At 31.3% G+C, this 72089-nt stretch overlaps 2 protein-coding genes across 8 annotated transcripts; one reads left to right on the plus strand and one right to left on the minus strand.

Annotated features, from left to right (window-relative positions):
- Nucleotides 1-17218: 17218 nt before the first annotated feature.
- On the minus strand, nt 17219-21985 carry LOC107888880 (TVP38/TMEM64 family membrane protein slr0305). Its single transcript, XM_041077817.1, has 9 exons — nt 21389-21985; nt 20700-20761; nt 20168-20222; nt 19337-19435; nt 19046-19132; nt 18239-18355; nt 18016-18108; nt 17699-17729; nt 17219-17595 (listed from the first exon to the last, which is right to left on the minus strand). The coding sequence occupies exons 1-9, from the start codon at nt 21482-21484 to the stop codon at nt 17405-17407; spliced, it is 831 nt and encodes a 276-aa protein (XP_040933751.1). The 5' UTR covers nt 21485-21985; the 3' UTR covers nt 17219-17404.
- Nucleotides 21986-22197: 212 nt separating this feature from the next.
- On the plus strand, nt 22198-36629 carry LOC107888879 (uncharacterized). 7 transcript variants are annotated; one of them, XM_016813132.2, is made up of 5 exons: nt 22198-22615; nt 23436-23551; nt 23942-24104; nt 34201-34267; nt 36339-36629. In XM_016813132.2, exons 2-5 carry the CDS (start codon nt 23540-23542, stop codon nt 36454-36456), a joined length of 360 nt encoding a protein of 119 aa, XP_016668621.1. In that variant the 5' UTR covers nt 22198-22615; nt 23436-23539; the 3' UTR covers nt 36457-36629. The 7 variants fall into 7 exon arrangements, 3 of the variants coding, with proteins under 3 accessions (XP_016668621.1, XP_016668623.1, XP_016668620.1); XM_016813134.2 differs by having other exon boundaries at nt 22271-22650; XM_016813131.2 differs by having other exon boundaries at nt 22275-22620.
- The last annotated feature ends 35460 nt before the right edge of the window (nt 36630-72089 follow it).

Below are 72089 nucleotides of genomic sequence, written 5' to 3' on the forward strand. Positions count from 1 at the left end.
ATAAGGAGTATTTTTTTTACTAGCTCAACTGACCTTAAAACTAACCTGAGTTTGAAAAATATTTTAGAACTAAGCCTTCACCCATTTACATCTCTAATTTTGTGTTCTAAATTCTATTTTTATATAATTATTGGTCAAATTTAGGGTTGGTAAAAAATCTAATTAAATGGGTTTCGACTCAATGTGATACGATAGAATCGGCTTTTTAGATTTGATTTAAGAGCGGGCCTTGATCTCCAATTAATTGGATAGATTTGTATTTAGGAAAAATTCGTCCTGTCCCACTTTGTCCTCAGATAATTATCAAAATATTATTTAATATATAATAGAGTTAAATATAAAATTGGTTATCGAACTTGTCCACTTCTGCCATATTGGTACTGTTTTTTTTGTCCCAGATTAGTACTCGAACTTTTTTTCGTCAACTGGTTTGGTATTTTTTTTAACATCGTTAAGTCTGGAACAAGTGACAATACCGAACAATGCCATATGTTATTAGTGACATCATGATATTGTTATCATCTAAAAATTAAATTAAAAATTATTAATAAATAAAAAATATATACAAGAATAATAAAAATATATTGCACCTTTTCTTTTCTTTCTTGATTTTTTTTTCTTTCATTTCCCATATTTGTCCTCATCTTATTCTTTTCTCCTTCGTCCTCCCATAGCCTACCTTAGATCCCATCAAGCAAACAAAATTGTTGCACACTGGGGGTACCAATTTCAAACTTGAGGGTATTTTTTTTTTGTTTCTTGATATTCTAATTGGTTTTGTTAAATATCTATTTCGAGTATTCAATTAAGTATTTTAGTTGTTTTCATATTTATATTTTACCTTGAATCAAAATATTATTGTGTTATTGACAGATGTTCTTTAATTTTTTTCAAATTTATTTGCAAAATCTTATAAATTCTTAGAAAATGCTATCCTTTAACATGAAACAGCCCTTAGTGGAAATAAAATCGATAAAAACTCAAGTTAAACACATCCAACTCAAATAGAAAACAAATAATAAAAGCTCTTGTAAGACAAATAAATGAAGCAGGAGATGAAAGACAGTGCAAGCAAAAGAAAATGGAACAAATTTATGGAGATAATTCAGAAAATCTAAGAAAGAAATTTTTTAATTTATCATTTTTATATATATTTTTAGATTTTTAAAAAATAAATTATGATATTTAAAATATTTTATTGATTTTTAATATGTTTTTTAAATTGTGACATCAATGGCACATATTGTTGTCTGGTATTATAAAAAGTTCAGTTACCAATTTAAGATTAAAAAAAAATCTTAAATACAAATCTAAAAGAATTAGACAATTTCAAGTACTGATTTTATATTTAACCCTGTATAATACTAATTTTCTTTACCCATGCATTGTATGTATTAAGAAGAAGTTTACATGAATTGGATCGGGCCGATTAAGATCTAGATCCAAAAAAGTTTTAAGCCTAGGCTCGTTTTCGACTTGACTTAGCTTGTCCAAAATGTTCATTTTACTATTAAAAATAATAAAATATTAAAAATATATTTTTAGTTGATATTTTATATATTTTTATAATTAATTTTAAAATTTTAAAAATATTTTTATTATTTAAATTGAATTCGAGCCGACCGAACTGGCCTAAGGCACAAAATACTTGACCAAACCTAGCCCAAATCAAATCAGGGGAGCTAATCGGCCCATGAATAGGTCTAGTATTAATTAAACTATATATAACTATTTCTTAATTTTTTTCATAAACTTCTTAGTAATATAGTTATAAATTTAAAACATAATAATATATAAGTTTAGTTTTAAAAGCATAATATTGATATTAGATTAAATTTAAATAAATCTAAAGTTTTCATAAAAAAATGTTTTACTTGATTTTCATTGTTAATTTTTTTTAATAATATCAATATAAGTTCTGATCATATCTGTTCTTTTTAACACAATATCTAGAACTACTCAAAATGCCTTCACGACCCATAAATATGAGGATAATGCACTCCAGCGCATTCAGACTCACGTCTTCCTACATTGGCAATAATGCCTATGCTAATCAAGTTAAGACTCAATTAACAATTTTTTTAAAACCTTTTTCATGCCAATTGAGTCTTAACTTGATTGACATTGATATTGTTGCCGGTGTATGAGGATATGAGTTCGAGTGCGCTAAAGTGTATTATCCTCCTATTTAAAAGTTGAGGATGAGCTATGGGTAGTTCTAAGCATCGTATTAAAACTTTTAGACCTTTTTATTAAAAAAATTTGTGAAGCTTTTATATTTTTTTTTGAATTGTTTGTATGTATTTTCTTTTTAATTTTGAAGAGCTTTTTATGTAATTTTTGGAATTACAATATTTTTTTATGATTTTCTCAAAATTTGAATATTTATAAAATTTAAATAAATTGTTGTGATAATATAAAATAAAATTTAAATAAATTGTTGTGATATATAAAGTAAAATAATGTCATATCACCAATGAAATAATAAGATTTATGTTACTCCAAATAAAAAAAAGTGGGAGTCAAAGTAAATAAAGGTGTAAATATTAAAGGCTAAATGTATTATTATACTTATAAATATAAGGGATAAATATCAAGTTTATACATGAACTTCGTTTCAATGTGCAGTTTGAAACATGAAGTTTGATTTTGTGTAATTATATGCATGGACTTAGATTGTGGTTCATATGTATACATAAAACTTTGATTTTGATTCAATTGTACAAATTTAAAGAAATGAATACATACATTTATCTTCATATTGGATTAGTATAATTGTCTGTGTATGCAATATATCAACATAAAATGATGCTAATTTGATAATATTGTTAGTGATTTTTGAAAATTGAATCATTCAAAATTTCATTTATAAAATTATTTAAAGTCAAAGTTATCAAAGTTAATGTATAATTTTGATATTTATACTTAAATAAAACACCAAAATTAACATTTAATAGCACAATTTTAACAAAAGAATTATTTTACTCTTTCATTTAATGTACAGGAATTAATTTGTCCATTTTTTCAATAAATATACCAAAATGTAATATAAAATATAGTACAAGAACTGCTATGATAGTTGAGATTATAAATTTGAATAATTTTCAAAAAGAAAAAAAAAGGTCCATATAAAACAAAACAAAGAATCCACAAAGGCATAACCTAAAACACCTAGAGGAGGTTGTTTAAACAAAAGTAAAATGTCTCCATTACTGCAATTCAATTTTGCAAGAAAATCCGCAACTTTATTATCTTTTTTGGGCACATGTTGGATGTGCCATTGTACTGTCCTTTCCAACAATTGGTGTATACGCCTAGCCAAAGTTGAATTAAAGTTTCTTGAGTTGTTAACTTGAATAATCTGAACTGCTTCCATACAATTTGTACTAATCAACACTCTATTAAATCCTTGCTTCAATAGAAGAGACAAGCCTTCAAAAATATTGTAACACCCCTCACCCGTATTCAATGCCAAAATAAGGTTACGAAGCATTATCGGACTTATAACACATATAGACATTCAATTCACATATAATTTCACAATTTATGCAAACATTAATCAAACTCAAGCATAATGTCCTTATAATGAGCCTACGAGGCCCTAAACATACTTTGGGAGTGGTTTAGGACTAAACCGATAACTTTAGAAACTTTCACGAAACCTAGAAATTTGTTTCTCAAAACAGGGGACACATGCCCGTGTGGCCCGCCCGTCTGTCTCACATGGCCACCAGATACGCCCGTGTCACAAGCCGTGTAGACATTCGAAATGGGAGCACATGGTCGTGTCCCAACCCGTGCCCGACCCCGTGTAACTCTTTGACTTAGGTCACACGGCCAACACATACGCCCGTGTGCCTTAAAAATGGCCATACACACCCTTGTACCAGGCCGTGTGCTAGGCCATGCCAAACCTGTGGGTATACTGACTTATGCCACACGGCCAAGTCACACACCCGTGTAAAGCATACTGACTTGGTTTCAAATTCAACACTAGGGAACACACGGCCGTAAAACATAATCGTGTGTCGCACACGGCTGAGACACACGCCCGTGCCTCTGCCCGTGTGGACAAAAATAGGCTATTTATCAAGCCAATTTTACCACCCAAATTTAGGCACACCTATACAATTCATATGGCACAAAACATAGCATCAATAGACATATAATTCAATTCCAAATCAAGCATAATTTATACCATTTCCAATACCAACCAATGCAAAACATAAATACCACATTATGCCATCTAAGTTTATACCAATCTTTATTTTTTTTCAATTCATCAAAATGACCATTAACAAATATGCATCAATATGCTCAATTCCACAAACATACCAATTCACAAATCATCACCTATTGACATTCAAATTACCTATTATCAACAAGTATCATGAATCCAACCTTAATCATTCAACACATTTCACAAAGCATAGACATATATATATACATGATTTAACCATACCAAAATAACTCAAAATAAGCCATCACTCATGGTTATATTTACAAACCAAAACATATACACTTACAAGCCAAGTCAAAAGGCCAAAATCATTACCAAAACTTAACCAACATAACCAAAATCCCTATACATACCATATACTTAAAACATAAGCTTTAAAGTACCAAATCGATAGTAGGATAGTGTGACGAAATCTCTGACGATCTTCGAATCCGTGCTTGTTTTGAATCCATTATAAAACATAGAAAAAAATAAACGATGTAAGCTATAAAGCTTAATAAGCTCATATGAAATAAACTCGATATAATTATAAACACATAATTCAACAATTGATTATAAATACATGAATTCACATCAACTAACAAACCTTTCAATTACTCATTTACAAAACTATATATTTTCTTCACCATTTCTTCGATTCAAAGCTAATATGGTTTATGCACATTCCTGTACCATCTCGTACTAAACTCATTCTCAACCACATCATTCATTTACCTATTGAACCATTCAGAATAGAAGTCGGATACTCAAGAGTCTCGCACAATAAGTACCTATACCATGGCCCGAAGCCAAATCAAGGTACCTTATATCAAAAGTACTGATATTATTGCCAGAAGCCAAATCAGAATAACTCGTACCCAAAGTGCTAATATCATGGCCCGAAGCCAACTCAACGTATCCCCTAATGACATGTCACTAGTATCCTAAACTATTCCTAAGGTTTAACCGGGATTTCGTGTGCCGGATTACCCTTGAGTCATTGATGAATTTGTCCGAAGTATCATATTCGCAGTTTAAGAAATATCAAAACATTTAAAATACATTTATAATGAAATTTATCGCATACGAACTTACCTCGGATGTGAAAACGATGAAATAGGTCGATTAGCCAATAACTTTAGTTTTCCCCCGAGCCAGATCTGAATTTTACTTTTCTTGATCTAAATATATTCAAATTTAACTTATTTAATAATCTCTCTATTCAATTTAATAAAAAAATACACTTTTAAGCACATTTACACATTTGCCCCTAATGTTTCACCACTTTTACAATTTAGTCCCTAGGCTCATAAAACAAAATTCATGCAATTTAATCACAACCCATACTAGCCGAATTACTATTATACCCCTAGCAGCCCATATTTTTCATTTATTTCATATTTTAACCACTAAATTTACACATTTCACAATTTAGCCCCTAATTTGCATTTTCACTAAAAATCACTTAACAAAACTTGTATATATATCAACAAGCATTCATAATCTATCAAGAAACTTCAAAACTCATGCTTAATCATCAATGGCATCATTCAAAATCTTTAACAATTTTGAAAATTAGTCTCTCGGCTAGCTAGACCTAATTACAACGATCTCAAAAACGTAGAAATCATTACAAATGAGACAAAAACGAACTTACAATTGAGCTAGAAGGTAACCGAATGCTTCAAAAGCCCTAAAAATGGCTTTTTCTTTGCTAAAAATCGGCTAGGAAGATGATAGCCTTCAAAATTTTTTATTTTGTTTTATTTATTATACTTAAATAACCAAATTACAATATTAACCTTTAATATAAACCATTAAAATTCATTAATGCATGTCCATCTTTGTCCACTAACACTAAAAATGGTTTATTTATCACATAAGGACCTCTACTTTAAAGTTTCATAGCTATTAGACACCTTTAGGTAATAGAACATCACTTTTGCATTTTAAGTGATTTAGTCATTTTTACCGAATTAAGCATTCAAATGATAAAATTTCTTAACAAAAATTTCACACAATCATATTTTCATACTGTAGACATTAAAATAATAATAAAATGAATATTTCAACTTCAGATTTGTGGTCCCAAAACCATTGTTCTGATTTGACTAAAAACGGGCTGTTACAAATACCCTATAGATCAAACTCTAATACTGAACATACTCCCAAAAACTTATTCAATCATAAGATTCAATTCCCTTTCATGTCACGCATAACTCCCTTGCAACAGCAGAACCCGAGTCTGCTTGTACCGTGCCATCCATGTTTAATTGAATCCAATTACCTGTTAATATCGGGTGGGAAATCATTGTATTCCTCTTGGTCACATCCACCTTACCCACAGAGAAATACTACGTAGCCCAACTATATGAGGCTATAATCACTTTGTCAACACTCCATGAGACTCCTTGAAACACATGTAAATTCCAATTTCTCCAAATATTCTCCAAATATGCCAAGTGATTAACCCAAAAATGCAAGACCAATCCACCTCCCCAAACCAAATTCGCAATTGATTCTGCAAATTAGCCACAAGCCATACTCTCAAATCTCTAGAGAAAAACCATCTGTGCTTATCTTCAGGAATCACCTATATCTTTAGTTGCTCTACAATCTCTGATAACATGTAAAACATCCTCAGATTCATTACCACAAAATCCACATGAACTGATACTCACTATCCCTCTCCTCACGTGTTCGACATTAGTAAGAAGTCTTTCTTTAAACACTATTCAAATGAAGAATATAACTCATTGTAGACCTTGAAGTTTCCACAAAATTTGCCATGATCCGTCATTCAAATTCCACGCCATCTCACGAAGTTTCTAGTAAGCATTTTTAAAAGAGCATGCACCAATTGGAGATCTAGCTCATATAACTTTATCCTGGCCTACAGAATGGTGCGGATGGGGGATCCCTACAATCCTCTTAACAATATCCTTCTATAACTAAAAACGAGAAAGATCCAAATTCCAACTACAATCTTCTATAACCATATCCATAAGAAAATAATCCCTATCAAGATTAGCATGTGAAGGGATTCTTCTTACCAACGACCCAACATTTGGAATCCAGGGATCCAACCATCATTTAACACTACAACTATTTCTCATAGACCAACTTAAGTTTACACGGATTAGAGGCCAGGCCTTTGAAAGGGCCCTCTAAAGAAACAAGCATTTTCCCTTCGAAATATCCTCTGGAATCCTATCTTGAACCTTGTACTTTGACTTTAGGAAACGTACCCAAAGAGCATTGGAGTTCGTCATGAACTGATACCCAAGCTTAGCCATAAAGGAACAATTTTGATCCTATAGATGTCTAATGCCCAATCCCCAACAAGATCGGGGTTGACAAATATCCTCTCATCTAACCATTGCCATCTTCCTTTTCCTAGTCGAGGATCCCTATATAAACTATCTAACTATACTTTCTATTTCAGCACAAATACCTTTAGGGACCATTATGTATTGCATGAAGTAACTTGGGATCGACAATAAGACAGATTGTGCCAGAGTGAACCTTCCTGCTAGAGACAATTGTTTAACATCCCAACTGTACAGCTTACTCCGAACCCTATCAACAACAAACCTCAAGGTACACTTAGTAACTTTAACATGAAAAAGGGGCATTCCAAAATACGTATATAGGTTTTGGTGTAACACTATTAACCCCGTCCCGTTACTGGAACAGGATTACAGAGTATTACCAGTCATTACAGTACATTTGCACATAAACAAGTATAAATGCAATATTATCCATCTAAATATAACTTTAATGGGTCCACAGTACTTTACAAGTGTAATTAAAACAAATCGGGATTCGATCGGAAGCTTAGGAAATTTTTCGTGAAATTTTAAATTTTCTTCTTTTGAATAGTACCACACGCCTGTATGGCTAGTTTAACATGCCCGTGCGGCTTGGGACACGCCCGTGTCCTCAACCCGTGTGCAACACTGACTTTTAAACACGACCATGACACATGTCTGTATGGCCTGCCCGTGTACTAAACTAACTTTAAGACACGACCGTAGCAACCAAGGTATATGCCCGTGTACTAACTTGGTTGTAACAATTTAAGTGCAGGGGACACACGACCTAACAACATGCCTATTTGCAAGCCGTGTGTCTCACACGGCCTGGTCACATACCCGTGTGACAAACCATGTGAACTCAAAATGAACTTTGTATTTTTAAATTTACCAACCTTGCAAACTGTAGACAACAAGCATTTCAAAATTTCTCCATTCAACCAGTCTAAACACATTTTATATGCTATCCAATTTTAGCAATAAATCATTCATCCAATGTACCCTCAGTGGTACCACAATTTATATCAATTAAACATTATCATACTAACCTAATTAATTTTCTTAGGTTTAGTCACTAAAATTTACATGTTTCATACATAATTCAACATCTTTATATTTTTTTTATTACCATTTACAAATATTAACTTAATGACCTAGGTACATGCCATTATCAACAATTAACATGTGTTACCTTATTGAGTTCGAGATCGGCCTGGGATGCTGATTCAACATTCTAGCTTTAATCTAACCTGCGCACAGAAATAAACCGTACGCTGAGTATAAACTCAGTGGTATTTCTATAATCTGAACATTTAAAACATAACTTACACTTATTGTCCTATAATAATTATAAATATTCATTTATTCATTTCATAAGCAATTTCTTTACAACTCATTCAACCTTCATTATCTAATAACTTGATTAAAATTTTCATTTAATTCACAACAATAATATTCTCTATTCATATGTCTTACTTATGTTTCTGTTCACTATTCAATATCAGTAAACATATTTCAGTATCGATTAATTTTTCAGATTCTTTCAGTAACATTTAGTCATTCGAAAACAATTAGTTATCCAGTAACAATTATTCGTTCAGTAGCGATCTTTTACTCAGTATCAATCAATTATTCGATGACAATCAATATTTTTCAATAACAATCATTTAATCATTATTATTCAATAGCAGTCATTTATTTATTCAGTTACAGTTAAAAATTTGGTAGCAGTAAATTTTCAATACCTTTATTTGCCCTATTAACATGACTCGGACCTATACGGATACACGGATCCAAACCACACACTGAGGATAGTATACAGTGTTTCATTGGCTGAAGTCGAAATACACCGTAAAGGTAACAGTAACAGTAACAGTAGCGGTAGCGGTACACAAAGTACCTCATCGGAACAAATCCGAAACAGTAACAGTAATAGTCACAGTCAGCTACAGAGTACCTTTTCAGAACGAATCTGGAAACAGTAACAGTAGTCGACACTTATAGTGTCTCATCGACACACAGTCGGAATATCCCTAAACACTTCCAATCCTATGGCATGCCAACTATATCCGACTAGCCCGATACAGTTAATTGTAAACTTTCAAAATTTCAATTTCATTCGTAATTTAATTTCAATTCAATTTAATACATTTTTCCGTCTCAATCCACATGCAATTCAATTGCAATACAATATATATTTTGATTCATTTCAATAATCATAAAACACAATAATGCTTACATTAATTACTTACCATAACATTCAATCAAAATATAATAATTAACAATTAAATTTCACTTTTCAATGCATCAACCTACACATTAAATAATAAATTCAACAATTAAATATTAAGTTCGGATTATAGAAATACAAACCGTAATTTCCGAGTTAACTCCCGTTGTCTTTGCCCTTTTTTCCTTGCTTAGCCGAGATTTTCCTGGAACAACGTTAGCTATGGAAATCAATTAAAAATTATCAATACACTACCATTCAATTTTCTCATTGAATATTTCAATTTTTATTCATCTTTTGCCTAAATTCCAATTTAGTCCTTAAACCGAGACTAACTTTTATTCTTCACATTTAACTCAATATTTTCATTCAATTACAACTTTAGACTAATTTCAATTCTCTAATTTCAGCATAAAACCATAATTTCAAAATTCTTTCGATTTAGTCCTACTATTCAAAACTTATGAATTACTTTACAATTCAATTCTTATCTCACTTCTAACTTGAATTTCTATCAATTTAATCCCTAATTCATCATTTTATTCAACATAAACAATATTTAAAAATCTAATAACTTTCAATATATCAATTTAATTTCATCAAAACCTTATTCCATGACTTCCAAAATATCAAAATTAAATAAAAAAGGCTAAATTGACTTACCTATTAAACTTCCAAGCTTCAAACCTTGAATTTTCCCTTTTTTCTTCTTTCTTTTCTCTTTTTCTTCTTTCCTTCCCCTACTCCCTGTTTCGTTTGCTTTGTTTCTTCATTTCTATTCTTTTGTTTCTTTTTCATTTATTTACTTTATATATATAATTTAATTTAATAATATACTTATATAATAAGTAAACATACATGTATTTTACAATTGTATGTATATTAGTATTACACATGTCACCATTTGTACCATACATTTGTCAACCTTTAATTTATTTAATTTAATAATATAATATCAATTAAATAATAATAACAATAACAATAATAATTAAATATAAAACTATAATAATAAATAATAAGAATAATAATTTAATATATTTTAACACATAAAAATCTCAGATTTTTATGTTTATGCCGCCTCACTTAGGAAAAATGGTATAATTCCCATTTTGGTCCTTTTCACTTTCTTTTAATCTATAATTAAACTTCCACACTTCATTCAATTTAATCCTTTTATCTGATTATCCTTAATTTAAGCTAATTCACTTTATTAAACTTTAATTAACCACTCACTTAACTTCGTAAATATTTAATAAATATTTACGAATCTATTTTTCAGAAACAAAGACCCGAAATTGTACTTTTTCGATAACTGTAAAATTTGAGTCATTACATTTGGACCTTGAGATAACCAAAAATACTGCTGATATGCTCCCTTAACTCCTCACTAATACCTTTGGAAAAGAAAATGTTCATCTTTAGAGTATTAACTTTGTGACCAGAATAACCACAGAAACTTTCCAATATACCTTTTATGATTCTAGCTTATTACATCTTTGCTTGTCCGAATATAATAAGGTCATCTACAAAAAAGAGGTGATAAATGGCAGGCTCTAGATACAAAAAACCTGATAGGTTTCTATTGACCCATGGTAATGGCAGACTTAATACCACGTCCTAACCATTCTATGGTCAAAACGAAGAGGTGTGGAGAAAGCGGACACCCTTGCTGAATGCCTCTAACAAGTCAGAACTTTTTAGTTGGGACACCTTTCCACATGATCTGCAAAGTAGAATTCATAATGACAGACATAATAACATTATTTTCAAAGAAAATCAAGGATACCTGCAACCTAAAGAGAAGCATAGATAAACTCCCATCTCACCCGGTTATAAGCTTTCTCCATATCAACTTTAATAGCAATCCAAGTTTTATTCTTCTGCTTGTTTTTCATGAAATGAATAGCTTCCTGAATAATAAGAATATTATCCATGATGTTCCTTCCGGCAAGGAATCCAACCTGCTATTGTGCATTAATCACGGGAAAAACTACTTTAAAATGATTAGTGATAATTTTTATTCTTAGTTTTTAAAGGACTGAACAAAGGTTGATTGGCTGAAACTGAAAAAAGGTTTAAGGATTATGAACCTTGGGAATAAGAACAATTAAAGTGTTATTCAAATCCGGATCAATAGCTTTATCGACAAAAACCAACTTTACCCAATTACAAACCGTGGTCCTAATATATCCCTATTGATTCTAAAAGAATAAAGCGTGAAACCTATCACTTTCCGGAGCTTTAACCGAAGCCATATCAAAGAGGACAATTCTCAAGCTTAGAAAATGCATTAGATGGATGTCCTTTCATAGGTTCAGGAGCCTCCCCATATAGCCTTTGAAAAAACTTAATCGCTTCAACCTATAGAGCCTCCTCTTCGAAAATCCACTCCCGATTATCATTCCTTAAAGTAGTAATCCTATTATTCTTTCTCCTTTAGATTGTATGCCTATGGAAAATTTTGGTATTCCGATCACCCAAGACTAACCAATCACATTTTACTTTTTGACTTCAAAAAAGTTCCTCATGATGAAGGACGCTCTCTAAGTCTTCCCACACCTCCATCTCTTGCTAAATTAACTAATCAGAATATGACCTTTCCATTACCTTCTGAATGCTAGAAAATTTCTATAACAATTGCCTTTTACAATTTTGTAACAATTGCCTTTTATAATATCCAATTTGACCGTAGACAAACTTATTTCAATTTTTAATACTGGAATTAAACTGAGCAATAGAGGGAGTCATATCCCCATTATAACTCCAATTATTCTTACCAAACTCCAAAAAATCTGGATGTTTAGTCCATCTAGCAAGAAACCTGAAAAGTCTCCCTCTAGGTAGGTTAACTTTCGATCTAAGAGACATGAGGAGAGGCTTTTGTTTAGACTTAATTCTCAGAAGGTGGGACACCAAACAATATGGAAAGGCTTTAATCCAAGCATTATTACCTATTACTCTGTTAAGATGCTCATGAGCCCCACCTCTATGCCAAGTGAAGGAGGGGCCTTTATAACCCAAATCATAAAGGTCAGCTGAATCCATAAAATCCTAAAAGAATGACACTTTCTCCTATGATTCCGCCCATCCTTCTTTTCACTAGAAGAAAGCACGACATTAAAATCACCAATAACCATCTAGGGTACAGAAACATCAGACATGGTTGCTTTTAAACCCTTCCAAAGAAGCCTTCTCTTCCATCTATCTAGACTCCCATAAACAAAGGAGATAAAAATAGGATATTTTGTAACATTGGAGATGACCCAGACCAATAAAAATTGTGAATGATTCTAGATAATCTCAACTTGTATTGAATCTTTCCAACCAACCCAAATACCACTTGAAAAACCAATAGCTTCCATCTGAAGCGAGAACTGAAAACCCAACTTGGCAATGATACAATTTCCTTTACTTTCACTAACTCTAGTATCTAACAATCCTACTATATCGAGCTTAAGCTTTCTATTAGACTCGCAAAAAATTTGAGGGAACTTGCTACTCGGGCAATCTTGACAATTCCAAGAAAAAACTGATAAGTTCATAAAATTAAAAAAATAAGAGGATGGAGAGATACTGACATCTATCTTTCTTGGCTAGTCGACTCCTTATGAAGATTCCCGGCAATAATCATAACAGATTTTTTCAGATTTTACCTCAAATTTTGCACTAATAAGCTTAATTATAGAGTTCATCGTATCAGATAAAGGAATTTGATTACTTCCTTCTATTTTGAACCAAACTCCTCGATCCTTAATGGTTTTATCAAGGTTTCTTCCTCTTCGAACGTATCCCCCTCTTGTCGCGAAACTCTGCCTTTTATGAATTAGAATACCTTTGCTAGAATCACCAAGTCTAACTCCATTTGATTGCTTATTAATTACTGAGTCAAAATTTTTTTTGAAGGTAACAGCAGAATGCTTTCTAGGATCCAAAACAACAGCACTAAGTGATACCGAGGTTTCAACCGACACTTCAAAAGTAGGATTAAAATGCGATGTCGTAGCCAAATAGGGGCTAAATGAGAGTTGCGAACCTTTATCAAAACCAACCTCTTTCATTAAAGGATCATTAAGGAGAGAGTTTCCATATTCACCATCCACTATAACACAATTATTTTTTGAATTATTAAAATTATGCAAAAAGGGGATTTTTTTTACGCTCAACAGTGGGAATTGTTAACTTGGCTCGAACTAATTCAAAATTTTCCACAGGAAGCCCAAATTCCTCAACCCATCTAGAATCACTTAACACATCATTTTCCTTTTCTAATCCAGCCCCGTGCCTTGCTATCCCAATAACCTTTCAATTTCTATTTGGCCCAAGCTCACCTTCCAGGCTTTCTAAAGAAATCTATTTTGCTTCCTTCTTGCTCGGCCCATTTTTAACGGCTTCAAATCCCTCAACCCTAGCCTTACTTTTGATAGTCTCCTTTCAGAAATTTGATGCCCTTTAAATCTACTAAACCTTCATTATTAGCATCGCTACCTTCCTCCAAAGGATTCAATATATCAAATATTGATCCCGAAACATCTTACTGGCTTCTAGCATTTTAAGTTCAACTTTCTCTAAAATTTCGTCGTGATTTTCGTTCCACCATTATCCACGGCCCGAATGTTCCAATCCTTGTCTGACACACTTTCACATGGCATTGGTTCCGCCTTCTCAACCTTCTTTCTAGTGAGTTCAAAGTTACCAGAGATAAGGAATCAACGGCTTATCAAGGTTCACAAAAACTACTATTCACGCAAATCTCCCCCTCGATCTACTATCGGTATTATAGTCAAGTTTTGCTATTCTACCAACCAAACCGCTGATCTTCTCCAAGATTTTCCTTTTGTATACAAAATCAAGCAAACCCGAAAATCTGATCCATGTCATTACGACACTTGGGTATGATTGAAGAGGATCAAAATTTGGTGTTTATGGCTGAACGGCTAGGTATTGCCCAAACACTACCCACGGTCCTTGTGTTAATACTTTTTCGAAATCGTCATTACTTTGAAATTTTACCAAATAATAACCATATTCAACATCCATTAATTGAAATGGCTTGGCTGGCTTCCATAAATTGAAAATCTTATTTTGAAAGGTGTTATATCCAATATTTCTCCCCGAAAGCTTAACTTCCATCATAGTCACCATCTCTTTAACCATCAATTGTTGTACGCTATTTGAGAATTCAATTGGCAGAACCCCATTAACCATAGATCTAGTAATATCTCCTTCCAAAAAGTCAAAGTCCTCTGTCAGGAACACTTGATGAGTCTTGAGATCCAACAACACCTCTCCCTAGAAGTCGGTCCTTCCAAGTAAGTGTCTTCTCCCGTAATAAATCAACCTCTATATTACTACCTTCATCCCCCTCCTTTCCTTTAAAACTCACTTTTTTTGTGACCCAATCCTTTGACGGGCGAGTCTCACAATCATCTTCTCCACAAAAGTCCATCAGAGAGCAAAAAGCTAGAATCCAAATAATATATAATAATAAATTTCAAATTTTCATTTCTATTTTAATAGTCGTTTGCTTCTGTCGTTAATTTTACGCATTAGCTTTGTTGATGTGGCGAACTTTAGTCATCTAAATTTCTTTCACATTGATGACATGAATTTTATTTATGATGTTTTTAGTCTCCTTATTTTATACAAATATAGATCTAACCATGAATAACTTTAGCAAAATATAAAAAAGTATTTGTATTATTAAAACGATTATAAAGTATGAAATACACATTTTATTAAATTAATTCTCTATAGTAGTTTGTATCAAGTTTTAGTGAAATTCGTAAGTGAAATAAAAATAATAAAATTTAATTAAGATGTTATATAAAAAATGTTTAAATTCAGTTTCTTTTATTTTTTGTTTAATTCAGGTTAAGAAAATGTTTAAAATGTTTATAAATTTATAAATTTATAAATTTTTTTTAAAAAAAAAGTGAATCCCCTAATTAAAATTAAAAGGAAAAGAAAGGAAATAAGTAGAACCACGGAAAGGAAAAGCTCATGGAGAATTCAAAGATAAAAGTCAAAAACAAAATATTTTCTAGAACAGGAAAAGATTGAGAAGAGAAAAGCTTAGGTTGGCTTCACATTATTCAAATAATAAACAAATTTTTAATATAAATTCTAAAAACGGGGTTCCATTACATCAAACTTCTTTCAAACTACACCCTAAATATGGGGAGACAGAGAAAATGGACAAGAAAATAAAGTAAAAAAAAGAGAGTAAATCATATATAATATTCATGCTATGCATCCACCTCACCTCAATTCATTTATCTAACTTTTATTCAAATCATAAAGTAAAGGTATCCAAAATCATAATCGCTCACCTTCTAATCCTATCCTCAATATTTTTTCTTTCAAATTTTACATAAAAATAAAAATACACTACCTTATAAAACCAACAAGTCTTTCTTACATACTTAAACCCAATTCATAGATAACACATTTAATCAGCAATTTAAATAAATTTTTTGATATTTTTCAAATCCATTAATTGATGACATCAACTTAACAATTCAAATAATTATATAGATATAGATATACACTGTTTTATAATTAAATTTAAATATAAATATTTATGCATACCAAAATTATAAGATTGTTTATAGTAATTGTAAAGATAATAGTCTCTCACTAAAAGAGTTTTTCATGAGTTTGAGCCAAGTAAAAATTTAAGTTAGTTTTTTGGGTCAAACTCGACTCAAAAAATAGACTTAAAATTTTGTCTAAGCCTAATCCAAATACAAATGCTAAAACCTGAATCCAGCCTCACCCACTCATATTAAAATTAGTAAGAACTAAACTAATTAATTGAAATATCAAATACAAAAATATTTTAAGAAATTCAAATTTGTTATTGAATAAGTATCCAACAAATTTATAGATTTGATAAATTATAATGTATGTTTAACATTTCTAAATGTTTTTAAAATTCAAATTCTAAAATCCCAAGCAGTTCATTTATCTTCATTAAATTGAAATCCCAGTTTTAGTGTATGAATTCATATCCCAATCCACTAAACATCTAAATTTAGGAAAGTCAAAGATATTTGAACAATAAAGCAGAAAATGGGTTTGAAAATCTAAATCCAAATCAACGATTCAATTCACTCTACCTTTTTTGGATAATAAAATCCAAACCAAATAAAACAACCCAGATAATATTATATATATGTTTGTGTTTAACCAAAGTGAATACCCTCATCCACTCTGAATACATTGTAGATGGTAATTAAAATATCTGAAGTCGTATTCGTAATCTTTAGATGATGTCTCCATAGAGAACAAGAAAATCATAAGAACATGGCTTTAAGCATATTACCCTCCAAGGAAACTTTAAAAATTTGAACCTATCCATGTCAGATATACACTCGTATCCGAGTTCAAATAACATAAGTAAATAATGCATGCGGTGTGCAAGAAATAGAGGAAAGAGAAAGCTCTAAATCAGCATACTCTCAACAATATCTCAATTGTTTCATTCATTCTCATTCACTGAACTAAACTTAAATTGCTTATTCGCAACACCGACTCCATTGTATAATCAGCTATTTCTATGGAGAACTAAACCAACAAGCAAAGAAATTGAATCACAGCATATAAAAGAAGAGGAGAGAAGAATTTACAGGTAATTTTACTTCATTTTTCATGACCTTCATTGGCAGCTGCAGCATCTATCTTAATTATAAGAGGCTGGTGGAAATCTGTGGGTGCTTCACCCATGATAGGTAACGGTGGTGAGCCTACAATGCTATCAATATCCTCATTTTCGGCCAAGGCTTTATCTAGAGCCGATTTGGCAACTCTAGTCACACAAATCATTAAAACCACTGCATAAAAAAAATTAACCGATGTCAAACAAGGACATCATTGCAGTTCTGTAAATTTTAAGTATTTTCTTGACTATCATTTATCCTAGAATTCGCAGCTTACCAGACACAGAAAGGCCCAATATGAGAAATGCCTGCACTCATAAAGCAAACATGGGTTGTAAGAACACAAGACAGAATTGTGATGAAGTAAATCATCTTCATTGTCCTAACCAGAATTGCCTTATATAAAAATGAAAATGCAACCCGGGTTCCCTTTTGTGCCAGTCAAAGCAAAGAATCTTATAGGAAAGTAACTAATTATGTCCATTTCCAGGCCTAAAGGGGCTACAATTGAAGCTCAGCAACCACACACTGAGACCAATCACTTAAAATGAAAATAGATAAGCAATCAAACATATAAAGAATAACAAGACTTACCCAACGAGTAGTTGAAAACTCACTCCATCCATGTGTCACGTCAGAAAGATCCTTGAGTGTTGTTCCGATATAAACTAAAGCAAGTGTTATTGGCTGTACAAACACCGTTCTCAGTGTTAAATCCAAAGCATAACAAAACCACCAAAAACCGAAACACGTATAAATAGCAAGCAGAGTTGGAAACAATAAGTGAAAGGTGATAGTTAAATAGAGATGCAAATACCATCATTCCTAACCAGGAGGCCAGCATGTATTCTAGAATAGGAACAGGAGTCACGGACAACAGATAATTCAACATGTTGAATGGGAGTAAGGGTACAAGTCGAAGCAGCAAAACGATCTGTGCAACAACAGAACAAAATTTAAAAATCTGAAGTGTGTGGTTCAAAAGAAGTCATTTCACATGAGCACACTGCTTACCTCAGGAAGTTCTAATGGTATTATCCATTTTCTCAATAAGACATTAATTAATATAGAGCATAAATTAACATACAGTGTTGCAACAGAACCATCAGGCAAACTTTAAATATCAGCCAGAATTGTTTTTCCTCTTTTCCCGGATATTGCAAGGAATTTCATGTTAACAGATTAGGATTACCAAACATAATATAACCCATATCCACAATTTGAGATCATACAAAATGGATTCAATGAACAAAAATGCTTGATTGTATTTGTAGCATGAGATGAATACCCTCAAGGAGAAATAACAAGTGACATTTTTATCTTGATAATCCAAAACATTACTTACTGAAAGCCCGAAAGCCACTTTTCTTTTATTAATTCAATGTCCTTCAAACTACTCAAACTTCAGAAGAAAAAAAAAATTTGCTCTTTTTTTTTTCCCATTATTTGGAAAATAGCATTTTCATGAAGTCAAGATGCTGTCAAATTTGATAACTCATAATGCATTAAGCATGATTTAAGCCAAAACCTATCAAATAGCATAAATTTAATTTAAGGCTTAGGGATAGACATATCCTACAAACCAAGATGCTATCCTTCAGAAATTAAGAAAAAGAGTATAAACCTTAAAGCCAGATCTCCGTATTGCAAGTGCTACTGACCGGAACTGAGGATAATCCTTCAACTTAGAAACAACAAATGATCTCCCAATCTGTATAAGGAAAACATAATAAGATGAAAATTGAACGAGAGACTCAAGAAATAAGTAAGAAACGGAAGTAAATATAAAGCAAGCAATAAAGTTCAGTAAAAACTGATATCAAACACATCAATAACCTGCCACGAAATCAGTCAATGGAAGGTAAAGTAATAAGGCATAACATTAAAAGTTTTCAAAACAAGTCAGTTAACATACTGTTCTGCCAAGAAGGAATGCCGCTCCCGCACCAAGGGTTGCACCAATAGAATCCGCAACAAAGCCCACAGGCAATCCAAAAAGATAACCACCACCAAGCTGAAACACAGTACTAGGCGAGGTTAAAGTTTGTTCACTTCCTGTCTAATTTTTGGAAGTTTCAATCTACAACTGTGCAGGGCAAGTACAATATGACACATAACAACAAGAAATTTGATAAAATAGGCTGTAGAAAAATAAGGAAAAAAGAAGTTAAAGATCATAGGGATAGTTTAATATTAAAATTAACTGTAAGAATGCAAGTTATCATACATCAACTCTCCTTCAGTAAATGACAAACAAAATTTTGGGTTAAAAATGGTTTGTTTTGGTAGGCAGCATAGAATTTAACCAAAAAGTGTCAAGAGCCACAATTTACCATACCATTACTCTAGATATTAATGCAAACTGTTATCAGCACTAGTTGTAGCAAAGGAAACTTCAATCCTGATCCAGACACCTTACACAGGGCTACCAACTCATCTATAGAACCTAATTCTAAGTATATTAACAGGTAATTAACTTTTCCATATAGGAGTTGACCAAAAGCTTCCTAAAAGAGCCATGTATGGTAAATAATCAGCATCAGCACTGACTGGATTATACTTCTAAATTAGTAGATAAAGGTAGGCTCCACTGACATGGACACCATGCCTACTCCATGGAAGAGAGCCACTAAGAAAGAATCATGATCAATACTCCAGGGTTTGGAATGCAAGAAATTGCATGATCATACAAAATAGTAATCAATTTGGCTACACTGAAGCATCAGTATAGGAGTTTAATGCTTACGGTAAGCACTGAAGCTGGAACGGCCAAGACTGTCAAAGGAATATAAGCAACAGCCCTGCAAACCAACAAAGAAATATGAGTTGGAAAAGTAAAATGAAAAATTCCAATACTTCAGAACTAAGTTATCTACATTCTACAGCTAATCAATTCACCAGCAAACTGACCAATTATCAATCCCAAAGCTTCAAATTTAAGAGGCATTCCACATAACTACGACATGCTAATTTCATTACTCATGGAGGGGCATTTTATTCATGCAATGCTGAAGAACGCATAACCTTACATTCTCTCCATGTTTCACATAAAGGAAATGATCCACTTTCTGTTTACATGGACAGAAAGCTAAAGACAGTAAGAACCAAGCAAACCGACAAAACTTTCAACTCAGTTGAACAATGTTTCAACGGCAACATCAATTTATATTAGATTTATTATATTCATATATTACCGAATCAAATGAATTACATTCAAGTAGATGACATGATAGATGCCAACGGAAGCCAAAAAAAATACAGGATTTCACGTGACTTACAGCACAAGTGGACCCCAAGGTCCAAGATCCTTGTCAACCCATAACAAAAAATCCTTCAGAATCTGCAAGAAAAACTTATTTTCATCAACATAACAACTGAGCTTAATTTAAACACTAACAGCAAACATTGGGAAAGCGGGAGAGAATCAGAATCCTTAAGAATTCAGCTCTAAGAATTAATGCTTTAGCTAATTTTGTAGTCCCCCTCATAACTCTTTCATACATTGTCCCAGCTTTGCAATTTGTACTAGTTTCAGAAAAGGAACACAATTAGACAAATACATTGGGTTCAAAAGTACAGCTTGGTAGCATATCAATCGTGAAACCTAAGACCAAAATCACAAGTTTGCACTTATAACCTCAACCCCAAAATGTGCCACATAGGTAACTCATTTGAGTAGAAAACCCAACATTCAAATCTTCAATCGATATAAACATCCAAAAATCCATAAATGATTAACCAAAAAGGTCAAAACAGGAAAGCCCCGGATTAGAAAAAGCTCAAAAAGAAAGAACAAAATTAGTAAAAGAAAAACCCTACAAAATTAACAAATTATCAATCAAAAAGAGAAAACAACAAATACCCAGATCGGAGAACAAAATGAAAAAGCAAAATTAAGAAAAAAAAGAAGAGAAAAATAAACTTCACCCAGATCAAGGAAACGTGTAAATAGGTAGAAAAACCAAACCTTTTCAACAGGGAGGGTGAAACAAGCGAAAACAATAGCAGCAATAAGGAGGAGAAGAAGAGTGATCCTGAGAGAGGAACCCCAGGTGAAAGCCATTGAGAACCTTCGACGCCAAGGCCTACACTCTTCGTCTTCGTTGTCAATATCGAGGATCTCTTGTTTATGGGATGAACGAGCCCTCAATCCTTCTAAGGTTGCCAGATTTGGCAAAGTTAAAAAGGAAACAGAAATGAAAAGAAAAAAAGAAGAAAGAAGTGGGATTGTTCTAGCTTTGTGTTTGGTTTTTTCCTATAGCGGTTTTAGCCTAACAAACACTCAAAAGATTTTTGGGATTTTGTCTGATTGCCTTTATTTCAATTGCTTTATTGTGTAGTTTTGGGTATTGAATAAGCTTAAAATTTTGGGATAGGATTGAGAATTGCAACTCAGTAGGTAGCATCCTTTTCTTAGTCTCTTAAACATGCATACTAAAGACACGATTAGGGTGAAAATTACCTAAAATTAATTGAAAATTTATCTATAAATTAAATAGTAAAAGTTTCCATAAAAAAAGTTAACTTTGGTAGAAATAGTACTTTTTTTTAATTAAGGTGGTTTAGGTTGAATTTTTTTATTGATTATATATATAAATATAAAAACATCTTTGTAATAAGATAATAAGGTAAAAAATCTTTTTAGTCTCTCTCAATTTCGAAATTAAGCAAATTGATTCTTTAAAAAAATAGAAAAATTTAATATGTTTCGATTTTAAAAGTAAGCAATCAAGAATAATTAATTATAATGTTGATGTCTTCTATCAATTATACATAATTTTTATTAATATAATAATAAATTTAATTTTCAGTATTTACATATCTTGTCAATTTGGCCTTAATTCTAATATGCATAAATAGCGAAACTATTCCAGGATGATTTGGTGATAAGCAGCTATTCATTAGTTTAATTCACCGAATCCTCCATTCGACAGAATTTTATTCATCTCCCATTCCGCCTCTACCCATAATAGCCATTCCCCACCTGATCTAAAGAATAGCAATACAGAGCCTCTACCGAATAAGAAAAAAAACATAACCTCCCATTCTTGCCCTTTACCATTCTCCCTCAGCAAACACCTCAAGCCACCACACCTCAACCTTGTCTCATAGTTCTCGTTTAGTTATTGTTATCCCAGGACCATTATAGACAAAGATCTCGACATTGTAAAAAGCTTCCCCAAAGTTGAGACGAGTAAGGTTATTATTCCCCTCAATCTCACCTCCATTGTGAGAATTTCATCTCTTTGCTTCTCTGCTTGTATTTCACTAGAAGGGACCTGTGAAATAAATGAGTTTTCGAGAAAAATTGGTCGATTGGTTGATCTGATTATTTTAGGGCAATTTAGGGTTAGAAAGCTAAGCTTAGTATTTTCGAATTGTTGGGCATTTCTGTTTATTGTAAGGGATTTCAGGTTGCTTGTCTCAATAGTAAGGGATTTCAATTTTAGGTTGGAATTTGTTGTTTGTGGTAAATGGGTTGAAGGGGATTTGGATTTTGAGCTTTGAATCAGTTACAGAGTTTTTGAGCAAGAAAAAGAAAAAGAAAACATAGGCGTGGGAGATGGGGAAATCGTTTTACTAGTAAATTTGCCATTGCTTTGCTTCTTTTTTTTTTCAATTTTGATTCTGAAATATTGGGCTAGTTACAGTGTAAGCTGAACAAAGCATTTCAGTTGAGAAAACCATTGAAGTTAAATTAAAGAGAAACTCGACATATGTGCTAATACGCTTTGTTTATTTTTGAATCTTAATGCTTAGAGAATCATAAGTTGCATAGATATTTAGCTACTACATCGGGTTTTAGATAAAGATTTAGCTATTCCGCTATGTTTAGTTATGTTTTCAAAAGTTTTTTCTTGTTTTAACATGCCTTTTTCTTTGGCTTTCTTCGTAAGTTTTAGCTTATACTGTTAGAATCTTCAAGAAATTTGATTTTCGTCTGAATAAAATCTGAAGTTATAGTCTAATAATGTATTATCTTGATTATAATATGATTCAAACTTATTACTCAGGCTCGACCTTTGCTTACTGAAGCAATTGAACATCAAGACTTTGATATGTTGGTGGATCCGAGGCTGGAAAAGAACTACGTGGATCACGAAATGTTTCGAATTTGATGTTAATAATGGTAAACAAAGGGCTACAAGATTTAGTTATGTTGCTTACGTTCTCATTATGTATGCCAAAATATTGCAGACTGGATGGCAATCTGTAATGAGAATGAGTGCAAACTTACAGGACCTATTTCTATATGAGGCATTTTTGTATTATAATCATCTTCTTCTGGTGGTTAGTTAAAATTTTATGATATATAAAAAAATTTATGTTATACTAATTTTTTCAATATGAGTGCAATTTTATGTTGTGTGTTTAAGGACTTGTAAGAGATTATTCTCCTTGTTTTGATATCACAGACTACAATGGTATGGCTTTGGGGAATCAATTTATGGGTCTTTTCTTAGTTCATTCCTCTTTGAGGCTATAATTTATGAGACACTTTTTCCCACAATTGTGACAGGTCTCTGGTCATGTGGGATTAGCAGCAATGTATGGTGCAGGCTGTTGGGCATCCTCAAAAGGACCTTTTGGGGCTCCTTTCACAGTTGGTTGTTGTGTTAGCGATGCTGGAGAACACCTAATGAAAAGATTTGCAGCTCGGGAGTGCTGTGTCTCATCGTACTGTAAGATTCTTTTGGATTTATATGCCTAACATGAATTTGATCCTTTACATGAAGAAAGTTTCAGTTATCCTAAATGGACCTTGTTGAGTTAGGTTGTCTCTGCTTGTATCTCTTTCTATTAATACAAAAGTAGTATAATAGGATACGATCTTTTAAAACATTAATTGTCTACTTGATTCAGAGCATGGGTGTTGAAATTGGTAACGGTCTATGCTTGGTGAGACTAGAAGTGATAAATCATATAATAGAAGTTGAATTTGTTCGATCTTAAATTATTTGCTTAAATTCGAAGATTTATCATCTTTGATCCCATTTAGAATATTTAAGGTAAGCTAAAAAGAGAAATGAAGGACACAAGTAAATAATTTTGGCTACCTTTGAAAAATACATTAGATTCATTGCAATTTGCAATACTTGGGGTACTAATAAGGTCATTTTCATGCTTAGTTTATAGGCAGGTCCTGCCTCTGCTTGCATGAAAGTTCTTCGCTCTATTGCTCAAGATAGTAATCAAGCTGATACTGATAAAAGTGCTGGGATTTTAATCGTGCAAGCGGATGCTCCTATTAGGGCGAGATCTCAATTAAACCACAATACATCTTTCGAAAAAAAAAAATTATCGGATTAGTTTTTATATGTGAATTTATTGGTTTAGGTTCCAGGAAATCCTCTAAAATTGAAAGCTATAGAAATTGCATCTGCGTATTCATCGTTGTCTTTTGGGATAGGATATTTTGGAAGTGGCATGGAAAGGCCTAAGGTATGATGCTTGCAATTAAAACATGTTTTTAGAGTAGATGGTATATTCATTGATGTAGCAAATTATAAGGTGTGGTTAAGACACTGCATTATTTATGTATGGTTATGAAGTTCCATTTATCTCTGGCAATGCTTTGACAGCCATTAGAGATGATAATTACCTTAACATAGCAACATCTCATCCCTAAAGGCTTCCCCAATCTGAATGGTTCCTCCAAAAGGATAGTTAGCTCAACCAATACATAGCTTTCATCATCATAATTGAAGGTGAAATTAAATGCATTGCCTCTAATGTTTATGCCTTATTCTAATGTTATGAATGGTATTGATCAGTAACCATTCAAGAAAGTGCTTTAAAATTATATTCAACAATATGTGAAGTAGAAGGTTTAACTGAGGATGAGCGCTATAGCGCATTGAATAAAATTCTAGATATTACTTCTAATATTTTGTTTTTTATTGTAGAATAATTAAATTATTTGTTTCACTAATGATATTTTAGCACATTAAATATGTATTACAGTTTAAAAATAATAAAGCAGATTATATATTATTTTTATAGTATTATATATTATGATTTTTTAATTCATATAATAATTATATTAAGAATGTTATTAAATTATATTTTTTGTTAAATTATATTTAATAATAATTATACTAAAATATGGTTAAATTATTTATTATTTTTTAATAAATTATATTTAACAATAATTTTATTAAAATTTAATAACAATAACAATAATCATCTACCTACAAAATTTTTTGCTAAGGATACTTTGGTCATTTAAGTCTTTTTTCTTATATTATTACAACATTTATTCCATTCAACCAAACACAAAAATTCTATTACAGCTCTATTCCATTCCATTCAACTAAACAATTAAATTATTGATTACAGCTCTATTCTATTACAGTTCTATTCAATTACAGCCTTATTCTATTACAGTGAACCAAACGTATCCTAAAAATAATTTAATAAATTCAGTTTCAACATTTACACAAATATTGAGGGATAAAATTGTTAAATTAAGGCAAATTTGACAAAATGTGTAAACTTTGAGGGCTGAATTTATTATATCAAACAAAATAATTTACAATTGATAGAAAACATTAATTGTCTTTAATTGCTCATTTTTGAAATTGATAGTGATTAAATTATTTTGATTTTTTTAGCAGGATCAATTTGCTGAATTTTAAAATCAAGAGGAATGAAAGAAACTATTTACCTCGTTATAATATAATTTATTTTATAAAAATAATATTTTTAAATTATTTTCTAACTAAATCAACATCTAATCTCCAATTGATTCTTGATACCAATTTAATCTAGATTTTGTAATCTTAGGGGTAATTAAAATATAGTGTATCATATGAATTTTTATCTTTTTGTTGAATTATTTAATAAATTTATGTATCAATATAAAACCCCTTAATCTCATTTTCTTTTGAAGTTTCAACATCATGTATAAAATAAAAAATTATTGAAATATATAATAATTTTTTCTCGTGCAAGTCAAAGAAAAAGTATTTTAATTTATTATTATTTTAATTCATATACATTTCTTTTCTCTTCAATTTTTTTAGATTAAAATTTACATTAATTATTAATAGTTATATTAATATAAAAAATAAATTGAATAATGAAATAATTACATTTAAAAATAAGACAATAAGATAAAAATATATAGAATAACATACTATATATACTAATAATAATTTATATAAAAAAATTGATATATTCATATTATTAAACTTCTATGGTTCTTAATCTTTAAAAAGCTGATTTAGAAAAGAAAAACAAATTGAAAAGCATAATCAAATTGCATAACTCAAACTAAAAAAACAATTGAAAATAATCCCTACACTAATTACAAAGATGTTAGTAGAGAAAGTTGGGGTTAAATTTCACAAATCCAAAACATAACTCAATAAATAAAATGGAAATAAAGTTCAAAATTTTCTCAAATTTATTTGAGAGAATTCAATTAGGGGTGATCGTTTGATTAAATCGAGTAAAAAAATTCGAGTTAATTGAGTTGACAAGTCCTATTTTATCATTCTAACTCGATTTAAATTTTTTTTAATCGAGTCGAGTAAAATTAAATTCGAGTCGAATTGAATGGAGTAAAATTAAAAAATTAAACATGTCAAATTAAAATCTTGTTACAATATAAATAATTCTATGTTAGAGCACATAAATTTGAAACCATATATATTTGAAAAATTTTTCAAATAAAAATAATAATATACTTTAGTATAAAAAACTTGAATCATTACTTAACTTATATAGGTCTCAAAATTATTATTTACGAATTTTTTTAAAATTTCAATTTTTTTATATATTCTTTAGAAATTTTTTTGAAATTGTTATAAATTTTTAAAAATATAAATTTTAAAATTTTTATAATTATTTTGAATTTTGAAAATTATTTTGAATTATTTTGGTAATTTTTGTTGAGAGAGAGACTAATTTGCTTGTTTTCAAAATTAACAGGGACTAAAGGGGTATTTACACCAATCTGTTGTTCGAATTATTCAAATTGTAAAATTCAACTCAATTCGAACTTAAAACTCGAATTTCTTATTCCAATTAACTCGAATAACTTGAAATTCAATTTTTTTTAAATTTTGCTCATCCTTAATATCAATTTACATAAAAAAAACTCAAATAATGTGAAATACATATTACAACACCACACCAAATTGACTAAAAGTTTCAAATTAGGACAATACTGCTAAGAAGCTTCTAGGAATACAAACACCATGAAACTAACATAAATATGAAATTATAATAAAGAGGTAAGCCTACTAACCAGGGGTGAGTATTTGATCAAGTCGAGTCGAATCGAGTCAAAAAATTTCGAGTTAGTTGAGTTGACGGATCCTATTTTAGCAACCGAACTCAATTTGAATTTTTCGAATCGGATCAAATCGACTCAAAAAATTTCGAGTCAAGTCGAGTCGAGTTAACAAATCCTATTATTTATACTCAATGTTGTGTTTACATGAACCGCTTATTCAACTAGTAAACGAAGTACAAAATTATTTAACTATATAAACAATATAATGGTTTTGCCTTTTAACTTAATGAGTAAATATTTATCAAAACAACGTAGTTTTGCCTTTTAATTTAATGGTTTTGACTTTTAACTTTAGAAAAGGTAAATGTTTATCAAAACAGCGTAGTTTTGCCTTTTCTTATTCGGATTTTCGGATAACTAGAATTGTGTAATTCATATTTGATTTAAACCGAAAAACTTAATTTTTTATTTGAGTTGATCCAAATAACTTGATTAACTCAAATAATTAGAACTATTTAATTCAAAATTTAAAAAATTTATCGAGTTTTTCGAATCGAATCGGATTTTGCTCACTCTTACTACTAACACCTCCTTTGACACTATCACAACCATATCAGGTGAATTGAGCCAATCCATAACAACATTTTGATGATAGTAAAGTATAAGATTAAATAATAAACCAACATTTTTATCTAATTTTAAAAAGAAATAAATAGAATACAAAAAATGGAATAGAAAAAGTAAATTGATCAATTTTAAAAAATAAAACCTAACATATTATAAACTAAGACTGACTTAAATTAAGAAAGAAATAGTTTGCTAAACATCAAATGTGAAATATTTATATATATGTAACACCCATTGTCTGACCTAATCGCCAGGTCCGAGTTACAAGATGTTACAGTTGTTGTTGGCAGAGGCAGATATAGGGGGCCTAGCAGGGGCCCTGGCCCCCCTAAAATGGAAAATTTCTATTTAGACCTTTGAAATTTAAAAAAAAAAATTAAATTAGTAAAGGTAAAATTATGCTTTGGCCCACTCTAAAATTATAAAAATTCGATTTAATCCTTTAAAAATTATAAAGATATAGACTATAAAAAATTAAAATTTTATTGTCTCCCCTAAAAATTTGTTCTGGCTTTGCCCCTAGTTGCTGGAGCAACTACCATCAAATTCACAATAAAACAATAATTTATACATTCTAATATGAGTCAATTGCCTTTAAATTATGATAAACAACCAAATCATAGTCACAATCAAGCTTATGAAAGCTCTTTTGATTACTCGAGCATGAAATAATACCAAATTGCAAAGTTTTAAAACTTCAGGGTCGATGTCATGACGTCACTTTCTCCACTTCGTGATGTCGTCAAAATAGTATGTCACGCCGTGACCTTAGGCCACTCGTCATCTTGACGTGACCCACTATTTTGGTTGATGTTGCGACGAGCTAAGTTGCATGTCGGGACATGGACTCTGTTTTTGGTAAAATTTGAGCCATTTGGTATCTATTCCAAGCTTTCCATCCTACCTATTCAACATAAGGGTAAGCATTCAATCAAATCGAATCGAATGAAAAAATTTCGAGTTAATCGAGTTGACGATTCCTATTTTATCATCCTAACTCGATTTGAATTTTCTTAAATCGAGTCGAGTGAGATGAATTTCGAATTGAATCGAATATATTTGTTCAAGTTAAATTAAAAAAAGGACTATGGGTCCTTGTAGCCATTGCCACCCACCATCATTAGATTTGTTTTTAAATTTCATCCCTTTATAATTTTTTTATTAATCTTTTATATACAGGTTAGTTTGTTTGCTTGCTTAGTTGCTTCAAGCCCTTTTACACAACTAACCTAAAAAAAACAAATATTTACAAGAATGACTCAACTTCAAAAATAGAGATGGGGATGACCTAAAATGAACAGTGGAGGGTGGTGTCGACACCCTTATGGCCGCCACCCAGGTCAATCATTCCCCCATAATTGGTTGCTAATTACTAGGGGGTTTAAAAAATAATTTTTTTGTGTTGGCATTGCAATGGTCGACACCCGTATGTATTTTTCCCGTATTTTGTAAAATATAGGTATTCTTTGATCTAAATTTTTTTATTAGGTGTTGGCGTGCAAGTGGTCGGCACCGTAAAAAAATAATTTTTTTTAGTATTTTTTGGTGCCGGCGCTGTGGTGGCAAACCCCATGTTAGTAAAATTTTTTTATCCCGTGATTGTAGTAGCCGACACCAGTAAAAAAATATTTTTTTTAGTATTTTTTGGTGCTGACATTGTGGTGATTGGCACTCATGCTAGTAAAAAAGTTAAATTTTTTTGGTTGTGTGTTTCTAATGGCCAACACCAATAGGTTATATATACCAGCCATGGATGCATTTTGGGTTTTGATAAAATGTGAAGTGAGATTTTTTTTGTTGAGATTGTCCTGTTGAAGAGAAAAAATAAAGAGAAAAAAAATGGGGAGGGGGGAAGAGATTGAATTCTTTTTTCTGTTTGGGAATTGTACCATCAACTGAAGATTTCTATTATGTATTGGCAGTCATGCGTTAATGGGGTTGAATTATATACTTTCACGAGAACTGAAAAAGTTTTGCTGTTAAGGGGCGAAGGTGTCGATTACGGTTTACACAAGTAGGTGGCAATCTTCACGGACTGAACCTTGTATCACGAGAACCCCAAACTTGGGGCACAAGATTCCTGAGGGAGCCATTTGAAGATCGGCTTAGCGTTGCTTGGTCAGAAGCTCGAATAACAGAAGTCGTTGCGATTTTTGTGCAATTAATAATAAAATTAAACAACATTGGTGTATTTGATAGAGGGCGACCAAACCTAATATTACTAAATGCAACAATAGACTTGATTCAAGTAAAAGATGAATTTGCTAGAGTTCAAAATACATTAGCAAATTGTGTAGTTTAATTTATCCAAATTTAGTTAGTATTATTGCACCTAGAGAATTTTCATAAATTATGAAATTAGTTAGGTAAATTTTGTAAAAAAATGACAATAATAAAGGTAAATAAATTTTTGAGTGATTTTTTAATGTAAATATTAGTATGATAAAAATGGATGGAGTTGTTTTTAAACACTTTGCTGAATCAAATGAAACCCTAATTTCTTCTCTACTCAAACCTTCTGCTCTCTTTATCTTCAGTCTTTATCTTTCTCAAAGGTAACATTAGTTTTCCTTTATTTTATTTTCTTTCATTTTCTTTTACACAAAATGGTTTGAACAACCACTAGAGGGAGGGGCCAAGGCCAAGTTAATCGTAACATCATCCCCAGAAATCCATTCTTATTTGGAACCCAAGGTCTTAATAATACTACATCGCAAGTAGAGGCTCAAATGTATGACTGTAGCACTATCCAGGACAAAATGAACCAATATTTAGGAGTTCGGGGTATTCAAGACCTAAACTATTCTTATGACTTTCAACGAACCCGTGGATGTCGACTAAGCGATAATTCCATAGGTTTCATATTACCCCTTATTTTGCTGGAGGTCGACTTCCATTTTCCACTCAATCCTTTCTTTTGTACTGTGTTAAATGAATATGGCATTGCACTAGGGCAGTTATTAGCCCTATCTTGGTGGATACTGGTGTTTTTCTATATCGACTATTGCATGCACAACGAGCCACCGATGTTGGGTGTTTTCCAAAAATTATACAAGCTAAATGTGAAAAGACAATGGACTACTACTGGTAGTTCCCATTTCAATGTACGCTTAGGCTGTGAACCCATAATCTAAAACAATATTCCAGATATTCATAAAAGAAAAGACAAATATATAAGAGTTATTAGCAAACTCGAAACTGGGTTTGGTTTTCCAACAAGATGGTCCCTTCCTCTGGAGAGTATCTGTGCGCAATATCAACTAGTAGATTCTCAAATTATTGCGGAATAATATAAGTGATTAATAATAGGGTGTGTACTTGATTTAATGAAACTTGTTTCCAACAAGAACGTATTTCAATATTCTTTACAATACTTAAGCCCAAATTGTTGCCGACCAAATGATTTTAAAACCTGGTTGGACAATTTCCCTGTGCCTTCTGCTTCTGAGGCTTGGCCTTATAATGCAAATGGTGAATTGGCAATATCTTAGTGGGGTAGAAAAGAAAACCTCTCTTCTATTTTTACAGCATTTCTGGTCTTCCCCTTACATCTGGAACATCATATATAATCCTGTTACAACTTCCACTTCCTCTTCAAACTAGAGTAACTCTTATGTTGCTGGTGCAGGGTCCTACTCTCTTATGTTGTGGTTTTGGGCCCATTAATTCGATGAATGAGTCCGTAAATATTATTATTTAATATTTATGAGTCAAAAATAGTATTATAAGAAATTTTGATTTGATAATTTATGTTGTTTGAACTAAAGTTAGTGGTTTGTTTCGAAAGTCAAGTGGTTTTGAAAAACGAGGTATCAGGACCTCGCTTCCATGAACCAAGCCCATAAATATTTATGGAGTACTATTAGGGTTATATTAAAATTTGGTTAAGAAATTTTAATACTTAGATAGTTAATTAAGTAAAAAGGATTAAATCATAGAAAGTGCAAAAGTCAATCACTATTGTTATTATGGACCAAATAGGTAAGAAATTAACGTTGCATGGTTTTAAATGGTAAATTGGCCATATTAAGTTATAGTGGGCAGTAAGCATTTATTTATTTTGTTATTTTTATTGTAATTTATATGTTATATAAGTTAAATTAATTAACAAGGTTAATAAAATAATAGAAACAAAAGAAAAAGGGCATTCATCTTCTTCATTCTTTCAATTCCTCAACCAAACCACCATTTTGCATCAAGGAAGATTCGGCCAAGCAAGGTTCTTGCATGTAACCTTAATTTCCATCTGTTTTTCTTAAATTTTATATTTTTGAGATCGAATAAGCTTAATCTAGCTAGTCCGAGGGTCAATTTATAAAATTGTTAAAAGTTTAGGGACTAGATGTGAATGGTTTAAGTGCTTTGTAGATTTAATTGATAGATTATTAAGTTTGGATGATAAATATAAGTATTTTGTTAAGTGATTTTTAGTAATTTTAATGTTAAAGGATTAATTTGTTAAAAGAGTAAAATTCATGGGATTTGATGTGAAATTTTGATGAAAAATAGACTATTTAGAAATCCTAAGAAAATCGTTTAACATGAGTTCTCTTTTAAAAATGGTAAATTTGCAAGTTATGGGTCTAAGGACTAAATTGAATAAAGGGAAAATAATGTGGTAATTTTGTAAATTTACATTAAAAATTGTTATAGGCTTGAATTAATTATTTTAAGCTATTTGAATTATTTAATTAAATGAATTTATATTATTTAGATAAAGAAACGCTACATGGGTTCCGAACTAGTTGTTAACTCTATTTTAACAACCATTCTAATTTAGGTAAGTTCGTTTAAGGACTAAATTATCATGTAATGTTAATAAATATTTATGTTATAAATAGATTAGATTAGTAGTTGTATAATATTTTGATAAATGGAACAAAATGGGATGTGAATTAATTTGAATGATATAATGTTTTGGTTTAGATGAGGTACTCAAATGTTAATATGATAAAGTAAATGTATATGTGAAAAGGATATATTGAATGCCAATTAAGGCTTGGATATGTAAAACAGTACCATTTGAGCCATGTGAATTCTTAGGATACAAATTACATGTCATTAGGGATTATACGGTTTCGGGTGCTGGTCTTGAATGTCCTATTGATGGCTGATATCCTGCATTTGTTGTGAATTCTCCACAACTCGTGTGAGCAGCATCATGTAGCTAACATTTTGACCCACAGCTCATGTGAGCAGACCCATTTCACAGCTCATGTAAGCACTATTGAAAAGGAAAGGTTATGATTACATGAAAAGGCACACTATGTGTGAGTATTATCTAGTATCCGATGAAATTATAAATAGTTCAACGGATAAGTAAAGTTTAATGGAAAGTTCATGTATAAAAACTTAATGTTCATATGAAATGGAAAGATGGATATGCATATATGAAATGAAAAGGATGAAAATTTATCATGTGACGGATAAAATATGCATGAAATTTATTTTATATATGTAATGTTTCATAGATGTTATGTTTCCTTATTATCTATTAGCTATTTGGACTCAAATGAGAAGAATGTGTAACGGATATATATGTGTTAGTTGATCTATAAAATCTAAATGCATATTAGGTATATGTCATGGTTTACTATGCTATAATATGTATGATATATGAAGTTTGAGATGTGAAAGGTGATAAAAATGAAAGTACATAGTATATGATGAAAATGATTGATAAATTTGAAAAGCTTGATATGTTATATGCCTTATTTGGTTGAATTTACATGTGCATTACTTCACCTACTAATCTTGTGAGGTGTTGTGTTTAGGAAAAGGAAATTTGCCCTAAGACAAAAAAGAATTATTCATGGTTGTTTAATTAATGCATTTGGTAAGTTTAAATTCCTTTATAGAACTTACTAAGCATTAGTTGCTTACATAATTGGTTCTTTCTGTTTCTGTAGGTCATTGGAAAGCTCGGCCGGTTGGAATTGTGTCAGAGCAGATCACACTATCTATCAATCTATTTTGGTAAAGTTCGGTTATTTTGGCAAATGGTTATAAATGGCATGTAATAGGGTTAAAAAGGTTATTCAAGTGTTTTGGCTTGTTTAAGTTGTGCTAATTTGTTGTGGTTAGTGATATTAAATGATGGCATGTGAATGATAGGTACAAGTATGAGTGGATGAACTTTATGCATGCTTTATAGATATTAGGTATTATAAGGTATAATGACATGTTTTGGAATGGCTATTTGGCATGGTTGACATAGGCTCAAACTAGAACTTTGAGATGTTGCATAGGTCCAAATTTGGTGTGTGAAATGTGGTGCCTTTGATTGGCATATTGGTAAGTATATGATGAATGATTCTTGACTTGATATGTGTTATTTGTAGTTTAAATGGATGGGTGATAGTTATATGGTGTAGATTTTAAGCTTAGTCCATGTCAATTAGATGAATTTATTTGGATGCATATTTTATGGTACCAATGATGGTACATTGTTTGAATGATGGAAAGGTATTGCATATATGTTGATTTTAGCATGATTTGGTCTCGTTTAAGTGTGCTTTCATTAGGTTAAAAGGTTAGCAAATGGTATGCTTATGGCTCAAGAAAGTATTTTTAGTAAAGTTGTTTTCTTTCAAGGTACATTTTGGTACACATGGCCTGAGACATGGGCTGTCACATGATTATGTGTCACATACAGGCTATTCGCATGGCTGTGTGTCCTTATTGTTTTTAAATGCAGGTTTCACATGGTTTGGGACACGGTTTATGGCACGACCGTGTCTCAGAAAATATTTAGTTTGTAGATTTGGCACAAGCCCACGACACGGCCGTGTAACCCTATTTCGAATGTCTATACGGTCTGAGCTCTGTCACACGGCCTGGACACATGGCTGTGTGACCCCTGTTTCACCAATTTTGCATGTTTTGTCTAGAATTTGTGATTTGCTTCGAAGAAGTCCTTGATGGTTTCCAAACTATTTTTAGGGCCAATCAAGCTCGATTTAAGGCCCATAAAAGTATTTTTATCATATTCAAAATACGTTATTGAAAATAAATATGTGAATTGCATGTTGATCCATGTTTCGATGATTAAGGTTATGTTTTGAACTGTAATGCTCTGTAACCCTTATTCGATGACAGAGACAGGTTAATAGTGTTACAGAAATCTCTTTTAGTAGGATTGTGGCCATTGAATCTACAATATAAGGTGTGGGATTAAGTCTTTAATTTGAGTATAATATGTCACTTTCATTTTTAATTATATATTATTAAAGAACTATTTGAGAGTACACAAAGTACTCTAAGAGGAATTGAAAAATCATCGAAAGGAAATCCAAGTAAGTGATCTTAATCCTTTAGTTTCATGAAAAGCATGATTTTTGATGTGTTGATGTATGTGATAATAACATGTGTGCAAATCTCATCTCTATGTTATGTGATACATAGTTTAATTGATATGTTGATGATTTAAATATGTGTTATATATATATGTATGTGATGAGATCCATGATTTAATATGAAAGATATATTAAAGCATGCTAAAGTGTATAAAAAGCGGATAATATGTTATATAAGAAAATGTGAGCATTTTTATTTGCATATGTGTAAAATAGAAAAATATGTGTTATGTGAGATTATGAGCATGATCATGTGAAAAATGTGAAAAGTAAATTATATGTGTTAAATTAGACAAATGACCATATCACATGCATGGGGTGGGTCTTGTGAAAGGTAGAAGTTATGTGGCAGTTTATCTATGATTATGTGGCTGTTATCGGTAATTATGTTTTGGCTTGTCCACAATGTGTTATGTGGCCATTTATCATCATATATGTGGTGGCTTGTCCACAAATGGTGTGTTATTGGATAGACGGGTTCTGGAAACTCAAAATTGGTAAGTAGCGGAGATGGGAAGGAAATCCTTCAAAATATGCATTGTTGTATAAGCATGGCACGATATATTCATGTATGCGTATTAGTGATGATCTGAGGTTTCTACGAATATGATATATATGTTAAAATGGACGTGTTTAATTGATGTGTTAATATGTTGATATAATATTTTGTTGATCTCACAATGGGATTGCAGGCTTACCCATCTTAGGTGTATGTTTCAATTAATCCTCGTAACTAGGACTCAAATGTGGATTCTCAGTGATGCTCTCGGATATAATCTTCTCAATAAATTATGGACTTTATACCATTAAGAGATTTTTATGGACTTTGATTTGGGTTGGTTTAATAACTTTATGGGACTTTACTTTTAAATTTTGTACTGTGGCATTGGGATTTTCCTTTTTGGACATGTTTGAATTATTGCATGGATTTTTATGTTGAATATTCAGCTTTTAAATGATCATGAAACATTTTTAAGAATTAATATCACTGCAAATGAGGTTTTTTGTTTTAAAAAAATTAAGTTATATTACAAGTATTTTAAATAAAATGAACAAATAATTTTATTTAAAACACATGATATTTTCAAACTGACATGTTTCAAGGACAAATAGATTTCTCTTATGAAAACGTTTTGGCCATCATCATGGTCCATGTAATTGCTTAGATTGGGCCGTAACGTCTGGGCCTGGTTTAAGGGGTTACATTCTAGTACCAGCTGTGGAGTTCGCCCACAAAGTAGCCTTTTCAATCTATTTTTTTGATCCTCTATTGATAGAAAATCCTATAAGAGCAATACCTTTAGTTAAATCAATAGTTCCTCATAATACTCTACCACATGGTGCTCCTTCAAGTGAAGTAGAAGGGATTTTACCTTGCGTGATCTATTGGAGTCAATACCAACTTCTGTCTCACTTAGTCCCATTTTTAAGCAGCAATAAAATTCAGTGCCCTAACAGTTAAAAGAGGCTTTTTCCTCTTACATTACTTCCAATCCTAATGAGTTCCCCCTTTCCTTCATGGCAAAGGCGTCACAAGCCTTATCTGTAGAGTATGGACTTTGGAGTTGGGCTCTCCAAAACACCAATGATCAATATAATGATAAAATTGAAAATTTGGAAAAGGCTGTGAAAACTGGCAAGGACTCAATGGCTGAACTATGTCGAGATCATCAAGAGTCTAACAATTTAATTGAAAGACTTGATACTTGAGTCACAGCTTTGAAGGGAAAATATAATGAGGCATAAACTAAGTGCGAGCAATTAAAAAAGGAGATAAATTAGCTGAAAGGTAAACAAGCTACTTTGGAGGAACAGCTCAAAGCTTAGGAGGAATGTCACAAAGCAGAGCAGGAAAGTCTACACCTGACCAGTGAAGAGGCCTTTAGAAAATTCCAAGAGGACACCAAAAACAGTCTTAACGAAGCTCTGCCAAAATGGAGGTCCAACCTGATTCTACACATCCAAGTGGCTATAGGTCCTCTTGATCTCAGTCGAGTGGATTTTAACTGCCTTAACGACATCTCTATTGAGTCACTGAACTTTAATGTTTATCACCCTAATGGTGAAGAATGGGAAACCTTTCAGAGTGAGTAACATTTTTATTCCTATCACACCTGGAGCTGAATATAATGAAGAGGACCCAACAGATGTAGAGTAAAATCTTGAAGAGCATCTTGCAACAAAAGATATCCCTACTGTGCCCATAGATCAGCCCACCAATGGAGATAATTAAATATTTCTTTTGTTTTACCTTGTACTTCTCTTTCTATTATTCTTGTAAAATCTTCCCCAATTGTTAATGAAATCATCAGTTTGTTCCTTTACTATCTTTCTTATCATAGTGTCTTAAACATAACAAAACACGATTCATACAAATAAAAGTTTAAGGTACTTGAGAGACTAAGCCAGGTTCAGCGTACTATGCATACATGGCTCCTTCTCACATTAACACAGGACCGGTTAAATCGAGCTCCAATACCAACTTGTAACGCCCTGAACCCGACCCGATTCACTGGGTCTGGATCTTGGGTGTTACCACATGAACTACTTAACCAAATTTTGTAAAACAAATAACAAATACCCCTTAATTAAAATCCTTTTCCTTTTATTTTAATGAAAGACTCCACATTAAGGAACAAAGGAAAGTAATTAATTAAAAATATACATATTGCTTCAAACTTGCTATAATTTATTATAACACATGATTTACAAAAGACAGACTCCTAGGGTGTAGTCTTCCTAAACCCCAATTTTTCAAAACACCCACGGTATGCATATTATCCCCATTTGCAACATCTCTGACGCATTCCTAACATTGTCTCTCTTAGTCCTCTCAATTAAATAGCAATTCCTGAAACATAAACATATCACTAGTAAGTTCGTAGGAACTTAGTGAGTTCTAATCACAATATACCTTTTAAACTTTCTTGATAAGTTCTTCATCTTGAATGTTTGAATCTCCCTATATATATATATATCTTTGATGGATACCTTCACATTGTCAGTTATATAGTTTCGTACTTATACTTTACTTATCATTCATGCCATATCCTTATTCATCCAACTACTTGGCTGACTTCAGGTATTGTGAATCGATATTATCTTTTTCTTTCTTATTCAGATAACTTTAAACAATTATTTACGAACAGATAATCCCAGGCACTATACTTGGCGAATACCACTTAATGTCATACTTTTGATGAATACCCATATTGATCTTGCTAAATCAAATCATAATTTAGACCATACCTTAATTCAACCCAATACATACTCACACTGATGGAGAACCTTCCAGATCGTTTAGAAGAATTATGCACGTATTTATTATAGGGCACAAGACATCTGGTATAACGACCAACTCAGATTCTATCAAAGCTCAGAATAAGACATAATACTATGCAGATACAATGAATATCGGTTAACTTAGAATTCCACTTTAATAGCATGATAATTTAAATTGACAAACTCTTATATTGAATACGCCCATTTACTATACTGGCATATAACCACCGCGGATACCCTCATTTAACATATTGAATCATACTTCTTTTCAAGAAACTTCCTTTAAGACTTCTTCAATTTTATCACAAAACTTTCCACAGTAAAGGTTCAGACAAATCATATCCATAACATAGACTTACCAGAGTACAGAACTAGTGTTAACCATAATACGCCATAAAGGCGACATGTAACACTCCTTACCTATATTTGACATCGGAATAGGGTACGAGGCATTGCCGGACTCACATAACCAGTAATCATACAATTCCAACCCATAAATTTGCGTCCAAATTAAAACTATTTGTAATAAATCATAAAGTCCCTAATACAAGTGGTTCGGGACTAAACCGAGAACTTTAGGAATTTTTATAGAACTTAAAAAATTTTCCACTATGCAGAGGTCACACGCTCGTGTGGGCAGGCTGTGTGGTTACACACGCTTGTGTCCTGACCCTATGTAACTTTCTGATTTGTAACTCATGAACAAATTGAGATCACTTGGCTAAGTCACACGTCCGTGTGCTAGGCTGTGTGGTTATTTAATTTAATTCGAATTAGGTGCAAGTTTCACACGGCCAAGACACATGCCTGTACTCTAGGCCGTGTGGCATACATGGCTGAGACACACGTCCGTGTATTTGCCCATGTTCCCAATTCTAAGCATTCTGTTTCTCAAAATTAAGGTGTAGGGGCATGTTACCAGCCCGTGTGTCACACACGATCTAGACACACACCCGTGTGGACAAAATGAATCCATTTCCTAGCTTCATTTCTCACCCAAAATCACCCCAAAACCTGCACATAAAACACTCAACCAATTCCAACCATTTCAAGCATTCCAATTGAACAAATCCATCATTCATCAAGACATACCATTTCATGCCTATATGAACACAACTTCACCTTAAGCCTAATGTAACATGTGTGTATGTATATCATCATAAAAGCTTACTTAATCATACCCAAAATGGACCATTACTAGCCATTCCAATGACTAGGTTACAAAATAACATTTTAAGCCACCATTGGCCAAATTGTCCTATACATGCCATTATATCAAAATGATTCTACTATAGATACCCAAGATAGCTAGCTGATAGTGTGACGATGCTCCAATGATCTCCCAACCTTCACGAGCTTCCGAGCACTATAAGATAGGGGAAAAATAAAAGGAATAACCATTTCATGCTTAGTAAGTTCGTATAACGGAAATTAAACTTACCAATCTTGATTATTAAATCTAAACATAGAACATCATGTTTCCATCCATTTGGCTAAATTTGCCTAAGCACATACATTCAATCAAACATGTTAGTGACCAAAATCTTTATATAAATCAAGTAATATAGATGAGCTCATTAAGCAATATTCGTTCAAGTCATTATTGATTTATCTCAAAGTTCTTGTGCCATGTGAAGAATTTTATGTCTGTTGAATTGTTGAATTCCAATGAATGCTCAAGTAGTACACTCGAAGTGTACGATTCAACAATTCATCAATTTCTTATTCAGAGATACCCTTTAGGGCACTTAACCAAGAAACACTCTCTCGAGTTATATTTCGTTTAACAGGATTACCAATCCAGGCTAAATCCTTTGTATAGCGTAAGCTCAAAGGCTCGATTAGGATTACTGGTCCAGGCTAAACCCTAATCGTAACGTATACTCGAGAAGTATTATATCAGGATTACCCGTCCGGGCTAAATCCTTTCTATAACAAGATCAATGGGATTACTCATCTGAGCTAAATCTCATCCGCAACAAATTCAGGACCTTATTAGTTTCAGGAAAGTACGTACAATCATTGGAATTCAACATTAAATCGGGACTAAACCTTTATCACCATTTCAAGCTTATTTTCATTTTTCATCATAGCATATAAGTGAAGTACATCAACATAATTTACATTACATATAACACAAAAATTAATTAACATAATTACATGTCCGATTAAGTTACATGAACTTACCTCGACGCTTGTTCGCGTAAAAGTTTTCTAATCCGAAATGTTTTCTTTTCCTCGATCTCGCCTCGAGTTTGTGATTTCTGGATCTATATAAATGAATTTAATCGTCAATTTCATACATTTCATACTTAAACGGACTCAATTTACTTTCTAGGAAAAATTACCGTTTTCCCCCTAACTTTTCCAAAATTTCTATTTTCGTCCCTGGGCTTGGAAATGAAACTTATAAAAATTACTCCCTATTCCAAGTCTAACCAAAGCCCTATTACAAATTTTACAGCATATGCATGCATAAAATTTCAGAATTTTTCTTCCAATTTTACAACTTTTCATATTAGTCCCTAATAAGTTTTCATCAAAAATTACCTTGTAAAAGTTATTTATCTATCAATAGTCTTTCATTTTCTACCCTCAAACATCAAAATACAAACATATTCATCATGGGTAAATTTTTAGACTTTGTGTTTCTTTCAAATTAGTCCTTGAAATAGCCAAATCAAGTTACAACGATCTCAAAAATATAAAAAAGTTAAAAACGGGGACAAGAACGGACTTACAATCGGGCTCGAAAGCTTGGCCAAAACCCTAGCTATAGAGACTCTTCAAATTCGGCTAAGGGGGACTAAATTGAGAAGATGGACACTTTTATTTGATTTATTTTTGTTTTTGCTTACCAAATGACCAAAATGCACTGAATGCATAACCTTCAAATTTTACCTAGCCATGCCCATTTTTGTCAATTATGAAGTATAATGGTCTAATTACCATTTAAGGACCTCCAATTTAAAGTTTCATAACAATTAGACACCTTTAACTTATAGAATTCAAGTTTTGCACCTATTGCAATTTAGTTCTTCTAGACAAATTGAGCACTCAATCGATAAAATTTCTTAACAAAATTTTCATGCAATTATTCTATCATGCTGTAGACTTTAGAGAAATAATAAAATAAATATTTTTACTTCGAATTTGTGGTCCCAAAACCACTGTTCTGATTTCACTAAAAAATGGGCTATTACACTGCACATAGAATACGCCACAAAGGAAATATATAGAGTACGCCATAAAGTCTAACATAATGTGACAAAGGCTAACAAAATGCCATAAAAGCTAACAAAATGCCATAAAGGCTAACAGAACACGCCATAAAGGCCAAATCAGAATAGATCATAAAGGCTAACAGAATGCCACCCAGGCACCCCTTGAACTATCGTGTTTGCGATATGGATTTGCCTAAACTCACATCACGTGAGGTTTGCCCATCATCACCCTGGGACATACAGAGAACCCTAGTCAATAGATGCGACTTATACACCCTTTCTAGAATGTGCCACGACTATGAAATATTCTTGAAAATTTTCCTATCAAATTCGTGTTTATTGTCTTTACGAACTTCACCAAATACTACTACGGTGGCCAAACTCACATCACAACCTCTCCACACTCAGATACACCCCGTGCCCAAACATTTTCAATCTCACATCACATATGCAATATAAACAATATTCAAGTAAGGTAACTCATTTTCTTAACCAAATCATACTTCAATACATGCTTTATACACATCAATACAATTACATCACAGGGTATTCATTCCAGGCACATACACACAATTGTTTCATAGAATCGCATACACCCATACACATAATTCATCATAATCTAGACTCACAAAGTCTTATATCAGAAATACATACTTATTTTCCAGCAATCATTCATGAACTCATTCACTAATTCTAGAACATTGATCATAAAAGATTTTTTTTTAGAAAATCTTGTAGGAATTAATATTAGGGACTCACTGCTGTAGCTACCAGCTCTAGACTCAAACATCTAATTCGATCTAGAAGCAACAATTGCTTAAAAAGCATGAACTCACCATTAAACTTACTTACAATTAGATTGCTAACATTTCTTCTATAGAAAATCCCTATACAGAGCTTGTTATCTATAACTTACTACCTATATACCTCATAACATTCATACTCTTAATATGCAAAGTTACTAGACTTACCAGGAGATGGAACATCCTCTATCTAATCCAAGAATCTCTAGCTTCCAGTTTTCTTATGAAGAACAACCAACATATAACATTTAATATTCAAGGAAAATAAAAAAAATTAAAAGGTCATCTTGAAAGAAAAAGAAACATCTCACGAACCCTTCTCGCACATATATCTAATCAACTTCTGTGTAGTGGCCTTGTCTTCTTAGTGTCACGACACTGCAGTTGTCCCTTGTCTTCTAAGCTTGAAAATAGTGTTCTAGACACTAAATAAAGTCATTAGATCATCCCTAGGCCCATAATGTCCCATTATGTCATTACATAAGTCAAAATTGCGTAAAAACGCTTATTTTACATAAATTAAACACAAAGAAATAAAAATCAAAAATGAAATAAACATATAAAAATGCTATAAAGCAAGCTCATTTGATACTGGAAAGACCTTAATTTGCCGCAATGGATTGTGGTAGATCAATAGTCTTTAAGAATAAATAGAAAACAAAAAAAAAATCTAGTGTAAACCTATTCTAAAAATGAAAAGAAATGAAAAAGAAAACCTAACCTAAAACTATGAAATTAAAGAAAGATGTTCAGGCTAAAAAATCTGTCTTCCAAAACTTATAAATTAGTATTTATAGTATACTAGCATTTAACCTAAAATTGACCATTATGCACTTAAATGAAAGAAATACTTAAGCTTGTTTGGACACAAAATTGCCCTGTAATTTTCCACCCTTTAGGTGGCGTTATATCGCGACACCCAAAACAGTAGCTAAGTTGGGGTTTTGGGGGTCTTGGTGTCATGATACCATTGAAAAAGGACTTAATTTCTTCACTTTAGCACCTTCAGGGACATCATGACTTCCATGGAATTTGTGTTGTGATACTCACTCTAAATGACGCTCTCATCGAGTTTGGGCCCTTATTGTCTCATTACACCAACTTAATCACATTGTTAAGTTCCCCATGACAAGTTTGGCCATTTTGGGTCTCAAACGAATGTAAAACTAAACAAAATTTTTTATTAATGCTTAGAACTAAAAATCAACAAGAACATATAAAAGACACTTTAATTTCTTGAGAATAAGCTCCTCAAGTGTATTGAAGAGTCTAATTTATCAAATTATGACAAATCAATGATAAAGAAGTGGTGATCACAAATGTGACCATAGTTACTAACATAGATGAAGTAGTCATTGCAGTTTAACAAAAAACCACAAGATTTATTGGCTAGTAAAATGAAGGTTACTATTTAAGAAAAAGGAAAACAAAGGCCTTTCCTAATCCCAAAAGGATTTACTCAAATCAAGATGGCATTCAAGGCAGACTCTGATGACAGTGTTCCTATCAAGAAACTGATGCTTCATAATATGGTAAAAACAAAGAGGCCTAATGTGCCTCTCTCACCAAAGTAGCCCGCTAATAGCTTGAGAGATGTTGATCCTCGAAAGTATTTCGAGAAAGAAAGAAAGCAATATGAAGAAGAGCTTCTACAAACCTATGAAAAATTTTACATCACCATTGCTAGTGCCAAAAGATATGCTTTATTGACCAAGAATAATATTATCGAGGAGTAGAATATTGATGAGAAAACTTTGGTGATCGTGCCATCGATTCAATTCTGGAGAAGAATGATTTAATTATCTCTTTTTGATTTTTCAAGCCATATGTCAAGCAGGTAGTACTAGCGTTTTATGCCAACCTATTTCAAACCATTGATAACCACATTGACAAGTTGCATCACAAGGTATATGTGTGAGGCAAATGGTACAAGTTTGGTCTTGCACAAATCAAACACTTACTCCACCATTCTTGTACCAACGATGTGAAATTTAGGGAATCTAAAGACATTATTACGACTTAGATCATAAATGGAGTTCACCTCACATGGCCTGTTGGTTTAAAACATCACTTATCAGCCTTAGAACCAACTTATGCTACACTCTATGCCATAACCAAGAGGAATTGGCTGCCCAAGAACCAAAGGCATAATGTGACCAAGAAGATGGTTGCTTAGCTAATGAAGGTGGGAGTAGGAATCTAATTTGATATTGACGACTTGATCTTCACAAAGATATGTCGCCATGCTAAAAATGTTTACAGTAAGCTTAGTCTTCTTTATCCATCTCTTATATTCCAAATCTTGTTTTTGCAAAATGATAAAATTATCAAGTCTACTGAGAAGTATGACAAGATTCCTCCAAAACTAAAGTTCTATCACAAGTGTTTAAAAGGGAGGCATCCTCCCTTAGACCTTGGCAATGTGCAAGAGAAAGAAACCTTTACTGAAGACGCAACAGTGCTTGAAAATATTGGTACAATGTAACAACTCATTTTTCAGTGGTTTTAGAATCCTTTTTCCAATGATCGAGTCCATAAATATTTAATATTTACAAGTCTAATTTAGAAGTATCTCCCTTAATTTTATTAAATTGATAGTCAATTAAGGTATAATGATTAAATTATAAAAGTGACAAAAGTTTAATCACTATAGGTTTTTAGTTTCTCAAAAGTTAAAAGGACTTATTTAAAAATTAAGCCAATGTTTTTAAATGGCAGTTAGACCATATGTGATATAATGAACGGTTATTGTGTTAGTTTTTATTAATTATATTGATAAATTAAAATTTAAAGCATTTTAATATGTTAAAAACATAAAATAAAAATTACCATCTTTCATTTTTTTTCTTCCATCGAAAATACTAAAGAGAAATCCAAGAAGCCATTGTTTTAGTTTCAAGCTTTTCGACCATTGCATGCAAGTTGATTAAAAGTCAATTTTTCATAAATTTTATGTTTCTAAAATCGCGGGAGCTCGATTTAGCTAATCCTTGTTTTATTTTCAAAACTGTTAAAGTTTCTAAAGGTTTCCATTGATGAATACTTGACGAAATTGGGGTTAATTTATTAGATTTTAAGCTTAGAAATGAAAATGGATACTTTGTAAAGATTAATTGCTATTTTTTAATATAAGGACTAAAGTGTAAATATTTAATCTATTTTTATAGATATTAGGGGGTTGCAAAAGGATGAAATTGAGATCGGTTTTGAAATCAAAGCTCAAGTTTGAAAGTTATAGTAGTGTTTGTTTTTGGGACTAAATTGAATAAAATGCAAAACTTTAGGGAACAATCTAGAAATGAAATTGAACTATCATATGCATAAAATATAATGTTATAAAGTATTTGGAATTGATAAATTGAAATGAATTATCATATAGATCGGGAATTGAACTAACCGAAAGATAATCGAGGAATGGAAAAAATTAGAGATTAGTCCTCGACATCTTGTTATTGTAGTTTCTACCAGGTAAGTTCATATGATGTATTGATATGTAATAGTAATTTAAATATGTTTGAATTATGAATTTGTTTGTGTGTAATTGTAATTTTGAATTGGTTACAATTTGGTATAAAAAGGTGAGACATGGACTAAATTATAAAGAAACGGTAATATGTGTTATTTGTGCCTTAGCAAATATGAAATTATTGTATGATGGGATGATATGTATATGACGACACTATAGTGATTTAAATGTTACAAATATAGTATTAATGCTTCTGTGAACTTAGTAAACGATTAGGATACGATTAGCATGCCAATAGGGTTATTTGTGTGCTTGTATGGGTTCAACACTTTAATTCTCTTTGATCAACACTTCAATGCTCTTTGATAAGCATTTCAATACTCTTTGCTTAGCACTTCAGTGCTCTCTGTTTAGCACTTCGATGCTCTTTGGTATGGTGTAGTTACTCGTGTATCTGAGTTTATTTACTAGAGTTCATCGGCTAAATGATTAGTGTAAAAGAGAAATGAAAATTAATTGATACAAATTTTATGTTCAAAATGGAAATTTGATGTTTTGATATCACAAATAGAATTGAATTGTGAATTTTATGTGAATTGTACTAAATTGGATAGCGTATTAAATATTGCATTGTTATATAAGTTGGTTATGTGACAACTCAACTTATAGTTGTGAAATGTTATGTCAGGAAAATTGTATCAAGTTAATTAGATTGTTATGTTTAATTATAAATTAAGGTAAGTTATTTGTTTTAATGCCTATGAACTTACTAAGCTTGAAATTTTTACCTAGTTGTTTTTCCTATTTCTATACATTGTCAGTTTGCGGAACTCGTCAATAGGATCACCTTGAAGCTCACACTATCTTGCTATTGACTCAATAGGCTTTTGCTCATTTAAGCTCGATTATGTGGCATGTACATAGGTGTTATAGTTATATGAGTTTACTTTGGCTAGATAGTTGTTTTAAACTTGGTTAATGTTTGATTTTGGAAAACTAATGTCCATATATAGAATAGCGTATGTTTTGGTAATATGATAAAGCTCTAAATGTGACATTTGAATGCCAACTTTGTGGATAAAATGGTATGATTAACGATAATTTTGAATAGTTATATGGCATGGTTAGATAGATTGAATTTGATCTAGTTGAATTGTTTAGTTTTGATGCCAAAATTGTGGTAGGTTGAAATGAATGTTTGGATTTGGATAAATGGCATGCATTTGGCTTGTAATTGGTATGATTTTATGTAGGAGAAATTTTGTACTGATGCACTAATTGTGTAAAATGGTATAGTTAGTTGAAAGAGGTACCAAAAGGCCTATTTTGTGCTAAAAACAGAGTTCACATCGTGACGTCAAAAGATGATCATCGCAACGAGATCTGGGTTTTGGACCATGGTGTGACGGGAAACCCCGTCATCACAATGAGGCAAAACAAACGATCACGTCGTGAGGAATTAATCATGTCACAATGTCGTTCTGAAATTTTGAAAATGTTGCAATTTGGTCCTAATGTGATTCCATGTTAATTTTAGAGCATACATAAGTTCGTATAAAACTCGAAAAAGATTTTGTAATGAAATTTATTATTTGTAATGATGGTTTTGTATGATTTATGTTTATATTACATGTTATTTGACCATAGTTGCTTCAGCAACGGTTGTAGCATCCCGTATATCAGACCTGGTGATCAAGTTGGGCAAGGGGTGTTACACACAAATTCTAGCACAGTTCCTAGTTCCTCAAGCACATTAGCTTCTATTTTGTCAGGGTTTCCTCAAGTTTCTTTTGGATGAGATTGCTACCAATACGAGATAGATCGAGGACCTTAAAGTATGCAACAGTAAACTATTGGCCATGAAGTTAAATATCTTGGCTAGGCAGCTTCAGTGATCCCTTTGCAATCATTGAACTAAAAAGGGTAACCGTGAGTGAGTATGATGCAATATGAAGTTTTTTAGTAACAATAACCACATCTTTTTGGGCAACAATAATCACAAACTTAGGATTCCAATTCTCGTCAATACAGTGTGGTGATTCAATCAATCCAATAATTTTGTCTCTTGCCCTTACATGTTTTGGATAACGTTAACAAGCTTATATTTTTGTTTTTATTGTGTTACTATTTTCATGTATGGTTAAAGTACTTTGAGATGAAGTAAATAAAGATTTTTTGATTGAGGGGGTCTTTTAGGGAGAATGTGTAACTATAATGATTTTATTTTTTCTGTATATGTTTTGTTCAAGAATTTCCAAAGGGGGAGATTATTGACACATTTGAAGGCAAGGAAAAATTTTGTGGTTGTTTCTGTGGCTGAAATAATGGCCACAACTTGAGGCATTGTTTCATTGCCATACTTGCCTACTTTCAAAGTTGGCATATTTTAGAAAAAAAGCATTGGGCTATCTGTTTTGAAGATATTTGGATGAGTTAGATCCCAAAACATGGAAACCAATTGAGTTGAAATTGAAGACTTGAAGATTGGTTACTTGCGGAATAAGTAAAGTCACTTTTCTATATGTGAATACATTGATTACAATAACTCTTATGGAATTATTATCCTATGCTTATTTTTAGCTTTACTTTATAGAAGAGTGGTTAGATTATTAATCTTATCTAAGCAAAACTTAAGTAGTATATAAAGTTAAGTTTTATCTAGGTTAAAGGATAATCGAAAAAAAATGAGATATAAAGAGAGCACAAATTTGTTCAAGTTAGGAACATTTTATGTGTGCATTATTTTTGTACAATGGAAAGGTCACTAAATTGGTGAGAGTTAGACTGATGCAAAGACTTAAATCATTGTTTGTACCATGACAAAGATAGTGGATCATTGCATTGGGCAAGGCCTTGCAGACGTAAATTGAGGTTGAATTGCGTAAACAATCTCGGTGTTCATCTTTACATTTTTGCACTTTTGATTTCATGGTTTAAGTTGTTTTCACAGTTTCAATCACTATTTTAACCATAATTTCTATTTGCAAAGTAACTACCCCTTCTTTTCTTCACATGTTAAAAGCTTGCACCATGCACATGCTTAAAGTTGATAAAATAATCAAGTGAAACCTACTTATTGCATGCATGAAAATCACAGGAAAGTTTTTGTGTGTAACAGCCTGCTTTTCAGTGGTGTTGGAAACAACAATTTTGGAACCACATTTTTGATGATCGAGTTCGTAAATATTATTATTTGATATTCACGATATTAGTATAGAGGTTAATTAAAGTTTGGTCCATTAATTTTGTCATTTAGATAGTTAATTAAGGTAAAATGATTAAATTGTAAAAGTGGTAAAAGTTAATCGTTACGGATTTTTAATTTACTAAAGGACCAATTAAGCATTTGAACCTTTTCTTATTGTTGGTTAGTGGGATTTGGGGGTGGAATCCACTAACTTTGCATTATATTATGATATCAATATATTAACTTAATAAAATATGATTTTTGTAAATTAAACTAATTTAATTAATATTAATGTAAGTATAAATAATAAAACAAATGTTGTCATCTTTATTTTCTTTTCTCCTCCACCATATGAATAAAAAGAAACCTAAGAAGCCATTTTTTTTATGTTCAAGCATTTCAGCCATTTAAATTGGTAAGTACACAAGTCTATTTCTTGTAAATTTTATGTTTTAGAGGTACTATGAGCTTGATTTAGCTAGCATGTGTTCCAATTTGTAAAATCATTAATGTTTTCAAAAGTTTCCATTGTTGAATACTTGATGAAATTGGTGTTAATCTGTTAGATTTTAAGGTTAGAAATGAAAAAAGGACTAATTTGTAAAGTTTAATTACTAGTTTTTGAACATAGGGAGTAAAGTGTAAAAAATTTGAAATCGATGTTAAATTTATGTAATTATAGATAATAAGGGATGTAGCAAGATGAAATTGAGATTGGTTATGAAATTGATGCTCAAATTTAAAAGTAATTGTGATTTCAGTTTTAGGGACTAAATTGAATAAAAATATCAAACTTTAGGGAACGTTTTAAAAATGAAATTAAAATGACTTATTTTTAAAATAGGTTGTTATAAGATGTTTGGAATTGATAAATTGAAATGAATTATCATATAGATCGAGATTTGAATCAATCGGAGGATAATCGAGGAAAAGGCAAAATAATGGATTAGTCCTTAATGTCTTGGTTGTTGTTGATTTAACCAGATAAGTCTATATGGCATGATTGTATTTAAATTTTTATATAATTTCATTATGAATTGATGTATATTAGATAGTAATTTGAATTGTTTGCAATTTGGTACAAAATGTGAGATATAAACAAAATCGTAAAGAAATGATTAATTGAATACAATGAAAAAAAATTAAGATAACTAATTAATTGATAGCTGATTATGATTTATCGAATCATATTGGTATGCACTTGATTTATTATCGAGATAGAGGACTAAATTGAAAATCGGGAAACCTGGTGAAATTATGAAATTGGCTTGAAATTGAGACGAATCATGCTATGCTATGTATGAAATGATATCTTGGTTTATGAATTGGTGATATTGAGATCGATAAAATGAGAATCAAACTCATAATAAAATTGAATTATTGGTTACGTTATTAATTGTTCAGCAGTTCAGTGCTTTCTGTTCAGCACTTCAGGTTATTTAGTAAATGGAAGGTGAGAAAACGGAAATGAAATGATATTAGATATAGTTTGTTAAAAGTTGAATGGATATTGAAAATGATATTAGATTTTTAACTTCATGTGAACAATACTAGATTGAATTTTCAAATGTTACATGGCTATAAGATATGTTATATGATAAACACACCTTGTTGAATTGTGTTACCGTGATTAGGCATATCTGTCAAGTTGAATTACTTATTATATTTATATGTAAAGTGAGGTAAGTTGTTATTAAATGCCTATGAACTTACTAAGTTTTTGAAATGCTTACTCTGTTGTTATTTTCTTTTTCTGTAGTTGACAACTTACGAAATGTATCAATCAGATCGTCTCAAAGCTCATACTATCCAACCTTTGATTCGGTAACTTTTGATTGTATTATGTTCGGTTATGTAGTCTATATATAGGATTAATACATGTTATTCTGAATGGTAGTCTTGGTTTGAATCTTGTTGAATGTTGAATTTTGAATTGGTAATGCTTATATGAGAATGTGAATATGATGGTAGATTGCTAAATGATACATGTATTACTTGAATGAAAAATTTGGTAGTTATATGGCATGACTTATTTGATGATGCGTTGGTATGAATTGAATATGAAAATGGCACAAAATTATATATTATTTTGAATAAATGAAAGAATTATAGGTAATTTATACTTATATTAAGATGTTGAGTTATTTTGGTGCCAAATTAAGGCAAGTTGTTTCGAATGATTTTGGTACATGTTAAATGATGGATTGGTGTGTATGTTTGGAATGGTCTTAATGTAGGTTACTAAAGTGCTTCAATGCACCAAATGTTTGTGTTTTTGGTTGGGCATGAAAATGGACCAAAATGAGAGTTTTGACACTTTGGCTTTAAGGTATCGATACCCTAGATGAAGTTATCAGTACTTGACACTTTTAAAATAGTTTTTCAACAAACAGAATGCTAAGACTATATCGATACTAGACTAAAGTATCGATACCCCATATCAGGGTATTGGTACTTTACAAGGGTATCGATAGATTTATACATTGACTAGTATTTAGAAAATAAGCAGAATCGTAAAATGGTATCAATACTAGAACTTGGTATCGATACTTATTAAAAAGTGTCAGTACAATAAGTCAAGTATTGATACTTGTGATTTAAATATGAATTTTCTAAGCATTGAAGCTAATTTTGGTATTGGTAAATTTCAGAGGTATCGGTACCTTTCAGGGGTATCGGTACCTATTTCAAAGTTTTGAAATTATACAATTTGGCCTTATTTCACGTTCAAATTAGCAATCAAGTCCTCATAAGCTCGATTAAACCTCGAAAAGTCTAATTGTCTTGCAATGAATATAATTCTGAAATGTTTGTATGTTTAAAAGAATTATTTTCAATGTTTTCATTTGTAGTTGCTACAACAACAATTGTAGCATCTTGTAACTCGGATCCGACAATTAATTCGGGTGAGGGGTGCTACATTGTATCATAGGAAGTTGCATGAAAATCAGAAAAGCCAGAAAAAAAAAGAATAAGTTAGCACCCAGAGGAATTGACTTTAAAGTCAAACCTAAAGGAGTCGACTTTCATGGAAGCCGGTTCCTTTAAATGTTGGCTTCTACTTATATTCTTGGGTAGAATGTTCATTTTGACTTTTTTAATAAATTATTTTGGACTTAATCTATTTCACTAATATTTGGTTTCATTTGATATATATGAAAAAAAAACCTACTTTTGTGTTTTCTTTTTATCGCTCCCTATTAGTTGTTAGTCACTTTAAGTGTTTGACTATTTCGAAGTCGACCAAGATTGAATCCCAAACAAAAAAAAAAGCTTTCCTATCACTTATTTCCTTTATTTACAAAATTTAATAATGAGATTTTAGCGTGCTTGATTTATAAAATGTAAGATTACTGGTGATAATCTCATATTTCGAAATCACATTCTCATGTTTAGATCAAGAAGATTACCTTGAGTCAATAATATAATATTACCAATAGTGATAAGATTTTGTAATGTGGAGATAATCTAAATACTAACTCTTTCTTAGGTAATATAACGTTCCATGTGGAATGTTACTTTATGATAACTTAACCTTTGTTTTTTTTATTTTATAATTTTTGTTAACTTTAACCTTAAACCATAAGAAATTTATGTTATGAATGCATAGTATCCATTAGGATGATGAACTAATGAAAAATACCTACAAAGAAATACATTGTGAGGTCCTGGAAAGGGTGGACAAACGGCAAAATAGTAGAAAATGTAATGGGAAAACTACATCAGTGGTCACTCAACTATTAAGAATCTTTCTTTTTGGTCATATAACTATGAAAATTTACAATTTTGGATACTAATATTATAAAAATGGGAGTAATATTTTGAAAACATTCTAAATTATTTTTCTTTAGTCCTAAAAATGATGCCCCTCTCTCTTTCGCCTCCACTGGTCATCCCTTTTAATGTCATCATCCTACCATTTCCAATCAACTTTACAACCAAAATGCTCCTTGTAATCTCCTCTTCTTATCTAAAGAGTTATATTTCTCGAAAAGATCCTCAAAAGTTCCAGAACCAAAACATAAAATTTGAGCTATCTTAGACCTTGTCTCCGTCAATAACCATCCAATAGTCTGATTTCCTAGTCAAGCCTTCCTCTTCTCTTAAACAAGTTATTCACTATTGGGATCATTGAATAAAACACTCAAAGTCCTTCAAACTATCAAACCTGAAATAAGTTATGTGTAATTTTCTCTCGTCTTTGCTTTTTCGTATTCTTTATCTTTTTTGCAAGGTTTACTTCAAAGTTGAAAAGATGGATTTTTATTGCTACTTTTATATTTTATCCTTTTTTATTTTGATTTATGAATATGTAGGATTTGATTTGTTGGGTATAAATTTGGGTGGCTTGACTAGTGTGTTTGTAGGTCTATTGGGATTATATGGTTTAGTTTGGTTCTAAGTTTGTGTTGGGTGGTTACGGAGTGATAATAAATGATAAGAATAGTAGGGGGCACAACAGATAGGATTGAGATTTGAGTTGTTTGGAATGAAGGGAAACAAATCAAACAAGAAAAACTCCAATCTTGGCAACCAAGTAACCTAAAATTAAACAAGAAGATGAAGCATTTGAAAAAGATTCTAACGGACATAATTAAGATTGTAATGCCTTGAATAATTTAAGTTTGTTTTTGTGAAATTTGACACAAATGTGTATCTGCTTCAGTGGTTAAGTGTTCAGGGTGTTTGTATGAGGTTTTGGGTTCAAGTCCCACATTTGGAAATTTTGTTATTTTTGATCCAAGCCTTATCCCTGTTGGGTGGGCTTATATAAAATTGTTTGTAAATCCATATCAGAATAAGCCTATTGGTTCAAGTGGTAAGGAGTTAACTTGCTAGAGGTTTGTGTTTGAATCTCTGCATTAACTTGCTGGAGGTTTGTGATTGAATCTCTGCATGAGTAAGGGTGATAATTTTTGCTTCGGTTGACTGAGAGTTTGGTTAACATACATAACAGTTGGTTAGGGGTGGATATAGTGGGATTTTTTTATTTATTTTGAGTTTAATTTATTTTATTTTTCTCTCTACCCAAACTTTTTTTTGTTTTGACGTTCTGTCTTCTTCTTCTTTTTGACTACTGTCAAATTTTTGCTATTCTTTTCTTTTTTTTTCCCATTTGGTAACCAATTCTTCGCGCAATTTGCTATGTTTTTGTTTTTGGTACCCAATTTTGGTTTGGTAAGTGTGGTTATTGTTTTTGGTTGGCGAATTTTTGGTTGATGGGGTTTCGTTAATGTCGTTTAGGGGAAGATCAAGGGGCTCAGAGCTGTCTATTGGTGCCATAGTTGCGTGAAACCACCGCTGTTCGTTTGAAGGTAAGGGTTTTGTTGAACAAGGGATTGTTTTGTTCGATATAGTCTCAGTTGAGCATCATTTTAGGTGGCTAATTCGGCTTTTTAGTGATCAATTTTAGGTTCTGGTGGTCTCAGGAGTGATTTCGCATCAAAACCATACCAGGTTTGTACCCTAAGCATGAAAAATTAAAGTTCGACGAAAGCCCAAAAAAACACTGTCGACGCCACATGATCGTGTTCTCGGCCATGTGCGAGGCACGACCGTGTGAATGTTGTAGATGTGGCCGTGCGCGAGACACGGCCGTGTGATGGTGATGGTGTGGCCATGTGGGCCACACAGGCTAGGCCAGATTGGATGTGTGGGTCCATTTGGGTATACCACACGGGCGTGTGGGTTTTGGGCTAGGCTGTGTTGGCCATACGGGCAAGGCCAATCTGGGCGTGTGGGCCACACAGGCATATGAGCCAAAAATTTTGAAAATTTCTCTAGGGTCACACGTGTCGTTCAAATCGACTGTGGGCCTACCGTAGGATCGGTAAGGCCTAGCCAAACCCTATTTCATGTGATCTGATACTCTGTTAGTCTGATCTGATTAGGAAACAGATATGTATATCTGACTGTACTGTTAACTATGTATTTAGCCGTATATGAGCATATCAACCATGTTTATTTTGTTATTTTTGCATCTGTATTCTGTATCTATGTTTCAGGTGGGATTTGTATATGTGGAGGAAGTGAACTGTACGGTGACCTTTAGCCTATATTCTGGCAGCTCGACTGTATATTATTTGTTATGTGTCGCATTGACACTATATGGTGTGTGTAGGATGGATAGGTTTTTTAACCCCACATAGTGTAATGGGATGGACGGATTCTAATATGGTGTGTAGAGGATGGGGGTAGGATTTTTTATGTCTGATTTGTTATCTGATTCTGATATTTGTTCCTGTTATGGACTTAAGTTTGAATCTATATCTGACTGTATATGAAATTCTGTGTATGTTACATGACTATCTCTGTTGGGTTACACACTTAGTTTACAAAAACTCACATCGGTTTGTCTGTTTTGTTTAGGTAATCCACAAACATAGGCAGGTAGGTGCGACGGAGGCTTAGCGGTGACCGCTTGATGGAAACTATTTTCATTATTAGTATTATCTAACTGTTTTCGTGAGAGTTTTGTAATTTTTGGACTCTCCGAACTTTTTGGATTGTTTGGTTTGAATTTTTGGATTTGAGTGCGTGATGATTTCTAAACTGCGTTGATTCGACAAAAAACTGATTTTACGCGAACAAATGTTATTTTTGAAAACACAAGCATGGTTTTGTTTTAAACGATTTTCAAACTTTCACTGCGAAATAATTGATTAACTTTAAAGAACAACATGCAACAATTTCAGTAATATATATAAATGAATATGTTTTATAAAACTTGGACGTTTTATCAAATAATTAAGCATTGATTTATCGAAGTATCATATGTTATAAAACCCTTCTTTGTAACACTCCTAGATTCGACCATAACTTCTAGGCCAGGTTTGAGGTGTTACAAAGATATATAAAGATATGGGTAAGATGGAAAAATATTGAATAGAGGAATACGAAAAGGCGATGCTTTGTGAAATCTTTTGAAGACGAATCTTTAATAAGCTTTACAAATGGTTCTAAGGAACCTCTTAAGATTGAACACTAGGAAATTGGAGGATGAAGAGTATAATCCCATAGTTCTTGAAGAAACCAAAAAGAAAACATAGTCTAAATATTTCAAGAAAGATATCTTGCAAAGAGATAAATTTAAAGAGTTGTATTAAATCAAATAATCAAACATCATATCTAATGAATAATGAAAATTCTATCATATAGGCTAGCTACTTACATCAAAATAAAACTCCCAAGTATAATGAAACTCTAATTAATTTATATAAAGAAGTAGTTCTAATGAAACTAAAATTTCTAGTTAACTAATAAATAGAAAAGCTTTAAATAATTGAAAATACTAAAAAAATCCTAAATTTTGGAATAAATAAATAAATAATATAAAACCTAATAAATACAATATCGGGCGCACGTATAATCAAAATTAAGTTTTGAAATCGAACCCAATATGATTTAAACTTGAATTAAAACTCAAAATTCGTAATTTCTCTTAATAATTTTATTCAGAAATTTTGCTCGCGCAATCTTCATCAAAATATAGTTTAAATAGTATTACACTTTGATTTTTATATTAGAATATAACTAGAGTATTGATTGATGTAGGAAAAGACTTCGCTAAATAGCTTAAGAGGATGGAACACAGGGGTTGATGTTGCAACTTAGCCAAGGCTAAAGGCATAAACCTGATGTCCCATTATAAAATTAAAAATTTAAGCTTCAAAATATCATTTTAATTAATTTTCATATCACATATATATAATATATCAAGGTATATAGGCTATATATGCAACAAATGGCACACTCTAATTTTTTTCATTTAATTGCTATTTTTTAAATCATAAGAGAAGATATTTTTCTAAAAAGAATATAAATAAAAATTATTACAAAATAGTTTTAAAAGCCAATTTTTTAAATTTTTTTATTTAAACTATAACAAACCACATAATTAAAAATTTTATGTCTTGTATTCATTTAGTCTTGCATTCTTCTGATTTTAAGAGTTGTAGTGCATTTTTTAGGTATTACAATTTAAATAGTTATGTTAGGTATTACTTGTAAAGATTATGCCAACTTCCTATTTCAGGTTATTACAAAACATTTTTACTTAATTACTACTGAAAACAATTATATTAAATATTCTCAAATACAAACCAAATAATTTTTGTGTGTTTTGTTGCAGATGCAACGAATAATGGAACCGCGGATTGTATCCTTAATCATACTATTGAACAATTGTTTGTTTTGTGGAGTATGTCTCACATTTCGGTCAAACTAGGACACAAACAAAGAGTGACGTCGCAACGAGGAGGAGCTCTTGGTCTTGACAAGCTACTGACTTCACGACGAGAAGAGGACCGTCGTCCTAGCAACGCAACGCCACCTTATTCCTACTACACGAATTCCACGTCACAATGTGGCAACATGTCACGCAATTTTCTCGATTTTCTTCTTCTAGTTATGTACACCCTATACCCGGCCCGGTTTTTGAGCCCGAGTAATAGGATGCCACACCACTGTTTCATCAACAATCATAGCCAAACATCTCATCGAACATACAATTAATTTCACATTATTAATCTTAAACATATATAGAGTTTCTAAGTCACAAATACTCAAAGCAGCATTAAATTAAGCCATACAAACATCAATCAAGCTTATTACTCAATTACAATATGCATATGAATCATTCAGCAGGAATTCAATACAATTCACATAGGTATTGATACTGAAATTGGTGTATCGATAATTTTCTTATATGGTATCGATACTGCTTGAAAAATTTATACCAAAACAACATTTTGTTTCTTACTTAAAAAAATCTCAGAAATTATCGGTATCTTCCATAAAGTACGATTATTTACCCTGAGTATTGATACTCATGATATGGTATCAATACCAAATTACCACTCCGACTTCCTGCACTTTCAAAAATCATGGAGGTATCGTTTTTAAAACTCGAATATTGATACCTTTGTTCCAGATAGCAAAAATACAACATATTAAAGCAATTTGTCCAATCTAACTTAAGTCCATTCAACATGCATCTTTAACCACATCAAACAATCGTCAAAATGACTATAATAACAGTTCAAAACATTAAAAACATGCCCGAGAAATAATCAAAATTCCAAGGTCCAAGCCTATAGTTCCTAGGAATAATTAAGCTACAAAATATCAAAAACATCATGGCAATATCACGCAACAGTTCTACCACATTATTCAACGTCCATTGACCATAAATATAGTTCATGGCACTTCAACATAGCAAATATTCAAACCAAAACAATATCAATGAAATAATTATGACATCCATCAAAAGTGCTAGAAAACTAAACCCATAAAATATCATGAGGACCATAATAATAATCAATCAAATTCTAACCACATTTCCTTATCCCTACAGTTCAAAAAAATACTATTAATACTACCTACGCAAATACTAAAGCCTAGCTTGGATCACTTCCTTGGTATCCCAACATCACTCATACCGCAAACGCTAAATATCTAAAATGGTTAGAAAAAGTGGGTGAGCTTAAACAAGTTCAGTGAATATCGAAGTAACCATAATGTATACACAACATCAAAGGTTAAACGAGAGCATACTATAACACATTCACAACTATATTCTAACCAAGTCATAATAACATATTCACGTTTCATTAAATCATAAAACTAGCATATACTCTTACGTATAACTACACTCAACTTATATACAAATAATCCATTTTACAATAACTCGTCAAGACTAACAAGTATACATGTTTTAATAACCCACAAGTCTAGCTTATTTATTCACATGCATTCACAAGTTAAATGAAAACGGCCTAAACCACAATTACATACGCACTTTACTAAGAGAACATACTAGCATTTTCATGAAACTTAGATAAACTCATTTAGCATATTATTCACATATTTATGCATCCATCTCATATCGTATTATCATGGTATATAAGATCACATTTAAACGATAATTTGGAACTTGAGGCTATGAAACATAAAAGTGTGCTCTGTCACCACATCTCAGATACACGAATCTCCAGCACACCAAATGACTCATAAAGTCAAACATATCCCAAAAGCGTAGCATTTAGCTAACACTCTCCAACAAACCAACATAACCCGGTGAATGGAGCTTGGCTCACATTCCCTTATCTCTCCAAACTATCCCGGCGCTTCAATGCCCAAATCACAAAACACAACAATGAGTATGTTGAGAAATGTGCCCATATTGTAGTAAACATGTAACTATTTTCTATTTAGTTGAAAGATGAATAAATAAATAAAGTTAATTTCACATTTCACTATTATGTCTTTTGTATTTTCTGTTTTTTTATATTTTGCATGCATAGCGAAATTGTGACAAGCAAATATTAGCTCATTGATTGTTTATGTTCAAATTAGAGATAAGTGGAATTGTAAGAACGTTTACAATGCAAGAAAGACAACTTACTTTAGTAGATCATCTAAATAAGTTTGTAATCTCGTAAAAGAATCGAAATGGGCATTTGATTCAAATACTGAGAAGGATTATTACGTCGTCTATAATTCCAATTGGGGAGATGACTAATCTTGGCTATCGGAGCAGTTGGCTCCACGAGTAGAGACATATATGTATTCATTGGTAGAATGATACATTGGACTGGACCCAAGATGAATTAATTCTGAATCCGTTTGTAAATTAATTCACTTGTGATTCATGTTATGATTTACCTAAATCCTGAGTTAGTCACTGACCATGTGTATGCAACTCATTTGCTTTGATATAAGTGGAGGCTTATGCTCTAAAGATGATCGAGCCCATAGCCGGTATGTTGGGTACATGACTTGTGTATGGCATGGCTTTACTAGAAACAATAGAATTCATAGCTCGATTAAAGAAGAACAATGGTGACAATGAGATAAAATAGGATTGTATTAAGTGCTCAAAGGAATTAAGGATATAATATGAGGGTAACACATATGTAACGAGGTCATTGGACAAAATAGTTGGATGAATTACTTTTGTAAAGAGTATACAATAGGGAGTTCTCAATCATTGTACTTCTTGTGGACTGACTCCATGATTAAGTAATTGTGAATTATCGAAACGGTACTTCTGGACAAAATTGCAATCACTAGAGCCTAATTCTATATATCTGATTGGTCCCTCTGCTAGCTCAACAAAAGTTTGATCAGACTATATTTAAATCAGAAAAAATTCTACGACTTTCGGAATAATTTAATTGAGTCAATTTATTCGATGTGGAATTAAATTATGTGGTCGTAAGAATTGTTCAACTAGAGAATTTGATTAAAGAATTTTCTTGAAAAATTAATTTGGACAATCTAAGTGATTTTTGGAAAAATTAATTTTGATCAAGTAAAATTAAATTATTCAAATCAATTGAAATTAATATGATATTTTTGGAAGTTAATTTTCAAGTAGACAATAGGCCCAATGGGTAATTGAGCTTGAAAATTGGACATGTGATCGTAAATTGGGCCTGAAAGCTCAAAATTGAGACCAAGACCTAAAAATTGGTCGAACCGGGCCCGGCATATGAAACCAGGCCGACGGTCCAACTAGTGGCTAAATCAGACGGATCAAGTCATCATTGACCTAGATCGAACTGGCAGTAGTCGAATCGGCTCGGAGTGTCGTAAGGGTGTCACACCTGTATCACCAGACACGGTGGTGTCAATGGTTACGGCAGTAGCGTTTCGGTGGCCTGCAATGGTTGGTCATCGGTGGTTGAGCAGTGCAAGATTTACACTCCTACTGGGACTCTACCAGGAAATTTGATTTCAGATTAATTATTCCAAAAATAATATTATTTTAATAGTTTAATATTAAATTAAATTAAATACATATCTTAATAATATTTTATTAATTTAATATTAAAGTGATTATCTTAATACTAAATTTAATTTAATGATAAACATTCTATTATTTTAATAAGATTTAATATTAAATTTAATCTAATAATTATCAAGTTATATTAATTTAATATTAAATTGATTAAGTTTAATCATAGTTGAACTCTCTACACTCTCCTTATATAAAAAGAGCATTGGGTCATTATTTACACGCACTTGAATTCAAGAGAAAGTTGTAGAGAGAAAATTCTCTGAAGAGATTATTTTAGAAAATTTCTGAAGATATTTTCCGATTTACAACTTGACCCAAAAATTTAGAGAAATTGTAAAATTACCTCACTACTAATTTTTGTGAAATATTTTTTGATTTGAAATGAGCCCACACTAGCAGGCGTAAGCTTAAAGATAGTAAAGAAGACTACTTAGACAAAGCGCTTATCCTAGACAAAGGCCATCACTTTAGTACTTTTGAGCTTTTGGTTTGGTCATATGGCATGTATAGGATTATGGTAGTTTTGATATGTATCTTGGTAGTGAGTTTTTCCATTTGAGATGGCTTATGAATGGTTATGTTTTCGTTTGTATATATAGCCATGAGATTTGACTTAATTTGGCTAGTTTGGTTATGTATATATAAGTGTGCATATGGTTTATATTGAGTGATTGAGGTTGGTTTGCAATGTTATTGATAGTTGGTATTATATATGTCAACTGGTTGATAATTGAGAAGTACTTGTGGATTAATGTGTGATGATGCATGTAACACCCCCTACCCGTATCCATTGCCGGAATATGTACGAGGTATTACCGGAGTTTACTGAACATTTTCATATAATTCTGAGTAATTTATTATTCGTATTTTGAAAATAATCATAACGTCTCTTTATTGGGCCCTCGAAGCCCCAAACATACATTAAAAACCAACCGGAATTAAATCGGGATCATAAAAAAATTTCACAAAATCTTAAATTTTATTTTCATCTAAGTACTTACTATTTCAATGCTTCTTATAATTAAACATGTTACAATTCAATCAATAGCTTGACACTTGTCTAAGCGTCAAACAACATTATTGTTAGTATACTTGCACATATTTCATCTAAATTCAACATTGATATACTTATTTTCTCGACATATCGCACTTGAGTTTAATAATCGTCTCAACTTACATAATTTCCTTGTATCAACATATCAAAGATAATCATATATGTACATGTCATGAAACATATCATGCTCTTACCGTTTCTTCATAAGCATATATCATTCATTTCATTATATCAATATTTCATGCTCCATCATTTCCATATATTTTATGTATATTTATTCCGGTATTAGTTTATATCAAACTTAACATAAATTATATTCCATGTACTTATACTTATTTCGTTTATCTATCTTCATAATTATTTCATACAACTATTTTGTACATATATTTCCATATGACTAGTTCTTGTAAACATTTCACACAACCATTTCATATAACCATTCGTCATCTGATACGTATTACCTGAATATCAATTGTTCAATAGATGTCATAGCGTCTCCCATCCACGGTCTTATTTATCTTTGACATGATGCCATAGTGTCTTTCAACTATGGTCTTACTCATTTTCTGTCATGTTTCCATGGTATCTTTCAACCATGGTCTTATTCATTTCATATCACGTTGCCATGGTATCTTTCAACCATGGTCTTATTCATTTCCCGTCATGTTGCCATGGTATCTTTCAACCATGGTCTTATTCATTTCATATCAGAGAGTACACTCCCGTGAACCTCATCCTTATAGTAGGATTACCAGTCCAGGCTAAATCCCTTGTAATATAAACTAATAGAGTATTGTCGGGATTACCAGTCCAGGCTAAATCCCCTGCAACGACAATTACTCTAATGAGCTTGGTCTGAATTACCAGTCCAGGCTAAATTCAGACCCTAATTCGGATTACCCGTCCGGGCTAAATCCATTTTACACGTATTCTTCGGGAGGGCTATATCAGAATAGGATCACCCGTCCGGGCTAGATCCTTTTTACCGTCAATTCCTTTTCAGAGATCCATCGAATTTTCCTTTCATTCAACCGGGATTTATTTTCAATTTATAACGAGTATTAGCAATATTTCATCAATTATCATGAATTGAACATTCAAATCATATTTTTATCACATAACCACATTTTTCAAGTATTTAAAATACAATTCAGGTTACATAAACTTACATCATTACTTGTTTGTGTTTATAATTTCATTAATCCGATATCTTTTCTTTTCCACGATCAAGTCTCATATTTAAGTCGTCCGGATCTTTATAAATAAATTTGATCATCATTTTCATTCATTTCATATTCTAATGCATTTAATTAATGCTCTAGGAAAAATTACCATTTTGCCCCTAAACTTTTAATTAATGATGATTTCATCCTTAGGGTCAGGAAAATAAAATTCTTGCAATTTAATCCTTATTTCCAGCTATTATTCTTATACATATTGATAACAATCCATGAATTCTATAAAATATCAAAATTTTCAATAATTTCAAAACTTTTCAATTTAATCCCTAAAACATGTTTTCCCCTATCTTGAAATAAATTAATAATTTCATTCAATTTTGTAATTTAAATAATAAAATTAATCCATTTCACGCAATTTAGTCATTTCTGACATTTTTACAAAATTGCCCATAAAGTTTTACTTTTATTCAATTTAGTCTCTGAGCCTAAAATATGCAAATTAGCCATGCTAAATGAATATTCATATATGTTTTCCTCCTCCTCCACTCCATTCCACATCCTTAATGTATATAACACACTTGTAAGTAACATTATCTATATTTTTATTATTATTTACTTTTATGAATATTCAAGCTATCAATCTGTATCATAGTCACTAAATTATTCATATCTGGAGATATAGAACTCCAAACTAATATCCACTAATTTTATCTGAAACTAGACTCATATATCTTCGTACCATAAAATTTTTAGAATTTGTGGTTTATCCAATAAGTACATTTTATTCTTTAAAGTTACCCCTGTTCTGTTGTCTGACAGTTCTGACCCTTCTTCACTAAAAATTAATTATCTCCTTGTACAGAATTCAAATGATATTAATGTTTATTTATATTGAAAATATACTCATTAAATATTCTAAAAATATAAATTTAAGCCCCTAATTATTTCTATCCAATTTTTTATGATTTTCCAAAGTCAGAACAGGGGAACCCGAATTCATTCTGACCTTGTATCACAAAATTCATTATATCTCATGATTTACAAATCCATTACTTACATCGTTTCTTCTATAAGAAACTAGACTCAATATTATTTAATTGCATCTTTTATTCATCCTATAATTCTATTTCTACAATTTTTTGTTATTTTTCAAAGTTAGACTACTGCTACTGTCCAGAACTGTTTTAGTGCAAGATATTAATTACCATGTTATAACACCCTTATTTTCTTTTTCTACACCATTTCTCATCACTTTCTCTTATTTTCTCTTCACTAACATATCAAGAACATAGGACCTTATGTAAGAAAACTCTACTATAGCCTTATTTCCATACTTTGTCAATAATAACAAACTTAAAAACATATTGAAATCTTGATATACTTACCTTGTTCTATTGATACTAATCTTTAACTTGATTTTGTCTTTCCTCCAGCTTCTATTTCTTGAATCCAACTTGATATTCTTGCTCCCCATCATCTTCTTGCTATCTTTGTCTCTTGATGGCTATGGAAATTCTTTCAATTTTTAGGTAAAAATAATAAATTTTTGGAGGAAGGACTAAATTGTAAGAAAAGGAAAACTTTCTTTCTTTCTTCTTCTTCTCACGTTAGTTGCATGAGAAAGGTGGTCATATCATCCTCCCCTTTCTTTCCTTACATATATATATTAAATAAAATAATAATAAAATAATAAAATATCATTTAAAAATTAATTTTAAAATATTAATAAACTAATATTTATTTATTTAATTTATCTAAAATATCTCCAACATCATCATTGTCTCTAGATTTCTCTCTCTTCCAATTGATCATTTTGCCCTTTGTGATCTTTTAAAATTCCATTCTTGAGTCATCACTTAATTTGGTAAAATTACAATTTAGTCCCTCATAATTCTTCACCTATTCAATTTGGTCCTAATTTATCCCCTTAAAATATTTGCACTATTAGTCCTTTAACTTTTCATATTTACACTTTAATCCTTCAAATTTTGAGTATTTACTCTTGGGCCACAAAACTTTTCTCACTTTTACAATTTAATCCTTTCTTGAATCAATATGTCATAATATGCTTCCCAATATTGACATAACTCAAAATTTCCCTTTTTGTCTCTTTATTTCCTTACTTTACTATATCACGGATAATATTTTACTATAAAAATTTTCGGGGTATTACAATGCATGTTTGGAAAATGTTTAATTAGATGATTTGAATATGTAAAGTTCGTATGATTTGAATGAGCAAAACATGAGATAGTAAACATACTAGTTGTTGGAATTGAAATGGTATGTTTTAGTCTTGATTTTGGTTGAATTGGATGACCATTTATGCTATGAGTGAGTACCATTTGAATTGTGTAGGTATACACAAAAATTGGGTGGCAAAATGGCTTGGTAAATAGCCTATATTTGTCCACACGAGGGTGTGTCTCAACCGTGTGTGACACACGGTCAAGTACACGGTCGTGTGTCCCCTGGTGTTGAAATTAAAATCAAGTTAGTATGCTCCACACGGTCTTACACATGGGCGTGTGACTTGGCTGTGTGGCATAAGCCAGTATACCTTACAAGTTTGGCACGGCCTAGCACACGGCCTGGCACACGGGCGTGTGTGTCCATTTTTAAGGCATACAGGCGTGTGTGTTGGCCGTGTGACCCAAGTCAGTAAGCTCACTTGTTTAAACATGGGGTAAGACACGGGCTGAGATATGGTCATGTGCTTCCATTTCGAATGTCCACACGGCTTATGACACGAGCGTGTCTGGAGGCCGTGTGAGACACACGGCCTGGCCATCCGGGCGTGTGTCCCCTGTTTTGAAGAAAATTTTCTAAGTTTCGTAAAAGATTCATAAGTCATCCATTGAGTCCCGAACCATTCCCAAAGCATGTTTATGGCCTTATAGGCTCGTATAAAGGACAAATTGATTGAGTTTGAATGATGAATGTATGAAATGATGCTATGTATGCTATTGTAAGTGTGATAATTCTCTGTAACCCTATTCCGGCATTGAATACGGGTGAAGGGTGTTACACAGAGTGCCTTCGAGAGGTGAAGCTAATTATATGTTAACTATTATTGATGATTTTTCCATAAAAGTTTGGGTGTTTTTCGTGAAGTAGAAAAGCGATGTGTTTTTCGCATTTAAGTCTTGGAAAACTATGATTGAAAAACAGATGGGAAAACAAATAAAATACCTCCGCACAGACAATGGCTTAGAATTCTATGCTGATGAGTTTAATAAACTGTGTAAGTTAGAAGGGATCGTGAGACACTTGGCAGTTTGTCATACTTCACAGCAAAACGGCGTTGCAGAATGAATGAACAGAACAATCATAGAGAAGGTTCAACGTATGTTGTCAAATGCCAACTTATCAAATTCATTTTGGGCCGAAGCAGCCTCTATTGCATGTTTTTTTATCAACCGATCTTCATCCGTTGCCATTGAGAAAAAGACTCCACAAGAGGTATGGTCTGGTAATCCTGTTAACTATTCTAATTTAAAAATCCTTAAGTGTCCTGCGTGTGCTCATATTGATAATGAAAAATTAGAACTGAGATCCACTAAATGTGTTTTTCTTGGTTTTGAAGCTGGTGTAAAAGGGTATAAGTTATAATGTCTTGAAAATAGAAAAGTTATTATTAGCAGAGATGTTGTTTTTGATAAAACTGCTATGCTACCTAACTTATCTCTTAAAGACTCTTCCAATAAAGAAAATCAAAAGCAGATGGAGCATAAGATTAATCTAGAATCTACAATAGAGTCGACTCCACAAGCCAGTACAAAAATATAGAATAGAGTTGCTTCTTCACCAAATATTCTATCGCCAAAAATAGAACTAGAAGAGAAATTAAACCTCCAAAGAAGTATGTTGAGGCTGATCTAGTTGCTTATGCTTTAAATGTGGCTAAAGTATAGATGCAAACCAAGAGCCATCTAATTATTTTGAGGCAGTTAGCTGTGAAGGTTCAGAAAAGTGGATATTTTCTATGTAAGAGGAGATGGAATCACTCCACAAAAATAGAACATAGGATCTTGTGAAACTTTCTAAAGGTAAAAAGGTTGTTCGTTTTAAATGGGTGTTTAAAAAGAAAGAAGAGACTCTAGGAGTTGAAGAACCTAGATATAAACCAAGGCTTGTTGTAAAAGCTGCATTTTTACATGGAGAACTTGAGAAGGATTTTTACATGCAACAACCAGAGGGTTTTATAGTCTCAAAAAAAGAGGACTATGTTTGCTTGCTAAAATAGTCCCTTTACGGTTTGAAACAGTTACCAAGATAGTGGTACAAGAGATTTGATTCCTTTATAACTTCTCATGATTTCAAAAAAAGTAGCTTTGACAGTTGTGTTTAATTTAAGAACAACAGTAATGGTTCTTTTGTGTATCTACTCTTTTATGTTGATGACATGTTGATAGCAGCGAAAGATAAAAGAGAGATAAGAAAGGTCAAAGCTCAACTAAGTGAAGAATTTGAGATGAAAGATTTGGGATATGGAGATTCTCAGAGATAGAAAAGCAAGTAAATTGTACCTAAGTCAAAAGGGGTACATTGAGAAAGTTCTTTGCAGGTTCTATATGCAGAATGCTAAGCCTGTTAGTACTCCTTTAACAACCCATTTCAGACTTTTATCGGCTTTGTCTCCACAATCAGATAATGAGATTAAGTACATGTCACATGTTCCATACTCTAGTATAGTGGGATCTCTCATGTATGCTATGGTTTGTTCACGTCCAGATTTATCATATGCAGTCAGTGTAGTTAGCAGATACATGGCGAATCCCGGTAAAGAACATTGGAAAGAAGTTCAGTAGATTTTAAGATACTTACGAGGTACTACTGATGTTTGCTTATAGCTTGGAAGAACTAGAGATGGAGTCATTGGGTATGTTGATACTGATTTTTTTTGAGACCTTGATAGAAGATCTTTCACAGGTTATGTCTTTACAATCGGAGGTTGTGCAATCAATTGAAGATCCACTTTGTAAACTACAGTTGCTTTGTCTACAACTGAAGCTGAGTATATAGCGATTACTGAGGCTTGTGAATAAGTTATTTGGTTGAAGTGACTCTTTAGTGAACTCAATGTAGACCTTTAAATCAGTACAATATTTTGTGACAGTCAGAGTGTCATCTTCCCTACAAAAGATCAAATGTTTCATGAGAGAACAAAACACATTGATATTCGGTATCATTTTGTTCGTGATATTATTGCTCGTGGTGATATTGTTGTGAGCAAAATTAGTACTCATGAAAATCCTGCAAACATGATGACTAAGTCACTTCCTATAACCAAGTTTGAGCATTGCTTAGACTTGATTGGTGTTCATTGTTGAAGTTAAACCCTTAAGGGGTTTTATGGAAGAGGTGAAGAACTTGTTCGTTGAGAGTTCGTGATGAAGAACTTGTTCATTGAGAATTCGTGTCAATGTGAAGATTGTTAGAATTAAGTGACCCAAATCCTTATTTAAATAAAATTCAGTGGTAAAATAAAATAAAATAAAAGTAAAATCCGTATAGAACTACACTTCTTTTATTTTATTTTAGAATAAGGTTTTTTAAACCTTATTAAACTTCATCTATTTGAATTTTATTAGAATAAGGTGTTTCAATCGTACTACACTCCTTTTAAAATATAGTTTTACAAGCCTATAAATAGTATTCCTTTTATAATCATTTTGGATTCAATATAGTGAATTTTCTTCTCCTCTGTCCATGGTTTTTTTCCCGAAAGGGTTTCCACATAAAAAATCTGTGTGTTCTTTATTTTTATTTCTCTTTTCTTTGTGATATATTGTTATTATTGACATTCTATTTTTTTTTTACAAATCTGAATTTGTGAAATAATATAAAATGAAACAAAAAATTAATTTTAAATGAAATTAATTCATAATTAATACTAAACAAATGCAAATTAAAAAAATAATTAATTAACAATCCAAGCAAATTAAACATAACATTTTTATAACAATTAAAATATACCTAACAACTTAAACATAATAATTCTAGATGAATTAAAATTTTCATATCAGTCTCAAATAGCTTAATTACTTATCACTAATTATACAATACCAATTTTATATATTATAACCCTAATTAGGTTGGACATCATTATTATTATATCATAATTGTATAATAAGTATTATATAACAATTGATATATTATATGTAGTTTAAGCTATATGTATACTATTTTTATAATATAATGTGTACTAAATATAATAATTTGACGTTGTAAAATAAATTCATATTATAATATTATTTTAATCATAAAAATATTAATTAATGTTTTTTTAAATAATATAACTGAGTTGATCAAATAATAATAATAAAAGAAAAAAGATAAAGGCAAATTTAGGGATTCCAATAATATTATCTTATTGTTTAATTAAATTTACATATACAAAAGAATATGAGTTAGGATCAACTAAATCTGATTTAAGAGAGTAAAATATTAAAGAAAATATTTTTTTAATAAAAAATATTATATTTAATTCTAGAAATTTTTTTTATTTTGTTTTTATACATTACTTTATTAATTTGTACAAATTATAATCAATGTTTAAAAGACAAATATTGATGATTAAAATATGGCTTTATATAAAGAGATTTTGAATTCAATCTATATTAGAAGTACATAATATATAACTATAATCTATTCCGAATTCTCAATTGATAATAATTTTAACATTTGAAATCAAATATTATCCTAATATTTAATATTCGAATTCACAAAATTCAAATTGAATATTCACAAATATCTAAATCCCCCTAATTGGATCTCTTAAACATATGACAAATATATCTTATCCAAAGCGGTATGCATAATTGGACAAATATAGAGTGGGTCTCTCCACCGACACATATTGCTAATATCTTTAATTATATACATAAAAGAGTAATAATATGGAAGCAATTAGTACTTCAAAAGGAGTTCAAGTCGGTCAACTTGCCAAACCAACTGATCATAACCCCAAATATGCATCCAAACTCAAACTAAGTAATATAAAATATTATAATTTATGGTAGGTACTGTTTAATATTTTGAGAAATTAAGTGCTGAAAATATAAATGTTAAAAATTTAAGTATTAAATTTAAATTATAAAATTTATTTGATATATTACTTAAAATTAATTACGAAATTTAATTAAATTGTTTGATAAATATAAAATTTAAATTATAAAAAAAATGTATATTCTACATTATATCCTTAATTTTTAAACATTAGAATTTTAAACATAAAATTTTTATAGGATAATATAACGTTAAAATAATTAATATAAAATTGAAATAATTAAAAATATTCTTCATTAAATGACAAATAGCTCTTATTTACTTATTATTTTCCATACTTTTTTTTGTAGAAAAGTTCTATCATATTACTTTAATTTTGAATTATAAAAAATAAATTATTATTCTTAATAATTTTGAATGTAATTGATTTTTCAATGGTTTACAAACGTGGTAGTTTAATTTATAGTTTTAAAATATTAAATAACTAATTTTAATATTATTTGAAAATATCCTTAAAAAAGTATTACTTAATAAATAAATAATCAATACATTTATATATTTAGTTTAATGATATAATTTTTAATGTGATTAAATTTGTATTTTAGAAAAAAGAAATAAATCTTATATTTAAAAAATGAAAAATTATAAAAAAATTATAATATTTTTTATTATTAAGGGATGCCTACTAGAATAAGAAGTTTGATATGATTTAGAACTTTAATATCCATCCAGGAGTAAAATTTTATATCATTCATTCTTATGTTTATAAATTTGTCTATTAAAATTTTATCTATTATAGAGAGACGGTTGTTACATGCTATATAGAGAGATCATTGTTGTAAACCTATAATAAAATTTATATTGTAAATTTCAATCAAATAAAAAAAACTGAAAATTAAATCAACAAAATTAAAAATATATAGCGGGTGCTTGCATTATTACTTTTATACATATATTATTTTACATTCTTTCATATGATTAATTATGAAATTCATAAATATAACAAGTTCAATTAATTAGTATGAGTTATCTGCGTTTCATAAAAAAAGTACTAGTCATCAAATTAAATTAATTAATTAATCGTAAGTTATCAAATTCAAGTAATTAATTTATAAATTTATGGTGTTCCAAATTCATAGTAGAATATTTAATTAGGGAAATTAATAGTTTATTAAATTGATATATTTAATTCCATTCATTGAAGATTGTTTTTATTTAATCAAATATGATTAATAGATTTATTTCATTTAAAATTTAAATATTTTATTGAAATAATATTTTAATTAAGGTCATTTTTATTTAAAAAATTATAATCAATAGGCTTGCTTATATGATATAGTTATAATTTACTTAAAATTTTATACAATCTGCTATTATAGAGAACTAATTTAATAAATAATGTATTTCATAATTATGGTTGATGTTGTTATAA

The sequence above is a fragment of the Gossypium hirsutum genome, chromosome A09, assembly GCF_007990345.1.
Source record: "Gossypium hirsutum isolate 1008001.06 chromosome A09, Gossypium_hirsutum_v2.1, whole genome shotgun sequence".
Taxonomy (NCBI): domain Eukaryota; kingdom Viridiplantae; phylum Streptophyta; class Magnoliopsida; order Malvales; family Malvaceae; genus Gossypium; species Gossypium hirsutum.

Coding starts and splice junctions, on each gene's coding strand:
- LOC107888880 (XM_041077817.1), bottom strand. CDS start 21,484: ATGGCTTTCACCTGGGGTTCCTCTCTCAGGATCACTCTTCTTCTCCTC. Junction 20,762..21,388: donor TCACCCTCCCTGTTGAAAAG/GTTTGGTTTTTC, acceptor TTTTTCTTGCAG/ATTCTGAAGGATTTTTTGTT. Junction 19,133..19,336: donor CATTCCTTCTTGGCAGAACA/GTATGTTAACTG, acceptor TTCCTTATACAG/ATTGGGAGATCATTTGTTGT.
- LOC107888879 (XM_016813132.2), top strand. Junction 24,105..34,200: donor GTGCTGTGTCTCATCGTACT/GTAAGATTCTTT, acceptor CTGTTTCTGTAG/GTCATTGGAAAGCTCGGCCG. Junction 34,268..36,338: donor CTATCTATCAATCTATTTTG/GTAAAGTTCGGT, acceptor ATGGGATTGCAG/GCTTACCCATCTTAGGTGTA.